At 40.3% G+C, this 72,089-nt stretch overlaps 1 protein-coding gene and 2 long non-coding RNA genes across 18 annotated transcripts; 1 reads left to right on the top strand and 2 right to left on the bottom strand.

Moving 5' to 3' along the window:
* Positions 1–29,278: 29,278 nt before the first annotated feature.
* Positions 29,279–32,194, bottom strand: LOC120321462. Its single transcript, XR_005561082.1, has 2 exons — positions 31,542–32,194; positions 29,279–29,845 (listed from the first exon to the last, which is right to left on the bottom strand). It is a non-coding gene; the product is annotated as an uncharacterized LOC120321462 (long non-coding RNA).
* A 238-nt stretch (positions 32,195–32,432) lies between these two features.
* LOC26535759 (homeobox protein vex1) lies at positions 32,433–36,300 on the top strand. 15 transcript variants are annotated; one of them, XR_005561067.2, is made up of 5 exons: positions 34,490–34,711; positions 34,819–34,911; positions 35,081–35,084; positions 35,155–35,621; positions 35,684–35,881. XR_005561067.2 is itself a non-coding variant. In XM_039373979.2 (3 exons), the coding sequence occupies exons 1-3, from the start codon at positions 32,433–32,435 to the stop codon at positions 36,288–36,290; spliced, it is 711 nt and encodes a 236-aa protein (XP_039229913.1). In that variant the 3' UTR covers positions 36,291–36,300. The 15 variants fall into 15 exon arrangements, 1 of the variants encoding a protein (XP_039229913.1); XR_005561074.2 differs by lacking the exons at positions 34,490–34,711; positions 34,819–34,911; positions 35,081–35,084 and adding exons at positions 32,470–32,607; positions 33,409–33,543 and having other exon boundaries at positions 35,266–35,621; XR_005561077.2 differs by lacking the exons at positions 34,490–34,711; positions 34,819–34,911; positions 35,081–35,084 and adding exons at positions 32,470–32,607; positions 33,409–33,458 and having other exon boundaries at positions 35,266–35,621.
* Positions 32,650–43,129, bottom strand: LOC120321461. 2 transcript variants are annotated; one of them, XR_005561080.2, is made up of 3 exons: positions 43,071–43,129; positions 37,239–37,387; positions 32,650–37,160 (listed from the first exon to the last, which is right to left on the bottom strand). It is a non-coding gene; the product is annotated as an uncharacterized LOC120321461 (long non-coding RNA). The 2 variants fall into 2 exon arrangements; XR_005561079.2 differs by having other exon boundaries at positions 37,239–37,630; positions 43,071–43,113.
* Positions 43,130–72,089: the final 28,960 nt, after the last annotated feature.

Below are 72,089 nucleotides of genomic sequence, written 5' to 3' on the forward strand. Positions count from 1 at the left end.
GTAACATTTTCAAGTGCGCTTAAGTCAGGGCTTGGATCTACAAATCCTACAACTCCATTCCACTCGCTAAACAAAACAAGGTAAATGCTGATCAGCCAACAGGACAGCCACAAGGCAATATTGAAACAATGATCTTTAACTTGCAACAAAGCATGACCGAATTCATGACAGTTATGAGTACAACCATGGAAAATCTTATACGTAATCAGGATCTATTGATACAGATGCTGGTATCGCATCAGTCAAAAATCATGCATTACGTATATCTATGGAAAACAGTTTAAAACAAGTCTTAATGGCTCAATTTTTTAGTGAAATCATATGGATGTAAACAATTCTTATGAAACAATTTAGAAAGAAATTTCAATAAATAGATAATTACTAAAACGAAGGTCAAAGTAATCAGTATATTGGTCCTTATACTGTAGAAACCATAGAAGACAGAGATAACATAGTAATTAGAGATACAAAGCAAAAGAAAAAAAAGTACATAAGGATAGACTAAAAATATATAATCAATGAAACGTTTCATTTCACTTAAGAAAAGGTCTGATCAACCACAAAAAAAAAAAGCAAACAAAAAAAATTCTTTTTCCTTCTAAGAAAGTTAAAAATAAAACAAAAAAAAAACGTATTTCAACATACATTTTTTTATATTCTGTCATTACACAAAAATGCTTTGAGACAAAACATGCTAATAATTAATAAGAAAAATAAATATCATTTAAAAAAAAAAATTTAATTAATTTTAAAAATATTAATATTGAGAACTAAATGACTACATGTATTACGTCATTTCTTTTAAAAGGGAGGTGTAGCATATCTACCCTATAAATATACTAAGTTAATGGGTGCAACTTATCTTCAAAACATTGTGACACTTTGTCATAATAAACATAACGTTCAGGTACCCAAAAAATCACCAACAATTACAGTGTTCCAGCGCTCAAGTAATATGATTTTACGCTTATACATAATGCTGAGCATGCACTTTGCAGCTCAAGTGGTCAGACCATACATGACATATGCATGCCTTCTGCATACATATGTATATGTATATGGAACTATATGTATATAATAATAAGTACTATATATACGGGTCAGCTCAGCCCAAGTTGAGCGCATAAGAAACATTCGAATAAAGTAACTCTAACTGAGCAGACGCTCTGTTTCTAAAATACCGTAAGCCGCCTCCAATGTACATCAGAAAAAAGGTCCAAGGCCCTCGTAAACAAAATAATGAACCTTATTTAGGAAAGACACTTTCCACATAATTCCCCTAAGTCAAAGTCAAAACGGAAGAAAACTTCTGAGCGCTTACCAAATACCTCAACGATGCCAAGAAAAACTTTAATACGTACCAGCTAAAAAACAGCAAGGGTCTACAAATAGTTATTAAAGGTCTTGAGCCTAAAATAAATACTGAGAAATGTCAGCAGCCCTAAGAGAACAAGGTTTTAAGCTGAGATCAGTTATCAACATGTTTAACAAAGATAAAAAGCAACAACCTTTTTTCAAGGTCGAACTTGAACCAGACTCTTGGGCATTAAAAAAAATTAGAGTTACCCCATTTATAAGCTGCAATATCTCTTACACCGTAGAATCTCTGTTGAAGAGCCGCATAAGCGCAAAGGACCCGTGCAGTGTGCAAATTGCCAAGAATATGGACATACAAAAACTTATTGTACCCTTCGCACTTTATGTGTAGCTTGTGGTGAGCTTCACAGCTCTGTTAGCTGCCCATCAAACAAAGCTGATCCCGGCATGAAAAAGTGTAGTAACTGCGGAGGTAACACCAAAAAGTGACTATTATGCGTGGGCAAAGCACGCCGAGCACAATTACACCCTCAAAACATACACCTTGTCCACTTAAATAGTCTGACCAACAGAAACGTAACATTTTCAAGTGCGCTTAAGTCAGGGCTTGGATCTACAAATCCTACAACTCCATTCCCACTCGCTAAACAAAACAAGGTAAATGCTGATCAGCCAACAGGACAGCCACAAGGCAATATTGAAACAATGATCTTTAACTTGCAACAAAGCATGACCGAATTCATGACAGTTATGAGTACAACCATGGAAAATCTTATACGTAATCAGGATCTATTGATACAGATGCTGGTATCGCATCAGTCAAAACAATCAATGGCACCCTTACGTATAACTCTATGGAAAACCAACGGCGAGGAGAGCTTCAAAGCGAACGGTCGTGTTTTTTTTTCTGCGCTCCGAATTTATTTTTGTTTTGCTAAGTCCAGTGGTGGAATTTAACAAATTATTTAATAATTCAATTTCGCGAGTGAATCTTTTGTGATATGTGCATTATTTTAAAAAAATAATTCAATCTGTTTTCTTTCTGTCTTTGCGTTTTGTTTACTCTCTTTTTCGTACGTTGTCCGTAGTGCTGTTTGGTGTTGTTTCTGTACTTAACTGCACGGTGCACCCGCTCTCTCGCTCTCCCACACAAAATCTTAAAGTGCACACTGCGCTCTTGCGGTACATTTTCTGATTTTGTCTTTTGGTACAGTGGTCAAAACCCAATTAAACATGGAAACCAATGTTGTCTGCTTCCATAACAAATGCCGTCAGGTAATAAAGCCTGATCAGTCAAAAATGACCTGTTGGCTATGTGATAGAATGGTGCACACTAAGTGCGCTGGTTTTAACGGCCGAACAAGTGATGACCTAGCAAAGGCCCTAATCTTAAATACTGTTGGGATACTTGCCTAGGAGATGCGAATGAAATGCAACTCTTTATGCGCCAAACTAAAGGTGGCTTGAAAGGACTGATCAGCAGTTTTGGCGTGGCTAGAGATAGTTTTCGTCGTGCGCTTGATTCACAATTTAATAGCCTCAAACTATTAGAAGAATCTTCCAAAGCGCAAGAAAGCCGCTGGTGGTAGGCTATCTAAGGGGAATGCCCCGCAACCTTCGGCAAGTGATCAACAGAACTCCACAGCTGATCAGTTGACGATCGCAGCAAACCCTCAAATGTTGCTTAGATCGGCAGCTAAAAAAGATTCGGTGCAATCCGATCAATCGGTTGTGGAGGAAGTCCTGCCTGGGATTGCTACAGATTCCATTTTGTCCGCACTGGTTTCTCAACCGGTGATTCCACCCGTCCCGAATTGTTTACCACCACAAAGAAATATTGAGTCCGGACTACCGGCTCTAGTTGGCACTTCAGAAATACAACCTGCAGTGCCAAAACTCCTCTCGGTGGTTCCACTAAAGAAACAAATTTTTGTTTCTCGTTTTTCCCCTGATCAAACATCATTTGATGTACTGTCTTATATACAAGACAAAACAAAAGCCGACAACATAAATGTGGAAAAATGTAACTTTTCTAATGCTAGGGACATCTTATCTTTTAAGATAACTGTCCCAAATGAGCTATTCTCAACCATATGATCTGGTGATTTTTGGCCGGAAAGTATGATTGTGAAAGAGTTTGAAGCTAAGATTAAAATTAGAAAAAAAGGGCCCGTGGGAATTAAACTTCCCACAAGTGGCCAGATCACTGCCCCATCCTCCTCTACTACTTCTACTTCTTTATCTTTAAAAAACTAAAATCTAGTCTCACTATCTGTTATCAAAATGTAAGAGGCTTGTGTAGTAAGCTAACTAATTTGTATTCTAATAGCCTTTCCTTTGCATCCCATGTTATTGTGTTTACAGAGACTTGGTTAAAACCGGAGATACTTAACTCCTAAGTTTTCCCAGGTATGTACACAGTATACAGGCATGATCGTCCCTCCAGGCGGGGAGGGGGAGTCCTAATTGCTGTTAGGTCTACCCTCACGTCAGAGGAGGTACTTTTTGATGAGTTCCGTAACTTAGAATTCTTACGCGTAAAGCTGTCATTTTCTGATACCTATGTTTATATTACGTGCTCGTACATTCCGCCGTCTGAATTTCCTTTCCTTTAATATACCAGGCACTAAGTGGTCCACTGAAGACAAGTCGAATATTCTCCTGCCTATAGCACAGCATGACTTTATTGACGGCTTGCTTGACATATCGTTGTCGCAAGTTAATTATATTCAAAATTCTCTTGGTCGTTTATTGGATCTATGTTTTGTTTCAAGTCCTGAAAGTGTGTTTCTGACTAGAGTAGCACCTCTTAGTCAACCAGAAGATCCATACCATCCAACTTTCGAGGTGACAATTGACACAGGTACCGTAATAAAAGAGAGGCCAGAAAAGTCAACCAAACGAATTCATTGTTTTCGTAAGGCAAACTTTCAGAGGTTAAATCTTTTTATACCTGGCTTTAATTGGTTCGCTCTATATTCTTGCAACATAATGGCCGATGCCATAGATATTTTTTATACTGCAATTAAATCATTTTTCAAATCTTGTGTTCCGATGTACTATCCGTCTACTTCTAACAAACCTCCTTGGCTTAATAAAGAGTTGACACACCTAAAAAATGTTAAGTCCAGACTTTATATAAAATTTAAAAATACCGGTTCTCAATCTATATTTTCTAAATATGTAAGTGCTCGGTTAAATTTTACCGTGCTTAATGCTCAGTGTTATAAGAATTATTTAAATCGTTGTAAGTTCCAGTTCGCACAGGATCCCAAAGAGTTTTATAATTTCGTTAACACTAAGCGCAAAACAACTAGTTACCCTTCCTCGCTATTTTTTGAAAATACTTCGGTAACATCGGATCAGGCAATAGCCGATCTATTTGCCAAGTTTTTTCAAACCACATATTCTACGTTACCTCATTCCGAACGACCTTACTCTTACGCGGTATCAAAGTCAAATTTAATATTCTGTCCCACTTTAAACGAAAGCTCACTGCTTTATGATCTTCTGCGAGTTAAGCCTGTCTATTCGCCAGGTCCCGACGGAATTCCTGGCTGTGTGCTTAGATTCTGTGCGGAAGCCTTGTGCAAACCTCTACTAAAACTGTTTAACTTATCTCTAGAATCTACACAGTTCCTCCAAATATGGAAGGAGTCCTTTGTGATCCCTCTCCATAAAAAAGGTAGCAAATCGGATGCAAGCAATTACAGAGGAATCTCCAAATTGTCTGCTATCCCTAAGCTTTTTGAAAACCTTATCACTCCTCATTTGCAGCACCTTTGTAGGTCAATTATTTCACCATGTCAGCATGGTTTCATGAAACGCAGATCAACAACTACTAACCTTCTGGAGCTAACCTCCTTCGTAGTACAGGGTTTCAAAAATAATCTTCAAACAGATGTCATTTATACGGATTTTAGTAAAGCATTCGACTCTGTTAATCATTCACTTTAAAAAAAAAACTTCATTTATTAGGTTTCCCTGTTGATCTCCTAAATTGGATTCTAAGTTATCTGAATGGCGGGACGCAACGGGTCCTCTTTAAAAATTATCTTTCTTGTATTCTTCGAGTCACATCCGGCGTCCCACAAGGGACCCACCTAGGTCCACTCCTTTTTACCTTATTTATTAACGACCTTCCCTTAATAATAAATCATTCGCGTGTACTAATGTACGCTGATGATGTAAAATTATGCTTGCAATATAAGGACATTTCTCGCCATTTGGACTTACAATCCGATCTAGATTTCTTTTTAATCCTGGTGCCGTGATAACGTATTAAACTTAAATGGCTCTAAGTGTAAAGTTATGACCTTTTATCGTACCAACTCAATGCACGCAACTTACACTTTAAGTGGGTGCTCTTTGGACAGAATAACACATGTTGATGATCTTGGTGTTCTTCTGGACCCCAAACTTAAATTTTCAGAACATATTTCGTCTATTGTCAAAAATTGCCAGGGGTGTGCTTGGTTTTATAAAACGGTGGTCAAAGGATGATGATCCTTACATGACCAAAACCTTATTTATTTCTCTAGTCCGACCGATCCTCGAGTATGGATCACCTGTTTGGAGTCCACAATATGAAATTTACTCGGAACGAATCGGTTCAAAAGAACTTCTTACTTTTTGCCTTACGGCGCCTTAATTGGGATGCAAACCTTAGATTACCTCCTTATTCAAGTATATTAATGTTAAATAACTTACCCTCCTTAGCTAACCGTAGAACGATGCTTGGAACAGTCTTTATTTTTAACCTTATTCGTGGTGAAGTGGATAGTCCCGACTTGGTTAGTCGGCTAAACTTCACTGTTCCAAGCAGATTTACTAGAAATTACGTACCTCTAATTTTAAATCATTGTAGATCTAACTATGAGTTTCATGATCCCTACAGAGTATTATGTTCTGACTATAATAGATTTTATCCTATTATCTCTAATTCTGACTCTCTGCCGTTTTTAAAGCGATGAATACTAACGTACTTAACGAATTCTTAGATCTTACTACTATATACATATATTTCCTCGTCCTTTACTGTCTTCTATAAAATGGCTGAGGATGCATCGTGCATCCGCACGAGGACTCTGTAGAAGCAGACGTCAAGGACCTGGCATTGTCAGAATGGTATTGTGGAGTCTTTGGTTAGTGTCCTGTGGTAGGATTACCCTTTAACCTTAAAAAAAAGGGCGCGTGCCTTTAAGCAAAGGAATCTGTTAATCCATTTCGTTGTCTTATTTTTATTTTCCTTTTGCTCGTCCCATCCCTTTTACCATAATAATAAGTTTTTTCATGAACATAAATTTTTAGGGCGAGATCGCGCGCAAGGTATGTATAGTTTTGTATATAATTTGTAAACTAAATTGCGTAAAATGAATTAAATGGTTTCGATTACCTATATACAAATGAATATAAGTTATATTAAATGTCAGTAACAATCGTACGATTCTCGGGACTAGACGTGTTTTCGTTTCGCCAACAAAACCAAAAGCTCAATATGAAAGATACCCAATTCAACAAAAAAATTAATATTTAGAAAACAACCTATGCGCTTTAGAATTAGCACAGTCCCTTAAACGTCTTGCGGAAGGAAGTCAGGGAATTCAAGAAGCTCCAGAACGGTTTACTCCTAATTGAAACAAAGAGCAACTTGCAAGAAAACAAAAACGTACGCAGTTTAAAGATTTTGCTTCCAGCATCAACGTTATTGTTAGTCTTCACAACTCTTTAAACGTACAAAAGGGGTTATTTATTTAAACGATAAGCGAGAAATTGATAAAAATAATATACTGCATTGTGAAATTGACATTTAACACCCATACTATTCGTGAATATGTAATGATTAGCTACAAAGCAACCATACTACTCGTGAATATGTAATGATTAGCTACAAAGCAACCTCAATTCGCGATATTCCCTTGTCAATCAGATGCAATTGCTTCCGATTTGGACAGTTTGTAACGAACTGCTTTTTTTGGTCAGCTCGCTATGAGATACGTGCGGCTAGCTTAGGAGATTTTGTGTGTTTGTCCCACCAAATTTATACTCAACGTCATCACCCCGATTACGAGTAACAACACGTACCAGTTCTTGTTTCCTTGATCTTTATTTGTCTAGATTTACCCTTCGATTTGATGGTCCGATGGAAAAGTGCTTGTTTACCCAGGTACTGGCGCGGCCACGAGTGATGGATGACGAGCTGCGTGCTTAGGGAAGCGTTACCGTTCCCAGACTAGGGTGAACAGGTGCTGGGCTCTCAGGGCGAACACCGTGCTAGCCACAACTTCCTCTACCTTGCTATGTCCCGCTAGATGCCTGTTCACTTTCGCCCGGTTTAGGCTCCACCCTAACCTTCCTTTAAACTGGTACGGACGGACCTGGATGGGTTTGCTCGACGGCCTGGCTTCTATCGTCGTAGATGGTGCGGACTGCGCTGCTGGGTGCTAGACACTTGAATTGTTGTCGTATGCGGACTTACGGTAGCTAACAACTGCGCCCTTCTCTGGCCGGTCGCGCCGGGACCACCCCTTCTCGGCTCTTACGGACGTTCCGGGCCACTGCTCGGTAGACGTTTCGCAGTCGACCTAGTTTTTCCCACAATTCCGCCAACTCGTGACCTTGCTAGGATTGGACCCGCCGGTTCTAACGCTTTCGTACTCGCGAAAGCAACCCAAGGGCTTCCCAACCTAGCCCTTCTTTGACTTGAAACGGACCTCTGCTACCTGTGTCTCAATCCGGTTGCTTGTCTCGTCCTAAACGTCTTGCTGACATTCACGTCTGTATGCCCTTGCTGATTTCGTTGCTTCGCGTTGTTCACTCAAATTCTCACTCTCTGTGACTGTCCAGCTTTCAGCGTTTGGCCTGCTTATATAGGTCTTAATTAACAGTTATTCCTTGATGTTTCCGGGTCCAAAGTCCACGGTTCTATCCGGCTCTAACTCGTGCCGTCTGATTCTCGCTCGTCACATTCTCCCTCTCCACACTCGTTTCCTCCAGAGTCTCGTGCCCCAATTGTTCCCTGGACTCTTTCTACAGATTTCGTTTATCCAAACTCTCATTCTCCCAACTTTCCGTTTCGCACTGCCGGTACTAAGATCTGATTGGCTGCGTAACTGGCAGGCCCTCCTTATATAAAACATTTAAAAACATTTAAAGCATACTAGTGGTCGTTTTGAAAACCATTTGGACCGTCTGCTGATAGTTTATATATACTCCTTTACCCACCTCTTCCAAAACAGGTCTGCTAATTCCTTAATCTGACACAAGCGTTTCTTGAGTTTGACTCCCATGCAGATGCAAAGTAGGTTATTGGGCGTCAGTCCGTCATTGCCCATTTCTCAGTGTTTACCACTTTAATGGATCAAGCGCTCTCACGCTCCGCCCATATGCGGCGCTGTAGGTGCACCAAAGCGCCATTTAATTTGGTCAATACTGGCTGCGTAAAAAGTTAATAGTTCCTTCGTTAAGTATGTGATGGCTTCTTTCGTGAAAATCCTTTACTATAAGATGAGTGATGTAAACGATTTAAACAGCTTTTCTTTTTTTTTGACTTCATTTGTATGCAAAAATTTCAACCCGAACTCAATGGCGTCCAAAAATGTGGGTAGTCCAACATCTTGAAACAATCTTCTTCCATGATGCTAATTTCGTGGAGCATTTCAGCAATGTCTCCACAAACAGCAATTTTGCCGCCCCAAAAAGCCAGTAAAACGCGGCATCAGCAAATCAGGGCCAAGGAACATAAAATCGATGAGTGACTTTTTCTGAGATTTAGCTGAGTTATCCCATACTAGCCTTACTTTTTCCGGCAGATTTGTGTTGTTGATGATAAGCATTGGTAAGTACCAAAAGAGTTCTATTTGATCAATTATGTTGTGTAGTGTATAAGTAAGGTTCTCGGCCGACTTTTGATTTTGGACACTTGGATGGAGGTTATGGGGAATTTGGTGAGTGATTTCGATTTTGGTAGTTAAATTGAATTTGTTAAAGAATTGAACGTCTGATCTTTTTGCCCTCTATTTTCCAAATGAATCTTTATTTTTATTCTTTTGTTCTTCACAACTCTGGGCTTACATTTTGTTACTTAAAGTGCTAATCTGGTCGAAAGGGTGGAATTGGAGCGCATGCAGTTCTGTGGTTCGAGGGGTATCGGGTGAACCCCGATATTGTAGCAACTCAGCATTCCAAGTGCCGTTCGATACTAATACTTTATAAGTGTCGTTTAAGTCTCAGATGTCAAGAGGGGCGTCTCGGCGGCACTTGCAGAGGCGACACTTAAGTCTCTGATTGACGATTGGGTTTCGGCGGGGAACCGCCGAGGGCGTATGCTGAGGCGGTAACTCCTCCCTTCTCAGACTGAACTACCGACCATAGCGGAGACATGGTTGCTGCAAGCGTAGCAACTGGAGCGGTGGTTGGTGTGAAGGTGGTAAGTGTTGCGTCCGCCGGTGAGAAGATGGTTGTCCTCCTGGAGACACATGCCACAGCATATACCATTATCAATAAGACGCCAATCATCGTGCATGTAGTTGTCGCGTGGACCGTGGTTCCCCATCGTATTTTGCTGATTTGTTTTTTGGTTACAAGATCCTCCATCCCTAACTCATGTATCCCCAACTCTTGGACTGTCCTGTTCTTCTTGATCGTCTCTATCTGCGGTATATCCAGCTTCAATCCAGCTGCGCCAAGCTTCTCCACTGCTTCCTATTGGACGTTGTTCACCATTGCCTTGCAATGGCTAAATTTTATTAACGACGATCCATTCAACGTCTTCTCCGGTCCGCAATTTGTTTGTAGTTTCACTTTTTCTCCATTAAATATCGCGATGTACCCAGCCTCTGGTTCGAATATCGCGGTGATAAATCCTGCATCCTTCGTCGCGCATTCTGGCTCCATTCCACCTATTAGCCTTCTTATACATTTTTTATTAGCTTGGTTTACAATCTTATCGTTCTTACATATATATATTTTCCTTATAAACTGACATTTTTCCTTATAATAATACATTTCGTCTTCGTGAATAGCCAAATAATTTGGAGTTATTACAAATTCTGTGTTATTCATTGGAAGTGCGATTATTCTTTGCAACGAAAATATTTCTTTCTTAAAAATAGGTACTCTAATTGAAAATATGACATCCGTTCTGTTTATTATGGCTCTTAGGTCTAAGAATTCATACATGTGTTCTTCTGAAATTAAATGTACACCCTGATTTTCTAGCTCTTCTTTGCTTCTTGCCTGTCGAATATGAATTTTGAAATTACGTCTATCTTAGCTAATAATAAGCTCTCGGCAACATCATTAAGTTTAAGTCCTCTTCTGCGAACTCATGGTTTCCTTTAGTCTCTCTTCCTCTTATTTCATTTTCCTTATTTCCTCCTCTAATCTTATTGCGTCTTCCGCATCCAAATTTCCTGTTACCGATTTAATAACTGATCCTAGTCCATTGATTAATCCCCTTGCTTTCCTACGTTTAGGACATTTGCTTTCTAATCTTGTTTTTATAATCTGCAGTTTGTTCTGCAATGATTTAACTAGGTCTCTGGTTTCGGCTTCCGTGAGTTTTTTGAAAACCTTTTCCAAGCCTGTAACATGTTCTTGTAGGGACGCTGAAAAGATCCTGATATCGTCCATATAAATGAGGCAACATTTGCCCAAATATTCCCCAAAAATGTTATTCATCAACCTCTGGAATGTCGCGGGAGCATTATTTAACTTAAACGGCATACGTACATATTCAAAATGTCCTCCCTCTGCAGAGAAAGCCGTCTTCGGAATGTCTTCTTCTTGAACCTCAATCTGATGATACCCACATGCTTAATCTAGCGTCTAAAAGTACTTAGCCCTTCCTAGGTTATCCAATACGTCACTTATTATTGGTAACGGGTATCTATCTTTTATCACCTTCTCATTTAACTTCCTATAGTCCACTACCATCCGCCATTTCCTTTCCCCAGAAGCATCCTTTTTCTTCGGCACCAACCATACCGGCGCGCTCCAAGGCGAATGGCTATGTCTGATTATTTTCTGCCCAATAACTTCTCTAATTGCTTTTTCACTTCCTGTCTTTCTTTAAACGCATATCTATATGGTCTGGCATAAATAGGAATATCATCTTTGGTTCTTATCTGGTGTTTGACAGCACTTGTAAAGGACAAGTTATCCCCTTCTTTATGAAATACTCCTGGATACTTTCTACAAATTCTGAGTAACTCTTTTAGCTCCGTTTCATTCAAATGCTCTGTCCTAATCTTGTGCAACGGAATGCTCCCACCGTCGTTTTTCTTTTCCTCTATTCAACTCGAAATGTTGCGTGGTCTTAAATTCGACAACATTCATCGGCTCTTTGATCTACGCTCTTCTTCTACTACCTCTACCAAGCTCTGTTCTGACACTGCCTTCAGAAATCTCAACATCCTCTTATATTATAGTATTGTTTAGAAAAAAATCTCCGTCTTGCAATTATACCGGAACAGATATAACTTTTTTTTAATCGGCCTCAATTGTATACAGTTTCGATGGCCCATACGCGACAAAATGAATTTTTTGTTTCATATTCGCCACGATGAACCATCCGTTCTATATATCAATCACCGGTTTCAATTGATCAATTCCGATCAAACCGTCGAAGAATTGATGAAACTTAAAGAGAAACTTTCTTATTTTACCGACTCCTCCCAGTTCCGGGAACATTGGTAAAAATGCCTTCCTCTCAAGTTCGTGGGACTGTGTAATGGTTTTAATAGCTATTGGGTCTTTTAATTTCCTTATATACTGAGGTCGTGCTAGCTCGGGTCGAAAAAATGAAAAGGTGGATCATGTATCTATTTACAATTTTATTGATTTTCCTGGTTCAACTTTTATCAATAAATAAGGCAGCGTCGAATGACTCTTCCTGGTTCCTGATTATCCTGAGGGTTGTTCGAGACTGGTTGGGAAAAATTTGCATCATCCTTTTGGATATTATGTAAGTGACCCCTAATCGATGCTTGATTACCTATCCTATCGGAGGTGTTATTTGAATTGAAAGATCGCCCTGAGTTGTTCGAATTATTCGAGTTGTTCGAGTTGTACGAGTTGTCGAGTGTCTGGATTGCCCTGAATTATTCGAGTGGTTAAAGTTCTTGGACATTTTTGACTGTCCGCTGCCCTCTGTGTTTCTTGGTGCTTCGATTGCTAGCTGACCTTTCTCTCTGTCAATGTTGTTATTATAGCCATAGTTGCTCCATGGTCGGTCACTGTTTGCCTTTCCCTGATTCCATCTCGGATTCCTATTCTGATAGCTACGATATGGTCTTTGATAATTTGAGGTCTTTCCTTGATTAAAGTTACCTGCCCTAAATGGATTTCCCTTCATCGGGTATGAGAATCCAAATCCAGGCCACCCGTTCATGTTTGGCATAGTAAATGGAAACGGAGGTTGGTTGTTTCCTCCCCACTGGTACTGCGACCAGACGCCTGTTTCTCTATGGGTTTCAACTGTCTGGGGTTCTTCTTTCTCCACTTGTTTCTGAACTTCCTCAGTAGCCTTATCTTGTGACTCCTGTGCCTTCTGATCTGAGTTGGTTTCTGCCAAGGTTACCAAGTTCTTTTCCCTGTAAGCTATCTCATAAGCTCTTGCTATGTTCAGCCTCTCCATATTCCTAATGGTCACCCCTATCGGACCTTTTAATGCTGACACAAAGGCATTTAACGCCATTTCCTCATACCATTTAATCTTCTCCCCTTTCAACAGTATATTATGCTGACTAGACTTAACAAGGCTCACCAGCGCCTTTTTAAATGTCATGACCTTGGTATACAAGGACTCCACTTCCAACTTCCTTTCTTTAATATTGGTCAACTCCATTATCAGGTCTTGTTCCGACCTCTTGTCTTTAAAATGGGAAACTAATGTCTTATTTATCTGGTCCCAATTTAATTCCGTTTCATCTAGATCTAAGACCCTATCTGCTGCTCCTATTATCTTGCTCCTAACTGTTCTGAGCGCTATAAGTCCCACATTCGACCTTTCTTCTCCTCTGCTGAAACCTAACACCTGTTCCACCGCAGCTATAAATCCGTCTAGCTTACCTCCTTCGCCATCATACTTGGGAATAATCTCTACCAAATCGATCGCCTTGATTGCTTCTAGTACACGTGTAGTTGCCATTTTCTGCTAACTCAGCTACCTTTCTGCTTGCCTATATGTTTCTTCGAGTGTGTTTGTTTGTGTTTTTTACTTAATCTTATATTGTGTCTTATTAATAATTAGTAATGGTAATAGTAACTAAAAATATGTATTTGCCAAAACCGGATCTCCGTGTATATATATGTATGTATGCCAGATATGATTAGTTTATATTGTGAGTCCTCAAGTGTCCGTGTGTGAAATGGAGTTTCTTTAAATAATTATCATGAATAACTCTTCAATATTCACATTATTTTAACAAAATGGGGTTTCAAATGTCGCTTGTTCTATTGTTTTATTCCTGGGTGTTATTTCACTTTTGTTATTATTTCCCTTCTATAATAATCATACACATATACTTATTTCCCTGAGGTAATACCTTATTCCTTTATTCCTTAAAATACCCTGTATGCTGAAGCTAGCTGTTCAGCTGTGCCATACAGCTTCACAACCAATTGTGGATAGTCATTTCTAAGGCATCCCGCTTGTCTATTCCACCTTGTATGCTGAAGATAGCTCGTCGGCTGTGCGATACAGCCTCGGAGCCAAATGCGGACAGTCATTGCACCTCGGTGTTTTCATTTTCTCTTACATACTGCGTATTTTCTTTACTCCCCAGCCATACCTACGCTAGGCAGTCGCCCTGTGCGTTACAGTATGCCCAATACATGTGCATGGCTGGGTTGCATAATTTTTTCTGTATTCTTCTTTTATTAATTTTGTATGCAGTTATTTTTATTTTTATAATTTTTTCATTTCGATATTTATTTCAAATTATTTCTTTGGTTGTATTTTCCTCTCTTTAAAATCTTTTACCTTTCCTCAATATACGAATATCCATTCCTATGCTGAGCGGCAGCGCTGTGCGTTACAGTGCGCCGCCTAATACATGTAAATGTCTATCCTATTCCTAATTGTCTACCTTTGGTCTCATCCTCACGCTAAGCAGCCACCCTGTTTGCATAGCGTCCTCCCCAATACATGCGAACGAGCCCCAAATTTATAAAATTTCTCTACTTCAGGCCCCGCTGTGTTTCCGATCCGCCCCTGTACTTGTATGCAACGTTCGCTTCCATCGAACCGTTACATACGATCGTTCTCCTACCGTCTCATACCTGTTGCACTTATTCTGTTGCACTAAACCTCGAACTCCGACCGCCCGAGCCGTCCGGCCTTACGTCGACCGACGACCGTCCGCTCGGCGAACTTCCCGTTGCGTCGAACCGCCGACAACCATTATCGCTCGCCGACGGTCGTTCGTCCGCCTGAGCCGTTCGACGCGAACCGCCATAATAATAATAATAATTTTTCATAATAAACCCTGCATTTTTTCTAATTTCTTCGTCATATTTAAATTTCTAGATTACTTCCCTTCTATCCTATTTCACCATTTTAACTTATTATTTATTATTAATTCTTATTCTTTTTATAGCGAGCCTTCCTTGCATTTGTTTGTTTTATTTTTTTTTTTTGCATTATTTTCTTTGTATTGCGATTAACTATTTCTTTAAACCTCCATTTCACTCACAACACTCTACTCACTGTTTTTCTGTCTTTCCTTACAATGCTATTGTTGTTGAATCCGTCCTTAGGCCAAAGGACTACCGACTGCGCCAGTTATGATTAGTAGGTCGTTGTGGATTTGATGGAGGTTATGGGGGAGTTGGTGAGTGATTTCGATTTTGTTAGTTGAATTGAATTGGTTAAAGAATCGAACGTCTGATCTTTTTGCTTTCTATTTTTCGACTGAATCTGGGTTTACATTTTGTTATTAAAAGTGCTGATCTGGTCGAAAGGGTGGAATTGGAGCGGATGCAGTTCTGTGGTTCGAGGGGTATCGGGTGAACACCGATGTTGTAGCGACTCAGCATTCCAAATGCCGTTCGATACCAATACTTTATAAGTGTCGTCTAAGTCTCAGATGTCAAGAGGGGTTTCGGCGGCACTTGCTGAGGCGACAGCAAAAGTCTCTGATTGACGAGGCGGTAACTCGTTGTTATAGCTTTCCGGAAGATATGGCGCCAAAGTAGCCCAACTTCGTAGTTACCCCGACCTTTTTGCAGTTGACATTTAGTATGCTAGGAGGTTTTTCATAATCTATGGAGCGAAACGTTTTTTCCTTCCAGTTGCGTTGACAGTGGAGTATAGAAAATGCGGGTTTGTAATGGATAGTGCCTTGTATGCTTAAACGCTTAAAGCACCCGTCACTCAAGATTGAATCCGAAGATCTTTCTATGCGGCCGTTTCGAACTATAATAGGCACGATTCGAAAATATTGTTCACCGTTAGCTTGTCTACTTTTATGAAGTAAAGGATAATGTCTCGATTCACATTCTCCAATTCCACACCTTAGTTGAAAGACATCTTCTTCCATGTGTTTTAAGGCCATTAAAGCTTAAGCGATTATCGATAACAATAAGTTGCTTTTCTTTCTAGTTAAAATATCGGACCTTTTCGCAATGAGAGTCTTGATGGTGAGCACTTTGACAGACATGGTAAGATGTGTATTTAAAACTGCGCTGAAGATGTCAGTTATTGAAGCTGTTGTGAGTGTGCACGTTATTTACTTCGCAAATGAAGTCGGGCAAAAAATTTGAAATTGTGAAACGGAAGTGAAACGTACGTTGAATGCCAAAAGAAATAAATCAAGAAAAATAGTAACGACAAAATTATGCAACTATAAACTTCAGAAATGGTCCGGACTACCTACCTACCTACCTACCTATCCGGATCTATCCCAAGAGTTGCTTTTGGATAAGGACATGAACTGGTGGTGCATCTTTAACTGGTGGGGCAGTAAAGCTGATTCCTGCAGCATCTTTGTAGTCCAAGGGAGAAGAGTGGCTTGCTATGGCTGAATATTTGCTGTATCTACAGCACATGTGCATTGATATCGGGGCTGGTAAGGAGGAGCTTCAGAAAATACTTACTTATGTAAGAACTCTTCACAAAGAGTGACCAATAACGTCATCAACATGGCCAAAACCGAAGTCAAGCAGTATTCTGCGAAATAGTTAAACATGCAGTGGTCAATGAAAATGATGGTAAAACATCAGTTGGTGAAAGGATACCAAACCGGTATTGCTAATGTTGGGGATATCGATTTTAACTACATTGTTATGCAACGACGGGTTGCAGTTGTAAACAAAGGATTAGAATCAAATATTTCACTATCTTTGGCCAAAGAAATCATTATGGATTCTGATTTTCGTGTTCTTATGTTTAGACCCAGCAACTACGAAACGTTGCAGAAATGTACAACCTGGATGCAGTGTGCGTAAAATAAGTGATTGTGTCCTAGCTGAAGGGCATTGCCTAGCGCTGGTTGCTCGCAAATGTATGGATGTTAATGAATGGAGCCGGCAGAGAATTTTTTGGAGCAGCTGATTTTCGCATTTAAAAAACTTTCTAAAGCAGAAGCACGGTGAAAATATGAGAATTTAACGTGGTGAAAAATTCCCAGTGTATTAAAATACACTAAGATACACTATGCTAAGATGATGTTGGCAAGTTGCATCAATATCGACCTGAACAACTTGATTGTCCAGTTAGTCGAAGGAATGACAGCACAAAACTTCCGGGATCAAGCCAGGTTTAAGTGCTGGCATCCGACTGAGCAAACCGGAGTAACTAACTAGAAAATAAAGCAACAAGGGAATTTTCAGGTGCAGTAACTACAACGTCATACGGCACCTCGCCAAGGATTCGGCTAATTCGGTCAATTTGTAGCCCAATGCGAGGAAAGGAATGAATATGGTATATATAAGTAAATATAAGAGTCGAATCTAGATATTTTACAGGCACTATTAATATTTAATATTTCCCTTTTATTTATTTAGGTTCTCTATCAAAATATACTCTTCTTAAAGCTTAGTGTAACATGAACTAATTACACCGTCGTAAGTTTCAGTTTAAAAATTTGGTTTAAACTACTCGTAAAACCACTTCCTACCCTTTTTTGCTATTTTTGTACCCGTTACTCGTAGATTAAAAGGGTATACTATATTCGTTGTTTTCAGAAGGAAGCGATTCCGACCATATAAAGTCTGTATATATACTTACGGCCGCACCAATCGGAAATGTCCTCAAAAATTGGATCGGCCGTATGGCGTACTGCAAGGCCAGCCGAGGCAGCCATTTGAACGAACTTGTATTCCATAAGTAAACGGAAGGATTGTACTTTAATATGAAAAAACAAATTTTATGATCGGATGAAGCGTTTTTGTTTTATTGAATTAAAACAAAAAAAAGTTACGTGGCGGTATTCTTGATCAGGATCAATAGCCGAGTCGATCTGGCCATGTCCGTCTGTCTGTCCGTCCGTATGAACGTCGAGATCTCAGAAATTACAAAAGCTAGAAAGTTGCGATTCATGTTGCCACGCCCACTCTAACGCCCACAAACCACCAAAAACTGTCAGTGTGAAATTCTCTCCTTCGCACTTCCTGAGTAACGGGTATCACATAGTCGAGGAACTCGACTATAGCGTTCTCTCTTGTTTATTAAAGAACCTTCTACGTTCATAAGATCGGAAGAAAACTCACTTATCAAACAGTTAACCAATAATCATTCTCAAATGCGGGTGCTTTCGTAAAAATTGGAGTAGGTCAAAAATAAAGACATAAAATCTCTTAATGGACATTGACAAAAGAAGATCGTATTGCGCTTTCTAACGTCTCACGACCTAAATACGGCGAGCTTATACTAGCAACCTGGTGCCTCAACATCATCTGTTAAAATCGTATGTAATATGTTTTTTTATTAAAAATATTAATTTTAGAAATTCATAAGTAAAAAATTGTGAGATTTGCTTGTTAAGTAGCCACCTTATATCTCGCATTACACTCTGATCGTTTTTTCACATATTACGAGTAGTAATTAATTCGTTGTTGACCGTGTCTCTTATATCTATATTAATTGCAAATCGTTTGAAAAATTTCTGAAGAAGGAAAACCACAATACCTACAAAGAAACTAAAATTCCAAACAACCACTGGGGGGACACGGGGGAGAGCCGTGAAGAATAAGCAACCCCGTGAATGATGTTTAAAACTCAGACGTACAATAAGATATTCCCGATTGTGTCCTGAAGGAAAAATTGCAACGTAAATCAAGAGATAACCGTATGTTTAACCGAACCGGATCAGGCTACGGAGTGGATTGACAACAGAAATAATTGGGAAATATTGTGAAAGGAGCAGGCAATTTCTTAAAAAACCTTTTTCTCAACGCCCGCACGCTATCTACAATAAATTTAGACAAGAGTAGTTTTGCTATAGTCAGGACATATATCTGGAATTTGTTGCAGGAGGAACATACATCCACACGGACGACGAGAAAATACAGGCGATAAGAGAATTCCAAAGGAAACAAATACGAAGGCTTGCAGGCACGACGAGGTGGTACCGAAGATTCATTCAGAACTACGCCCAGACTGCAGCCTCTTTTAATGACTGTCTTAGGAAAGGTCGTATAAATATATTCAAATTATCTGAACAGGCAGTTCAGGCGTTTAAGACCTTAAAAGACAATATGGCAGCAGGGCTTACGATTGTCACCCCTGACTTTTAAAGGCTTTTTACTATTCAATGCGATGCATTAACCACTGGAGTGGGAGGAGTCTTGTTTCAGAACAAGGGGTCAGGTTGTTAACATCCAATCGCATACGTGACCGCGAAACTAAACAACGCACAGAGGAATTACATCATAACTGATTTGAAATGCTATTCGTCACCTGATTCTATCATTATTTGGAAGCAAATGCCCTCTAAATAAATAACTGACCACGCTAATCTAAAATGGCTTAGGGGCCAAAAGGATCTGTTCGAAAAATTAACACCGTCGATTCTCAAATTGCAGGCGTTCGACTTCACTATAGAACACATGCAGACCAATGCGCGGATATTTAAAAACGCGATGGTATTACGTCGGCATATTAGTGCGCTCGTCCTGGAAAAGAACTTGGACTGAGGGAGAGCCATTAGAAGTTCAGGCATCAGGTTGCCAGCTTAAGCTCGTTGTATTTGGGTCGTGGGAACTTGGTAAGCCTCTCACCTCTCCAACATAACTACCACATTCCCTTTCCTTCACACGTCCAAGTGCCAAATGGACCGCACAATACTATCCCCTTTTCCAAGGTTGTCTGTCTTAATTTTTTTGGCTAAAACTGCTAACCATTTACAATTATTGAGGGCTCTGAGGGCTCTGGTCTTTGTATGTACAAAAACAAGGCTGTTACTCGCCGCTGAAAAAAAAACTGTATTTATTACAAATATTCATAATCCTAAATTTAAAATTTAACCTTCTTAATGCCTAATAAACTTTGGCGAATGCTCTTACAAAGATATATTGTGCGTAAAGGGTAATAAAGTAATTGCGAAAATATATGTATGGAGATAGTTAAGTTGAGTTTAAAACGTAATTCAACAGATTTTACACAAAAACGTCAAGCAATCGTATGTGTATGGTAGAATATGTTCTTCACTGCTGCACTCTCCAAGCGCTATCTGATTCTCCAATTACATGATCACTGCACTTATTTTGGATGCTATTGTTTTTACTTTATTTTGGCTGGAATTTAAAATTCATAGGGGCACTTCTTTTGTCTGTTCATCACCATGATCATCCCACATCCGCAATAAGTCCATATCGGGAAAGCAGAACTAAACAAGATGGAACGCTATGGTCTGATATCTGATATATTTGATACCCATCACGACGCCGCTACACGGATCGCTTGTAGGTCTTTGACAGGAACTTCAACACTATAGCAATGAAATGAATGGTGTGTTACACGCCGAGGATCTCGTCCGTGTGGTCTATTTATACCACGGGGTTGATCAAATTGGCAGTATTGTCAGATGATTTGGACTCCATGCCGCCCATCTTGGAACTTCCTGTTTACTGGCACTAAATTTGTAGTCCACCTCGTGTACGAAAATATTAAGTCATTCTTCTTTAGTAGACTGAGGTCTTTCTTTTATACTGGATTAGAGCTTTCTCTCGTCTACTCCCGTTATCGTTTTTATGGGATAAGTGTTTCTATCTAGAAGTAATATTTTGAAAGTCAACTTCTGACTAATGAACTTTTCCAATTATTGGTAGATCTTCGTTTATCATCAAACTACATTTTTGTTGTTGCACTCAGTCTGACTAAATAACGTAGTTATTCCACCCCCATCAAGCGCCCAAAATAAGTTTATTCAATGTTTAATATGTTCCGCATCTCGGCACCGACTGGTCTTTTATTACGTTTAGCTCTATTCTCACTATGTTTTACGTTCTTAATAGCGACGAACACTCCGCGTCTCTCGGCCCACTTGCTCTTTTGACTTTTCTGTTTCGAACTTTCGAACCTGCCACGCTTGTAAACTTTTACTATCTTGTAAGGACCAATAAATTTGTCTTTTAACTTTTAATACTGAGTACGCCTGATCGTAACTAGATCATTGACTATTTGCTGTTTCTCGTCCTTTCCCTTCTGATAGAAAGTTCGCTTGTTCTCTACCTAAAATGCTTTTATATTATAATTAGCCTCTTGACGCATCTGTTCACGCTCTTCGTCCTATATCACTCCTATATTAAAGGCTGCTTAACCTGTTTTTTAAGCTCTGAACTATAAACAACACGCATGTTAACACATGTTAATAGTTTAGTGCTTTTGGGCTCGATATTGTTTACCAATTGTTGAACTTTACCCACATGATTGAACCAATTTCTAGGGTTCTCTAGGCTCATCTTTGACAATTTTAGCATCACGATTTTGTGCATTCCACCAAACTTTTAGCACGATAGTCTGCTGTTTTTCGCAATAGTCCTTGAACAAATGTGATGTAAGAGCTGCAACACGGTCTGACACAATCCCAAATAGGTTACCAAAAAGTACTGCCTGGGTTTCCCTCCTGTCTACCAGCTCTTGCGTTTACTAAAATGCGCTTAACACAACATCCTACAACTTTCAGCACCTTATCATTCAATATTGGAACGAAATAAGATTTTTCCACCAAATCCTGTGTCTCTTTTTCGCCGAAAAATTACCTCGCCTATGAGCAATAAGAATGCTTTCAGATTTCATTTGAAATGAAACGAATATTAGTTCTCTGTCTGGGTCTTTGAAATGTAATAGCTCTGATGCCCCTATTGCGTCATCGTATTTAATAAGTTCTCTTATAACTACCATATAATTCTTGTAAACACCGCTGGAGAATTTGATATGCCAAAGGGCACGTACAAAAATTCGTGCTGGTAATTTTGTGTAACAAATGAACTTACCTTTGGGAGCTGATTTAGTCGCAGAACACACGTTTATTTTTATTATATTTTGTTACAAGTACAAAAGGTGAAGCGTACTCAGAAGTACTTGGCTTGATTATCTTTTGGTCAAGCCACTCCTGAACCCTCCATTATCTTCTGCTCAGTGTAAGCAATACGTCAAGCATGTTAAGACACTGTTGCTTCTTCTGTAAGCACGATTTTCATCTGGACCTGAAAATAAATGTTTCTTTTCGGCTTGTTATTCGTTCTTTTCAAAGTTCTACAACACTTCGTTACGGATTTGGCAAAATGGCTTGGCCATTTCGCTTCGCTACGTCGAGGCGATCGGGTCAAAGAAAGTCTCCGAATTGAGACACAGGTAGCTAAGGTTCATTACGATGAAGCACGGTTAGGTTTGAGACGCCTTGCTACCCCGCAAATCGAAACTAGACCCTGGCGTTAGACCGGGGAGTTCGAAAGCGTTCAACAGGTGGGGCCAAACCCGACAAGGACCTGAATAGGCGGAATTGTGGTGAAGAGCCGGTCGACTATGTCGGAGACTACTTACGTGAACCAGGCGATTGCCAGGTCCTTTCGAACCGAGCAGGTGTGGTTCTGGCGCCACCAGTCAGAGCAGACGTGGGGTTGGCGTGTTGTTATTTCACCAGGCGTTTGCTTTGGAACCGCAGCCGTTACATCCCGTTGGCCGTTAGCAATCCTTAGACCAAGTGTCGGGTCCGCAGCGGCCAAACATTAGACCGAAGCTTCTGATCAGACCATCCAGGTCCGTCCGCACCAGCTATGGGATGCGGTTACGATGGAACGTTTGTCTTTCACTGGGCGTCTTGCTACAGGGACTGCGCATATGTCGCACAGAGGTTCAGTATATCGCTGTGTGGAAGAGCAGAAGACATCCGAAAGGCTCTGGCTGTTCTAGGAAGAGACGAAAAACGACCCACAGCTCGCAGCAATCTGGACAGAATTGGAGACAGCATATCCGGACAGACCAGGTCCAAGCATAAAGCAGACGAGACCAGAGGGTGAAGACCTCATGGCAAGTCTGGGCATGGAGGAGATGCAGCAGGAAGGACAACAGAGAGAGACAAGGAGAGAGAAGAGGCCAAGTCCAGAAAGACCCAGGCCCAGCCAGGCGGATTACGCAAAAATATTAAAACAAGTCAGGGAATGGTCTTTTCGATTTGACGGAGAAGAAAAACCCCTTGAGTTCGTGGAACAGGTGGAGTGGTCCGCAAACACGTTTGGTTTGGACCTATACAGTCCTCCGAAGAACGTTGAGATGCTACCATGTGAGTGACCTAAGAAGCATGTCGCAGGTGCGGTGGACATGGCATCGGGCAAGAGGCTGCCGAAACCACAGGCTGCTGTTCTGCTGGAGGCCAAGATTGACACCGGGGCGACAGCAAGCTTCGTAAGCGAAGAACTGGCGGACAAGCTGGCTGCCCGTGGAACGATTACAAGGATACGACAGGAGGTTAGGTTGGCAGATGGAAGGACGGCGAAATCAACGCAAAGCTCGAGACTGAAGTCGAACTTGGCAACGGACGACTCTACATGAGCATACTGATACTACCAGGAGTAGTGGATGCGTTGGTGCTGGGATGGAATTTCCTCACGCAAGTCGGGAAGGAATGCTTGAGGAGAAGTGACATAGATACATGTAATTGGGGGGGACTACTGTTGTGGAAAATCGAGGTGATTATCGAGGGAATTTCTCATTAGTCGTCTGCGGGCTTGGCTATGATTGGCCGAACCCTAGAGGAAAACAAAATAAACCTCAGGGAAGTGTTCCGCCGCTTGAAGAACGCGAATCTAAGAATAAACCCAGAAAAATGTCAATTATTTAAGCAAGAACTACTGTACCTAGGGCACCGCGTAACAAGCCAAGCGATAAAGCTGAGGCAATACCTTGGAGTCGCATCATTGTACTGACGTTTCGTGCCTGACTTCGCGCGCATTGTAAGGCCACTCAACGACCTCCTCCGCCAGGGTACCAAGTGGACATGGTCGGACCTTCGAGAAGGTCAAAGCCAGATTAGTTACCGACCCAGCCTTGGCGTACCCCGACTTCGGAAAAATGTTCATCATGCAAACGGACGCCAGTGACTACGGGTTTGGAGCGATCCTTACATAGGATATAGAAGATGGCGTAAAGGTTGTTTCATATTTTAGCCGGCCTCTAAACGGAGCCAAGAAGAACTACTCAACAACAGAGAAGGACGGCTTGGCGATTGTGTGGGCAATTTGGAAGTTAAAGGAGGGCTACCAATTTAAGGTAGTGACGGATCACATGGCATTGAAGTGGTTAAACAACATAGAACGCCCTTCGGAAAGAATTGCCAGTTGGGCGTTAGAGCTACAGCAATATGTCTTTGAGGTCGCGTACAGTAAAGGTCAATCGAACGTGATGGCAGATGCGAATCAGAGACACTGCATAGAACGCAGGACACAGAGGCCAAAGCAAAGTTCGCAGACTAGATATAGGACGGTAGCACCCTTTACAGACAGATTCCGTATAGAGCAGGGAACGAAGATGTGGTGACCTGAAAGCTATGCGTTCCTCGGCAACAAGGGGAAACCGTTCTGCGTGAAAGCCCCGACTCCCCAGCAGCCAGCCATGTGGGCAGTCGAAAGACAATTGCGCGGCTGGCAGTACGGTACTACTGGCCAGGAATGGAGGGAGACGCAAGGGCCTACGTTCGGAAATGCGAGGACTGTGTAAGGTTCAAACCAAATCAGCGGCGGGAAAGATGTTAACGCAAATCCCCGAAGAGCCCTGGGCGACCGGATGTGCCGATTTCTTCGGACCATTGCCAGGGTCGAAGCATGGAAACAATATGTTGTTGGTGCTGTTCGACATGTTTTCTAAAGGCTTTTGCGAACAGCTACTGCGCAAACGTTGCAAAAAGCGTTTAGGGAACGCATAGTCGCAAGGTTTGAAATCACGAAAATGGTGATTACGGACAACGGCGTGCACTTTACGGGCCGGGCTTTCAAGAAGTTCCTTAACGTCATGGGCATAAAGCAGCAGTTTCCGGCACCCTACACCCTGCAGGGGAAACTGACGGAGCGAGCAGTGTAAAGACTATGATAGCACTGTTCGCCGTACAGAACCAGAGAAATTGGGATGAATTCCAGTACATCGGAATCTACGGGCTACTCACGAGGGTTTTTGACACAAGACCGCGAGCCATGGATACCGAACGCACTATACGATAGAGAAACGCTAGGTACAGGAAGGCAACCAGAGTCGCCGTAAGGAAACTTCGAGAAGATGAAAGAAATCTTCGATGTTGTGCGGAAAAACCTGGCACCATTTGTGCCCACCATTGTGGGCTCGTGGAACTCCGAGGTTCGATGGGCCGTACGAGATTGTGGATTTCGTATCGCCAGTGATCACGGTACACATCAGCGACCTTAAGAACCTGGATCCGGTGGAGGAAGATGTCGAGAAAGCGGATGCGGACCCGACGGGAGGAAACAAGGAGCGCAGTAGAGCCAACAGAACCCGAGAAGCCGGTCATCCGTTTCAGCGTTAGGCTGAAGCCGGAGTCAACGGGGAATGCCACCTCTCCACCAACGCCGCACAAATGCAAATGACAATTGCTGGACAACTCGTAGTACCGGCAGTGCGAAGGCGAGGAGTTGCAGAAAAGAGGACCAGACCGAGCTGGACTTTGGACCGGGTCAACGGTAAAACCGTGGACTTTTGATCCGGAGACTGGACACAAAAAGGAAAAACAGGACAAACGGTGGAATCTGGACAGTCAAAGGAAACAAGGATACAAGTAAACTACGCAAAGCAACGAAGTCAGCAAGAGAGCTACAGCCGTGATAGTTAGAAAGGAACAAGATCGCTACGTCAAGATGTTCGGGACAAGGTAAGTCTCCAAATTGAGACACAGGTAGCTGAGGTCTATTACGACGAAGCACGGGTCCAGACCGCGGCGTTAGCCCGACGAGTCCGAAAGCGTTCAACAGGTGGGGCCAAACATGACAAGGATCCGAATAGGCTGCGAGAATTGTGGGGAAGAGCCGGTCGACTGTGTCGGAGACTACGTACGCGAACCAGACGATTGCCTGGTGTGACCTTGCGAACCGTGTCCAGGCGTGGTATCGGTGCCACCAGTCAGAGCAGACGTGGGGTTGATGGTTTTTGTTTCACCATGCGTTTGCCTTGGGAACCCCAGCCGTTAGCTACGACTGCGTCGTAAACCGGGCGATTGCGCGGAGCATCGGTAGGAACTGAACAGGCGTCTGGCGTGATCGGTCGGGACAGAGCAAGAGACGTTCGCCATCAGAGGCCAGCACTTGTTTACCCTAGTCTGGGAACGTTGAGTAGGGAACGTTGTCATAAGCTAGCCGCGCTAGCTCATTAATGAATTTCAACCTGGCGATTCTGCGTGGATTTTGCCTACGCTTAACATTTTGACCTGGCTGCACATTATTAGATGTTACGGATGCAAAAAAATCATATACCTCTTAATCATCTACTTCAATTTCGTCATTATCCGAACTTAAGCCAATTCATGTTTCCTTCCATCTCAGCTTAGTCCAAATTATAGACATTTTTCTCGTCAAAAATCTTTTGCCTGTTCATTTTCAACCTTAAATATAGTTTTTGTCTTAGACATGCCACAAGCCAACAATTTATTAATCAATAAAGTTATTCTATTAATTTTACTACAACAAAATGAGTAGGTAAACATTTCCAAAACATATAACTAGTATTTTTTTTTTAACAGTTGTATTATTTTTCCAACTGTTCTATGATTAAACGGCCCTAAAAATTTCTTCGCTGGGTTGGTAGGTCTGTTCGCCGGAGACGTGAACGGCTGCTGAGCTAAGTTAAACCTCTCGCTAGGTGGTTGGGGTGCGAGTAAAGCTTGCTATGGTATTTTTCCTTAAGTTCCGTAATTGCATTGATAACTGATGGGATATTTAAGTCTCTTTGGATGTTTTCATTCCGAACGTACCACGGTGCACCAGTTATGGTTCTCAGAATCTTTGATTTTGCTCGCTGTATGATGTCAATATTGCTGTTGCTGTGAGCCATAGGTCCAGATAGGTTTCAATACAGAATTGTAGAGTAAGACTTTGTGATCTAGTCTGAGCGGAGAACCAGAGTTGATGAGCCGGTGTAAGTTGTTGGCTTCGAGTTTCAGTTGAGTTTTTTTGGCTTCAATGTGCCTGCGCCATGTGAGTCTTCTGTCAAGGTGTACTCCTAGGTACGCTACCTCATCTGCGTTCGGGAGTGGTATGTTGTTCAATAAGAGCGGAGGGCAGTCTTGTCTGTTTAGCGTAAACGTCACGTGCTTGCATTTTTTCTCGTTTACCTTTATTCGCCAGTCAGAGAGCCACTTCTCAATGTCGGTGAGGTGCAATACCAGCTGTGCTTTAGCTTGGTTAGGGGATCTTGAACGGTTTTGCGATTTAGCGATTTTGCTCGTTGCTGACTTGTCCCGTTGTTTGCCTTTGAACCTTCAGACTCTCCAAACTCTCTTTTCAAAAAGTCCGGAGTCTTCACCCTCTCTCTGTCCATTTCCCGAATCTCCAAATTCTCTTCTTCCAGAGTCTCCAAACTCTCTTTCTCGGGCTTCAAACTGCCTTTACTACGCGTTGCCTTGTTGCGTAACTGGCAACGGCAGGCTCTCCTCATGCGATCACCATCCGCATTTGTGCGGAGTTTCAACTCCTCACAACATTCCAAACGAATTTGACGCGTAGAAGAAAAAACAGCTCATAAAAAAAAGTATAGCACCAATAATGTAAGAGGATTTATTCGTTATATTCATATAGGGAATACAAAAAAAAGAGAAAACTTTAGAGTCGAGTTCTCCGACTATCTGATACCCCTTATTCAGCTAGTGGAAGTGAGAAGGAGGGACTTCAATACGGACCGTGCAACATGGGTCAACAAACTTGTGTGCGTCCATGTCTCTGCATGCTGAGACTCAACTTTCTAGCTATTATAGTTCCTGAGATCTCGACGTTCATATGGACGGACATAGCCAGATGGACTCGGCCATTGATCCTGATCAAGAATATATATACTTTATATGGTCGGGAACGCCGTCCTGCCTACCTATTCTCTTCTGCCTAATTACATACTTTTTAAAAATATAGTATAACCGTTTTCTCTACGAGTAACGGGTATATTAAGTGTTTTACTGAACACGACATAAAAAGATTACCATATCTTGTAATTCAGATTTAGTTCCAATTTTTGTGCAAATAAATACGGACCTCTGGTCGGAATAACATTCTTTTGAAATAAATAAACTATCTTTATTTAACTGGCGCTCAACATTAAAAGGGTCCTATCTCGGAAAAATCCTTAGTTGTAACAAAAACGTGTAGGTGTTCCCCATATGCTGCCCTTTATGTAAAAATTAAACTCTGCAATATCTAGGAATTAGACAATTTCTAATAACGTACCTTACAATCGCCAATCCTTTCGACCTAAAAGATTGACGCATCAGGGCAGGGAAATCACAGAATGGTAATCGATTATAGGAAATTGAATATGACAGACAGATACCTCATACCTGACAGTAACAACGTACTTGCACATCTAGGACAGAATAAGTTTTTCTCAGTCATTGACCTCAAAAGCGGCTTTCACCAAACTCACTTTCTCAGTTAACCAGGAAAAATACGAGTTTACCAGACTACTGTTTGGCCTCAAAAATTTGCCTTCAATTGTTCAACGGACGTTGGACGAACATATAAGAATTAGGGGTTTTGTATACATCGATGACATCATCATTTTTATAAAAAATTATGAAAACCATCTAAAAAACATCAAGTTAATATTTAATATTCTGGAAGGAGAATAATTTGGTCAATACAAACTATTCGAAATTTTTTTGTATGTTCCAACCAAAATAAAGATATTTACAGAATACGAGTCTCTTACGGCACACCGAGCTAATCCAAAAAGCCGTAACGATCAAATTAAAAGATGGAAAGCAGTTTTAGAAAAATACACCAACGAACTTTTGCACAAACCTGGCAAGGCAAACGTGGTTGCCGTTGCATTGAGTAGACCTTCCATGCAAACGCATGGAGAACTAAATGCAATGACAGAAACCGTGCACAGTAATTTCAGCTCTCTTAACAAACTAATACCTTTGGCAGAAGAACCATAAATGTGTGCAAAAATCAAATACAGCTTTTTTTGGGAGGAAAGTCCTAGAAATTTGAAATTGTTTTTCCAACATATCGGAGGCACTATTACAGAACCAATATTCAATTCAGAAAATTTGATTAAAATTCTAAAAGAAAGGCAAAATCTGTCCGTCATAAATGGAATTTTTACCGACAAGAAAACCGTAGGGAAACTTAAAGAAAATTATCCTTTTTTAATAATTAAAAAACCAGATTCTCTAATAAAATAGTTTAAGACCTGACAGACGAAAATGACCAAGAAAACGCAATTATATCGGAACATAGGAGAGCACACCGCAATAACAGCGAAAACAAACAGCAGCTGTTAAAAAAAAGTATATTTTCCACAACATTTTTTTGTCCTAGCATGGTGAGTTTATTTAAAACTGTTCTTCGCGGACAATCACTACATTTTTTGACGGTACTTAACAATGGGTATTACATTTATGACATTCAGATTACATTAATTGTTTAATAAACATTCAATTTACATTTGTTGTTTCAATTTGGATTTGTTATTTCGTGGATTTTCCTGCTAGTTTCGGGGGAGGTCCGTAGGGTGGGACCGGAGCAACCACCTGGTGCGATGACTGGTGCCCAATAGGTTGAGGCCCAGGTTGTTAAAATGGTCTTGTAGCTTGTGCATGTACCGGCTGCTGTTGCCTTTAATTTCATTTGTCACCCAGAAGAAGCTGAGAACCTCGTGTATTGTCTTGTGTCGTGTAGAGGGTGAACGTTAGTGGCGGTTCGGAGAGTTTTGTTCTCGAAAACCTGGATTATTTGGATGTTGGACCTGGATGCGGTACCCTATAGTTGGATGCCAATTGTCCAAATTGGCCTGATAATCGCCTTATAAATCAACAGCTTATTTTCCGCAAATGAAGGTTAAAATCATACAAAAAACGAAGGAATGCCAAACCTGCAAAGAACAAAAATACGAAAGACACCCAAATAAGCCAAATAACCCTTCAGTACTAGGGAATCTCTAGGGAGTACCCAGGAATCCTCGAGGAATCTCGTGGAATTTGATTAAAAATCGGCGAGGAATTTCCATACAAAAGGCGTTCGTGGCGAGCAATTTGAAATTACCGAGGAATTCCTGGGGAATATCGAAAAATAAGCAAGGTCTTTTCCCGAGCAATTCCCCAGGAATTGCTGAAGAATTCCCGAGGATTTTCCCGAGGAATTCCTTGATCATTCCTGGGGAATATCGAAAAATAGGCACTGGTTTTCTCGAGGAATAATAGAGGAATTCCTCGGGAAAACACCTGTAAATCCAGAAAAATCTCCCAAAAAACGTAAAAAATTTATTTAATTGGTAAATTCAACTTTTATTTTTATTTTTTAGCCCATTAATTTTTTCCTAATTTGGTTGCGTTCTTTTTAACACATGCAAGTGCTGCCAGTGGGGCAAGCCCTTCTCCGGTGGGCTGGCCTGCTAATGTGCTTATGCATTCTGTAATGAAAAATATTTAAATAATATATCAATAGCCTAGTCGATTTGGCCATGTTCGTCAGTCCGTCCGTATGAATGTCGAGATCTCAGGAACTATAAAAGCTAGAAAGATTAAGCGAGATTAAGCACACAGACTCCAGAGACTCCAAATGCAGACATAAATGTAACGCCCACAAACCGCACAAAACTGCCACGCCCCCACTTTTGAAAAATAATTTGAAATTTTTTTATTAGTATTGTAAATTTTTTCTCGGTTTGCCAAAAATCTTTTTGCCACGCCCACTCTAACGCCCACAATTCGGCAAAAAAGGTCTGTGTTAAAGTAACGGGTATCAGATAGTCGGGGAACCTGACTTTAGTTTTCTCTCTTGTTTTTTAATACACTCAACCACAAACAGGAAACCGTTCGATTTATTCTTTGGCAGAAAAGTATCACTTGACCTAAACTACTCCAGGCAGAAAGAGAGAAAAATATTATCCTGGTAAAATAATATTCGTACAAAACAATATAAGATTTGGCAACATGTTGTCAGACAGATACACAAAAGAAAGTGTCAAGAAAAACAGAAACACTACAGTATTAGCACAAAGCGGGAGAATCATTTATATTTTGTCATTTGTGACTCTGACTACATAACAGCAAAGGTTCAAATCTTTAGATTGATCCATATTATTGACATATTGACATATGAAAATACCATTGATAAATTTAACCACACAGCCTTAATATAATTAAAAACTTACCACCCAATTCTACCCCTAATAACAAAGGAAATTATAATTTCTAAAAATCTTATCAATAGCTTGAACGTCAGGACTATAAAAATTAGGCATATAGATCTAATAGGTAGTGCTTGGAAATGGCTGGCTTGATCCCCAGATCGCAAAGATTTTGAAATAATTTAAAAAAAAATTAATTTAATTATTAATTACTAACAACCAGGTTATTCTTATTAATTCGCGAAATAAATAAAATCACTCTGGCCAATAGAAATTTAGCTATGCACTACATTACTGTTTCAAATTCAAATGCTTAAAAAGGATATTCTTAATCTGAATCAGGCCATACAGTGGGCAAAAGCAGACATTAGCAACCCTCAAATACTGGGAGACCAGAAGATCAATGAAGTTAAAAGATTATAAGAATAGAATCAATTACCTTACACCATTTGGAGGAAGCCATGCACATAGCAGAAGTAAACAAAGCAAGCAACGGACCAATGTTACACCCATTTTACCACTATTTTTCTTCATATTAATATAAAAAAAATATTATAGTTATTTGAAATCGAAAAGCCAAAATGTTTTATTGTTGTTAGAAAAGTTAAACTATTAAATTTCTGCTGTGTGTTGCACACATTTGCACTTTGAACTTTGCCATACGTTGCTCTTAAGACCTTATGGAGCTCTCTCAGCTTTAAAACAAAACTGCCACGCCTTTTAAAAAAGTTTTGACTTTTTTCATTTTATTATTTCTTATTCCAATCTTTATCGGTACACCAAACACATATTGGTCACACCCACAAAACGGTCAAAGATGTCACGACAAAACTTTTGACTTTTTTAAATTTTATTATTTTTCTTGCCAGATTTGATCGACATTTCTCAATTTCTAAACATTTTGCACTGCCACTAGTTGAGTACCAGGTATATGATAGTTGAGGAACATCACTCTCTTGGTTATTGTACAAAAGGGTCAACTCCTGTGTGCAGGAAGCAATTGTAAGTGAAAAAGTAATGTGTCTGCCCTAATATCTTATTGCTCCCTAATTAAGTGACAAATTACCACATTAATTTATTTGTTTGCGTACAATATTTTTGTACATATGTATATATACTATAATACTTCAAGAAACTAAGCAAGCAGATTGATTGGTTGCTGACTGGCCCATGTTGATGGTAATTCTCATTAGTACATGTTAGGCATCTGAATAACGATGTGTGAATTCTGGGCGGGGCTCGAGCTTAAACCGCTAAATCGTATAGGGGAATTTTTGTATTTTTACAGTCAACATTTTAAACTCCAGTTGTAGTCACACTGAAGACAAAGATGAATCCGCAGCTGAAACCAGACTCATCGCTATTAAGTTCTTGTATTGGCAAAAGTATAAAAATAAAAAAAAAGGAAAAGTTCGGCGCGTTTAGTATTGACAGCATTTTGAGCACTGCAGAGGCTGATTTAACGCTAAATAGCCTATCCATAGACAATGCAAATGCTATATCAAGTAAGAAAAATAAGTTGGTTATAAAAAAAATATAGTGATGCCTTTTATGCCTGTAAGCTTAAGGTCCTTTATTTGCTTTTCTAATCTTTAAATAACAGTTTATGTGAGTATGTATATATATGTATAACTCACAAAAAAGTTGTATACTTAAATAAAATGTTTGCTTTCAAAGTTCTTATTATCAATAATATTATACATAAATAATTTTTTTTTTTAATTTTTATTACATTCCTTGATTTTTAACAATAGGCAGAATATATATATTACAAGGAAAGATTTATTTTATTTTAAAAGTAAAACCCATTCTATAATCATATCGAAATGAAAGGATTTATGTTAGCATAAATAGTATGGTTTATAACCTATATTTAAGACCTTTAAAAAGACCTAGAAATGTAAATTCAAGTTGAATGAAATTAAGTTGACGCGTAAAAGATTTTAACCGCCGGAAAAATCAATGTCAAAGTGTACAGATTATTACAAAACCTTTAAAAACGCTTAAACGGGGTTTTATCGATTTTTCAGATTCTTACATATTTTAAACCTTGTGATCTATATCTTTAGGGTAGTTGATGATTTGGATATTACTCTTTTTAACATTTTTTTTGTTTTTTTTAGCTTCTCAGCAAACCTGTTGCACATTTCAGCTATTCGGAAGAAAAATTGAGAAAAGAGAATAAGCAGCAAGATTTTGTTTCTGTATATATATAACGCGTAATCGGTTATTTAAAGGACATTTTTCGTGTTGAAAAGAAGTCATACCTACTTCTTCTTTGATTTAATTATTCTCTTTGCTTTCAGATACATACAAATGTTTTTACACATTCCGTAGTGTGAAACCGAATAGTGCCGTAAGAAGTTTTTGTTCTTCAGAAGTGGATTTTTTTTATATTCCAATTACTTTTAGTGTACAACGGTTTACCGATTTAGTGAAAAGTATTTAAATGGTAGCAATAAGTGTTTCCGATAAAATATATACATATGTTCTTGATCAGAACCACTAGCCGAGTTGATCTGTCCGTCCGTATACATAAACGTTTTGGGAGCTATAAAAGCTTAAGCATACAGATTCTAGAGTAGTACCCTCGGCAAAAAATTTTGTGGCCACGCCGACAGGACGGCCAAAACTGCTACGCCCACACATTTTGAAAAATTTTTTGGTTTTAATTTTGTATTAGTATTGTAAATGTCTATTAACTCAGTTATGAGACGAAGACATTTAAAATTTTTCTTTTTCAATTTTAAAGATAACTGAAACAAGTCATATCGGAGTCATTTTTGAATATTGTTGAAGTGAGACTCAGTCAGACCTGAGACGTTTTTGTGTAATTGTTGCAAACATTTGCACTTTGTCGGCTCTGTAGCATTCCAACAGTAAGATAAAGATTTGGAAAGTCATAGCTTATACCCTTATACCCTTGCAGTTTCTGTAGACAAAAACGAATACGAACACTAATAATATATCCCGATTTTGATAATATTAAAACCGAAATATTAAAAAACTGGTGTGCACAGAATTAAAACATTTACAAATCAACATCAAAAACTGTTTCCCCATTTATTTTACAAATATTACTATAGCAGCTACATTTATATATGTTTTATATGCTAGATCGATTCAGCCCGTCCCGACTTATATACTACTTTCTATATTCAAGAAGATAGCTTAAAAACATACATACATAGAAGAATACAATAATATAGTTTATATTCTCGTAAATGTCTCATGTTATGTATACTTCTTTGTTATGTATTCGTTTAAATTATTTTCTTGGCACAATGTGTTTGTACACATACAGCTGCGATATACTATAGTATGTATAGTATATTAAGATATCTGGCAGATTGATTGGTTGTTGACTGATCACTTTTGATGGTAATTCTCATTAGTTATATGTGATTTCTGGGCAGGGCTCAAGCTTAACAGCTAAATCGTATAGAGGAATTTGTAATGAACAAACTCCAGTTGTAGTCACACTGAAGACAAGGATGAATTCGCAGCTCGAAGAGAACACATCGCGATTAAGTTTTTGAATTGGGAGCCTTTTTTTTACTTTAAGCTAAAATAATAGTTTGTTTGACTATGTTGACCATGTTGTTGCTGGTATGTTTAAAAGGATTGCACGCCCAACAAAAAGGATCATAAGCCTCGAAAAACTATCACGCCCACAAGTTTTGAAAATGTCATTAATTTTTATTCGTTCGTTTTAGTATTGCAAGTCGAAATTGTAGGCGAGATATTTTACCTCATGCTTTGAAAACGAAAGCAAGATGAGTTTGCCATACAATGAACTATATTAGTAGGTATAGTTTATTTATATAATTAATATTATATCGCCATGCACTAGCAAAAACTTTTATTTTGAATGATCGATATCTTATCTTTTGCAATACATCCGGCTACTTGGAACCCCTGTTTATGTGCTGTTTCTTTGCTTTATGTACTGTCATACCTGTTGTCCTGCTGTTACAGCTAAGTGAGCTTATTGTTCATATTCTATATATTATCTGTGACAAAAAAATATCTTTCAATCTGACTCACGACAGTTAAAAAAACAAGAGAGAACGCCAAGCAGAGTTCCTCGACTATCAGATACCATTTACTTCCGATTGAAATTAACGCATACTCAACTGACTCTGCATTCAACCTCCAAATAGGGAAAGCGAAGAGAGCACAGCGGCAGGACCCGAATATTCTAACAACAATACTTAATCTAAGGCTTAAAGTTTTGTGACAAAAACATTTACCCCAAGACCACGGCTACGCCCACAAAATAACACATAGCAAAAATGTTTTTAACGCCCTTAAAGGTTTTAAAAATGTTGCTTTTTAAAATTCATTTAAATGTCAAAAGTTTTTATTAGCGTAACCGACATTATCTGAGTACTCAACTAAATCGTCCTCTCTCGGTTTATAAAAACTTCATTATCGTCGACGAATCGAACCACTCACTTTCGGTACTAGTAAGTTCGAAAATATTGATGAGCTGCGTATCAAACAGGACTCAAATAAGGTCCAATAAATACAAAACGTCTAAAATTTATTTAAAAATAATGAAGAATTTTCATATTTCAGGCGATGTACCGAAACTGTATGAATTTAGCTTTCCTCAGAGAGTTCAAAATAAAAAAACCCAATTTACAAATTTTGATTTATGCCACGGACACCCCCTCCAGATTCCCTTTACATTTGATGACAGCACTGTCTCGCGCTTTATATGGCCAACAGACAATATTTTTCACTCTTACATAACCAACTCTACAAACTTCCAAGGTATTGTTTTTGATTTAAATAATTATAATCTTCACATTACACTTTAAAAATACCCGTTTTTTGTTCCAAAGAAAAACAAATGAGAAAGAAATTTACTGACAGAAAGCCTCGTCAAGCCTATAGTGCCTCACAGCTGGAACGTCTTGAAAATGAGTTTCATTTAGACAAATATCTTAGCGTCAGCAAACGCGTTGAACTGTCAAAGTCATTATCCTTGACGGAAGTTCAAGTAAAAACATGGTTTCAAAATCGTCGGACAAAATGGAAGAAACAGTTGACTTCGCGGTTGAAAATAGCACACAGACATGGACTATGGATACCTACCATTCCCATTACAACTTTTATTCCAAATACAAACTATGACTATACTAAAACCCATTTACAAATTATTAAATCTGAAATAAAATAATGAAAGCAAATAATTATCTTCTTTTTATTCTCTTCTAGTTTTGTATGGGACAAAACCATGTTGTGATATTCGTCTGGCGCTGAATATCTATTAATATTTTACAGCTTGTTTTGTGCAACTTTTTTTCAACTCAGCTAAACATTCCGTTCTGCAGTTTATCTTTAACTTCCACACTGCCATTTTCAAAAAAATGGAATTCAATTTGAAAAAATCACACGAAAAGTACCTATGGACAGGTGGCAAATACATAGTAAATAATCGAATATACAGATATCAATTAAATCAAATAACAAAATCAGATTTAACAAGAGAAAATGATATAGTCGAGTTCCTCGGCTACCAGATATCCGTTACTCAGCTAGTGGGTGCAAACTAAAAATTTCACAATGTGAAACACGATGAAACAAGGTGAACACTTAAAAGCGAAAACAATGGTATTCCATTTATGTGATGAACACTAACTATGTGCTACCAGCTGTTAGATATTTTCTTCCTCCTTCATGAGCTGACAGATGATTCATTGTAAAGGTGAACAATCGCCAGTACATGCCGCCCCAATACTGGGTCCAGTACTAGCCATCCTTGCTTACGAATGAAGGGTTTGCTATGGCTGTCTGCGATCATAGTGCGTGTTGACCAATTTTTATTTTAAGCAACTGCAGTATAGTTTGGTGTGGGTAAGCGACATTTATGCCATATGCCAAACTATGCCATCTAGACCAGGGTTAAGCTCAGTGATGCGTCCTACTATCCGCTGTCAAACCCTTCCTGTCATCGAGTCTCGGATGAGAAAAGCTGCAGGAGTTAGAGCCTGCATATCATCCTTGTCTGCAGGTGAAGGACATAATGGTCTGAAATAGAGGTATGCTTCTATTTGGACGAGAACAGTTTGTATATGATTGTAAGTCATTGGGTTTCCTTGAAAGGAATAATGAAGGTTAGTTTTACCGCTTTGACATTTGCCTCTCAAAGTCCTTCCAAATTGAGGGTGTGCGGAGGTTTGAAGGGCTACTGAATCTGCTGCTACGTGAGTTCTAAAATCACCACGTCATTGACTTCTTGGCGGAAGACCTTGGTCCACAGCTGAAGGGACTTATCTGCCGCGATGAAAGTAGTATCACAGTCGTTATGCATGTGCTGAACCAGTCCTGTTCGGCTGATAAAAAGTGTGTAAAGACCGGTGTCCAACTATGAATGGATGAATGGACCCGACAATGGTCGGGTTGCACTTCTCCATGGAGAGCATTCAAATGTGCGTTTTTTGGAAGTTTGGTAGCAGTTTTTGGTAGTTTGTGGGCGTGGCAAAAAGTTATTTGGCAAATAGATCAAAATTTACAAGACTAAAAAAATATAAAAAAAAAATGTTTAAAAGTATGGGCGTAACATTTTTGGGCGGTTTGCGGGCGTTAGAGTGGGCGATGCAGTCTCTCTCTGGAATCTGCATGCTGAAGCTTAACTATCTAGCTTCTATAGTTCCTGAGATCTCGACGTTCATACGTACGGGCAGACGGACATGGGCTGATCGAGTCGGCTATTGATCCTGATCAAGTATATATGTATGTACTTTATATGGTCGGACTCTTACTACCTTACATACATTTCAACGAATCTAGTTTACCCTTTTACGCTAAGAGTAACTGTAAAGGTAGTTCCTCCCCTAATGCTCAGTGTTACAAGCGTGTTAAGCAAGTCTATTCGCCAGTTCTCGACTAGTCCCATCCCGGCTGGGATGTGAGGCTTCTGTCAGGAAGCCCTGTACAAGCCTGTACTGAAATTGTTTACCTCATCTCTGGAACCTTTGCAGTTCCCTCCTATATGCAAGGATCAGAATGGCATCCCTCTTCATAAATAAGTTAACAACTCAGATGCAGTTACAGAGGATTCTCTAAATTGTCGGCTATACATGAGAAGTCGATTTTGCGATATGAAAAATATATAAACAATCACTAATCTCTTGGAGTTGACTTCCTTGGTAATACAGGGCTTCAAAAATAATCTTCACACAGATGCCATCTTCACATAACATGAATGGTCTTGCTCAGATATCGGAATGCCTATGCATAATTTTAACTAAAGGTAATTGCGTGCAACAACAAGCTTTAACCGTGATAGAGAAACACACACACAAATAAATAAATGCTGCAGGAAAAAATATTTTAATCTTTGTCTGAACCCCTCTCTCCCCTTCTCTGATGTTCTAGAGGCTCGTCTCTTGTCCATCTACCAATGGTCTATCCTACCCACAGCGCTTAATATCCTGTGCGACCCCTTTTGCAAGTGCTACCCTACATTACAAGGCAAAGCTGGTTGCGGCCTTTTTAAACTCCCTTAAAACATTATACAATTTTATTAAAATCTAAAAGGAAATAAATCTTTTAAACTAAGCAATGGACACATAACGTAAATATAAATGGTCTACAATAAATGATGCGATTAAAATCGGGAATAAAATATAATATTCACGGCCATACGAATATTTAAATTATGGAATTTTTCAAGTGGTCAGACCATACATGACATATGCATGCCTTCTGCATACATATGTATATGTATATGGAACTATATGTATATAATAATAAGTACTATACTCGTATATACGGGTCAGCTCAGCCCAAGTTGAGCGCATAAGAAACATTCGATTAAAGTAACTCTAACTGAGCAGACGCTCTGACTCTAAAATACTGAACCTTCTTTGGGATCCTTGCGAACATCATATGGCGACCGTGACAGGACGTCAGGACTTTAGGATCTCAGGACGTCAGGACATCAGGACATAAGACTAAGTCTCGCCTCCGTCTGACAACAAATGCCTTGCCACCTTGCCAACCAAACCACCGATAAAATTTGTGCAAAACTAATAACAACAACACGCAACAATTGATGGCAGAGGTGGCACAATTTTTAAACGCGCAGCCCACGATACAAAGGGACTTGCCAACATTAGAAGAAGCTCGGCAGCAAAACCCTGCAGATGGACCACTCCCACTCACAATAGCTGAGTACCGGGCAAGGCAGGAAAGGAAGGAACCAAAGAAGCACAAACGCTCCGGAAAAAGGGTAAAGCTACTACAACAACGCCGACTGGTCAAGGAAATGACCCAGTTGGCCAGAGACGAGACATCCCGGCAACGCTACAAAGAGCGTCTGGAAAACATTGAAAACAAGCTTTCGCTGCATAAATAAATGCCAATGACCCAATTTGCCTTAGTTTTAATTTCTAATTCCAAGCCGATGCGGGAAACCGCTGCTTGAAAAACACTAATATCTGTTAGGCATTTTACTAACAATGCGGTTGGACAATTTTTTTTATTATTGTAAACAAATATGTGAGCAATCACATTTATTAACAACTAATATTTCCACGTCGTAAATGACAAAATATAACAATTCTTAATTCTTAAACGTATAAATTTTTATTTTTGATTTCCTAGAAGAAGAAAATATAGAAATAGAAATGATGAGAAAAACTCATAAATAGAAAATCTCACTTTTTCCTTCAAAAAACGTTTCATTGAATATAAACAAAAAAAAGAGATGGCTTAGCGATTCTAGTGAGGCAAAAGACAATATTGCCAACGTAGTTAATAACGTAAAAATTATAGATCACATAGACGATATAAATGCGTTGTGGATCTTATTGCTGATCATTACAATAGTGCTAATTCTACAATTTCTGCTTACAATTTATGTTAAGCATAACAAAATCATCAAAAAACGTTATATGAATAGGGCAAATCGTTTAGACCAGATTGAACAAAAAATAGAGTAGAAGAAAGCTTCATAAAATCTTTTTTTTTACGACAAGCATGGAATGGAGCGAAATAGCGATACAGGTTTCGCTACAGGTTTGATAAGTCTCATAAATGTATCAATAGATTTGCAGTAATAAAATCCGAAACTTTGAAAAATCATATAGAGATAGTTGTAGGAGAATATTATAATATAGTTACATTAGTAAATAAATATGGAAGTAGACTCACATCTGAACATAATAACAAACGTTTGGGGGTTATAAAATCCCTAAACACAAGATTAAATAATATCAGAAAAAGAAGACATATTCTGATAGATGTACCAGAAAGTCTAAGTCAATTGGTTGAACTCAACCCAGACCAGTTCAAAGAACTAGACGAATCTGTACAATCAGGCGGCGCTGAGTCCGATAGTGACGTTGAAACACTAGAAGGAAGCGACCGAATTGAATTTAAATCCGAAACAATAACAATTTCTGAAATGGCACAGACAGTGACAGACTTTATCAGGCTAGCTACATCTCAGATAGCAGAGTTTGATGGTAAACCAGAAAATCTACAAAGTTTTTAGGATGCTCTAGGTCTATTAGACAGCTTAAAGAGCACACATGAAACGACTGCGATAAGCCTAATAAAAACTAAACTAAAAGGCCATGTAAGAAACCTTATAAGTTATGAGCAGACAATTGCTGCAATCATTACACAACTGTCAAGTGCAGTAAAAGGAGAATCGGTAGAAGTGATATCTGTTAAGCTTCTCAATCTACAACAGAGAAATAAAACGGCCAACCAATACACCCAAGAGGTGGAGAAACTGACAAAGGCCCTTGACGGTGCCTATATCAGTGAAGGTCTCAGCCAGTCTTTAGCGAATAAATACAGCACTACCACAGCTGTAAAAGCTGTGGCACAGAATTGCTCCAAACATGAATGACGCCATCTCAAAATTTGTAAACAGTTATAAAATCGGAGTCAGAGTAACACTGTACTCTATTATCGACGAGGTGCAAGTAATAATAATAGAGGAGTCCGAGGTCATAATCGTGCATGAAATAACTACCACAGCAATTACAACCGAGGCAGCAATAACAACAACAATAATAACTTTGTAACAACCCGCATAAATGCAACCAATTTCACTTCAGTAGAACTTTATTTGTAACTGCTTGTTTATTCACTTATTTTCGAACACAATAACACGCGTAGGTATCTGCCGGTGATCAAGTTAATAATACTCATTATCGGCTTTCCTGAGAGAGCAATGGTCTCTCTCACTGTTTGGCTGGCCGCTCTCTCGCACGGGTTCCCACAAACTTTAATAACCGTGGAGGTAGAAGAGGCCAAAACCAAGGGAGAGGCCGCGGAAACTACTACCAGGGTAATAATAATAATAATAGCAATGTGAGAATCACGCAAAATACGTCGGAAAACTCACAGAACCCTTTAGGAAACAACCAATAAATGTTCAAGTTCATTCCATCAATTATAGTCTTAATATATTCGTAACTTTCCATAATCATTCAACTGAAAATAAACTAACATTTTTCATTGATACTGGTGCAGATATCTCACTTTTGAAGGTAAATTCTGATAACTTCCAAATTCAAACAGAAAAAACAAGAGAGAACGCTATAGTCGAGTTCCCCGACTATCTGATACCCGTTACTCAGCTAGTGGAAGGGAGAAGGAGAGTCTTAAACACAGTTTTCGGCGGTTTGTAGGCGTTATAGTGGGCGTGGCAGAAAGTTTTTTGGCAAATCGATAGAAATTTAAAAAACTAATACAAAAATGAAAAAATATCAAAACATTTTTCAAAAGTGTGGGAGTAGCAGCTTTGGGCGGTTTGTGGGCGTTAGAGTGGGCGTGAAAAAGGGTTTTTTGGTAAATCGATAGAAATTTAGAAGACCAATACAAAAATGAAAAAATATCAAAACATTTTTTAAAAGTGTGGGCGTGGCAGTTTTGGGCGGTTTGTGGGCGTTAGAGTGGGCGTGGCAACATGAATCGACAAACTTGCGCTGCGTCTATGTTTTTGGAATCTGCATGCTGAATCTCAACTTTCTAGCTTTTATAGTTTCTGAGATCTCGACGTTCATACGGACGGACAGACGGACAGACGGACGGACATGGCCAGATCGACTCGGCTATTGATCCTATATATACTTTATATGGTCGGAAACACTTCCTTCTGCCTGTTACATACTTTTCAACGAATCTAGTATACCCTTTTACTCTACGAGTAACGGGTGTAATAATAAATATCGAAGGCATAGGCCAAGGTGTGATAAAGTCTCGAGGAACAACCTCAATAGAACTCCAATCAACAAAATATATTATTCCACATGAATTTCACTTGGTAGACCCAAATTTTGCAATACCATGTGATGGAATAATAGGCATTGATTTAATAAGGAAATTCAATTGTCAACTAGATTTCAAACCAAGTGAAGACTGGTTTATAATTAGACCCCAAAATTTAAATTATCCAATATATGTTCCGATAACATATAGCGCTGGCAACAATACAGTTATTCTGCCAGCCAGATCACAAGTTATTCGGAAAAAAGACATTAATGCTGTAAATGATTACATATTTGTTCCTAATCTAGAAATACACAATGGGATGTATGTTGCAAATACAATAGCAGCATCCAAACATTTATACATTCGACTTCTAAATACAACTAATTTCGACCAATTGGTCAAAGTAAACAAAATCCAATATGAAAATTTAAAAGATTATGACATTCATAATACCAACACTAAAAATAGAAGCGAACAAGTATAGTGCACACAGTATAGTGATGTGTTCGGACTGGAAACCGAACCAATATCAACAAACAATTTTTATAAACAAACATTAAGACTTAAAGATGATGAACCCATTTATATAAAAAACTACAGAAGCCCGCATAGCCAGTTGAAGAAATTCAAAAACAAGTAGGGAAATTAATTAGCGACAAAATCGTCGAACCGTCTGTATCTGAGTATAACAGCCCACTCTTGTTAGTTCCGAAAAAATCATTACCAAATTCACAAGAGAAGAAATGGCGATTAGTAATTGACTATCGTCAAATAAATAAAAAACTAATTTCTGACAAATTTCCACTCCCTAGAATTGATGACATTTTAGATCAACTAGGTCGAGCTAAATACTTTTCATGCCTTGACTTGATGTCAGGTTTCCACCAAATAGAACTTGAGGAAATCTCAAGGAATATAACATCGTTTTCAACGAGCAATGGCTCATATCGTTTCTCGCGATTACCATTTGGTCTTAAAATAGCACCAAATTCATTTCAGAGGATGATGACTATATCATTCTCGGGTTAGGAACCCTCTCAGGCATTCTTTTATATGAATGACTTAATGGTGATAGGATGTTTAAAATGATTAAAAACTTAACTTAACTTAAACTTGACGTTTTTACCTAACCTAAAGTTGCATCCAGAACTGTTTGTGTTTCACGAAGTGACATTCCTAGGTAACAAATGCACAGACAAAGAAGTATTGCCAGATGACAAGAAATATGACGTCATCAAAAATTATCCTGTCCCTCATGATGTGGACAGCGCAAGACGATTTGTAGCATTCTGCAACTATTATCGTCGATTTATAAGGAACTTCGCCGACTATTCACGGCACATAACTAGATTATGTAAAATGAATGTGCCTTTTGAATGGTCAAGCGAATGCCAGAACGTATTCGAATACCTTAAAGAAAATCTTATGCATAATAATGCATAATAACAATATCCCGATTTTCGCAAAGAATTTTCCATTATAACGGATGCTAGTAAACAAGCTTGCGGAGCGGTTCTAACTCAGAACCGTAACGGGATTCAGCTCCCAATAGCTTATGCATCACGTTCATTTACAAAAGGAGAAAGCAATAAGAGTACAACGGAACAAGAACTAGCGGAAATTCATTGGGAAATTACCCCTTTTAGACCATATATTTATGGCAAACATTTCACCATTAAAACGGAGACCTTTAACGTACCTATTTTCTATGACTAATCCCAGTTCTAAATTAACTCGCATGCGGTTAGAGCTTGAAGAATACGACTTCACAGTACAATACCTAAAGGGGAAAGATAATTTTGTAGCAGACGCACTCTCGCGTATAAATATAACAGAACTCAAAGACATTCAACATAAAGTCCTGAAAGTCACTACCAGGCAACAAAGTAGACAAGACAAAAACTGTACAGTAACAAATAAGGAACTATTGCCTAGGCAAAGTATCCAAAATGTATCTAAGCCCAACGTACACGAAGGTATAACAAATGATGAAGTACGAAAAGTAGTGACCTTGCGAATAACTGAATATATTTGTTTACTAAAACGAGGAAATAAAGTTATTGCAAGAATTGATGTTGACGATTTATATACCAATGGAATTTTTGATTTAGGTCAGTTCTTCCAAAGGCTTGAAATGCAAGACGGTATACTAAAAATCAGCCAACTCAAATTGGCACCGAGTGAAAAAATCGTTGAAACCATTTCAATAGATAATTTCAAAAATACGGGCAATATAAAATTAAAATCATTAAGAGTAGCGCTACTCCAGCCGGGGACCATTATAAAAACTGAAAAATAGATACAATCAATACTGTCTACATATCATGACGATCCAATTCAAGGAGGTCATGCAGGCATTACAAGAACGCTAGCGAAAATAAAAAGACACTATTATTGGAAAAATATGACTCGTCATATAAAAGAGTACATACGTAGATGTCATAAATGCCAAATGTCGAAAACAACGACAAATACAAAGACCCCAATAACTCACACAGAAATCCCAACAAATGCTTTTGATATAGTGATAGTGGATTCGGTCCACTACCGAAATCAGGATATGGCAACAAAGTATCTAGTAACCATACCGGTTGCAAACAAACGCGCAAAAATTTTATACTAAAGTACGGTCCAATGAAGACGTTCATTTCGGACATGGGTACCGACTATAAAAATAAAGTAATTTTAGATATGTGCAAATACCTGAAGATAGAAAACCTAACATCTACCGCATATCATCACCAAACTTTAGGGACAATAGAACAAAGTCATAGAACATTCAATGAATACATTCGTTCATACATCTCTGCAGATAAAACTGATTGGGACGTTTGGATACAATATTTTACATATTGTTTCAACACAACACCATCAGTCATGCATGATTACTGTCCATATGAACTAGTCTTTGGAAGATTACCAAGGCAGTTCGCAAAATTTAATAAAACAGATAGAATAGAACCACTGTATAATGTAGAAGATTACTCTAAGGAAATAAAATTTAGATTAGAAATAGCATATAAAAGAGCTAGACTTATGTTATAAAAAGCGAAGTCTTATAGAAAACAACTTTATGATAAGAAAACTTCAGATTTTCAATTAAAAATAGGAGATAATGTTATACTAAGGAACGAAACGGGTCATAAGTTAGATCCAGTATATTAAGGTCCTTATACTGTAGAAACCATAGAAGACAGAGATAACATAGTAATTAGAGATACAAAGCAAAAGAAACAAAAAGTACATAAGGATAGACTAAAAATATATAATCAATGAAACGTTTCATTTCACTTAAGAAAAGGTCTGATCAACCACAAAAAAAAAAAGCAAAACAAAAAAAATTCTTTTTCCTTCTAAGAAAGTTAAAAATAAAACAAAAAAAAAACGTATTTCAACATAAATTTTTTTATATTCTGTCATTACACAAAAATGCTTTGAGACAAAACATTGCTAATAATTAATAAGAAAAATCAATATCATTTAAAAAAAAAAAATTTAATTAATTTTTAAAAATATTAATATTGAGAACTAAATGACTACATGTATTACGTCATTTCTTTTAAAAGGGAGGTGTAGCATATCTACCCTATAAATATACTAAGTTAATGGGTGCAACTTATCTTCAAAACATTGTGACACTTTGTCATAATAAACATAACGTTCAGGTACCCAAAAAATCACCAACAATTACAGTGTTCCAGCGCTCAAGTAATATGATTTAACGCTTATACATAAGCCGATCGCGGAGCGTGGGAATGCTGAGCATGCACTTTGCAGCTCAAGTGGTCAGACCATACATGACATATGCATGCCTTCTGCATACATATGTATATGTATATGGAACTATATGTATATAATAATAAGTACTATATATACGGGTCAGCTCAGCCCAAGTTGAGCGCATAAGAAACATTCGAATAAAGTAACTCTAACTGAGCAGACGCTCTGTTTCTAAAATACCGTAAGCCGCCTCCAATGTACATCAGAAAAAAGGTCCAAGGCCCTCGTAAACAAAATAATGAACCTTATTTAGGAAAGACACTTTCCACATAATTCCCCTAAGTCAAAGTCAAAACGGAAGAAAACTTCTGAGCGCTTACCAAATACCTCAACGATGCCAAGAAAAACTTTAATACGTACCAGCTAAAAAACAGCAAGGGACTACAAATAGTTATTAAAGGTCTTGAGCCTAAAATAAATACTGAGGAAATGTCAGCAGCCCTAAGAGAACAAGGTTTTAAGCTGAGATCAGTTATCAACATGTTTAACAAAGATAAAAAGCAACAACCTTTTTTCAAGGTCGAACTTGAACCAGACTCTTGGGCATTAAAAAAAATTAGAGTTACCCCATTTATAAGCTGCAATATCTCTTACACCGTAGAATCTCTGTTGAAGAGCCGCATAAGCGCAAAGGACCCGTGCAGTGTGCAAATTGCCAAGAATATGGACATACAAAAACTTATTGTACCCTTCGCATTTTATGTGTAGCTTGTGGTGAGCTTCACAGCTCTGTTAGCTGCCCATCAAACAAAGCTGATCCCGGCATGAAAAAGTGTAGTAACTGCGGAGGTAACACCAAAAAGTGACTATTATGCGTGGGCAAAGCACGCCGAGCACAATTACACCCTCAAAACATACACCTTGTCCACTTAAATAGTCTGACCAACAGAAACGTAACATTTTCAAGTGCGCTTAAGTCAGGGCTTGGATCTACAAATCCTACAACTCCATTCCCACTCGCTAAACAAAACAAGGTAAATGCTGATCAGCCAACAGGACAGCCACAAGGCAATATTGAAACAATGATCTTTAACTTGCAACAAAGCATGACCGAATTCATGACAGTTATGAGTACAACCATGGAAAATCTTATACGTAATCAGGATCTATTGATACAGATGCTGGTATCGCATCAGTCAAAACAATCAATGGCACCCTTACGTATAACTCTATGGAAAACCAACGGCGTTTCGCGACACAAGCTTGAAATGGCTCAATTTCTCTAGGACAAACATATCGATGTCATGCTTCTTTCTGAAACACATCTTACAAACAAGTACGAATTTCAAATAAATGGTTATATATCAAATACGAGGAGAGCTTCAAAGCGAACGGTCGTGTTTTTTTTTCTGCGCTCCGAATTTATTTTTGTTTTGCTAAATCCAGCGGTGGAATTTAACAAATTATTTAATAATTCAATTTCGCGAGTGAATGTTTTGTGATATGTGCATTATTTTAAAAAAATAATTCAATCTGTTTTCTTTCTGTCTTTGCGTTTTGTTTACTCTCTTTTTCGTACGTTGTCCGTAGTGCTGTTTGGTGTTGTTTCTGTACTTAACTGCACGGTGCACCCGCTCTCTCGCTCTCCCACACAAAATCTTAAAGTGCACACTGCGCTCTTGCGGTACATTTTCTGATTTTGTCTTTTGGTACAGTGGTCAAAACCCAATTAAACATGGAAACCAATGTTGTCTGCTTCCATAACAAATGCCGTCAGGTAATAAAGCCTGATCAGTCAAAAATGACATGTTGGCTATGTGATAGAATGGTGCACACTAAGTGCGCTGGTTTTAACGGCCGAACAAGTGATGACCTAGCTAAAGGCCCTAATCTTAAATACTGTTGTGATACTTGCCTAGGAGTTGCGAATGAAATGCAACTCTTTATGCGCCAAACTAAAGGTGGCTTGAAAGGACTGATCAGCAGTTTTGGCGTGGCTAGAGATAGTTTTCGTCGAGCTGATGATCTTCTTTCTGCGCTTGATTCACAATTTAATAGCCTCAAACTATTAGAAGAATCTCCAAAGCGCAAGAAAGCCGCTGGTGGTAGGCTGCCTAAGGGGAATGCGCCGCGGCTTGTTTCGCGGCTTTCCCCTGATCAAACATCATCTGATGTACTGTCTTATATACAAGACAAAACAAAAGCCGACAACATAAAAGTGGAAAAATTTAACTTTTCTTATGCTAGGGACATCTCATCTTTCAAGAGTTTGAAGCTAAGATTAAAAATAACATGGGATGCAAAGGAAAGACTATTAGTTAGCTTACTACACAAGTCCTGAAAGTGTGTTTCTGACTAGAGTAGCACCTCTTAGTCAACCAGAAGATCCATACCATCCAACTTTTGGAGGTGACAATTGACACAGGTACCGTAATAAAAGAGAGGCCAGAAAAGTCAACCAAACGAATTCATTGTTTTCGTAAGGCAAACTTTCAGAGGTTAAATCTTTTTATATCTGGCTTTAATTGGTCCGCTCTATATTCTTGCAACATAATGGCCGATGCCATAGATATTTTTTATACTGCAATTAAATCATTTTTCAACTCTTGTGTTCCGATGTACTATCCGTATACTTCTAACAAACCTCCTTGGCTTAATAAAGAGTTGACACACCTAAAAAATGTTAAGTCCAGACTTTATATAAAATTTAAAAATACCGGTTCTCAATCTATATTTTCTAAATATGTAAGTGCTCGGTTAAATTTTACCGTGCTTAATGCTCAGTGTTATAAGAATTATTTAAACCGTTGTAAGTTCCAGTTCGCACAGGATCCCAAAGAGTTTTATAATTTCGTTAAAACTAAGCGCAAAACAACTAGTTACCCTTCCTCGCTATTTTTTGAAAATACTTCGGTAACATCGGATCAGGCAATAGCCGATCTATTTGCCAAGTTTTTTCAAACCACATATTCTACGTTACCTCATTCCGAACGACCTTACTCTTACGCGGTATCAAAGTCAAATTTAATATTCTGTCCCACTTTAAACGAAAGCTCACTGCTTTATGATCTTCTGCGAGTTAAGCCTGTCTATTCGCCAGGTCCCGACGGAATTCCTGGCTGTGTGCTTAGATTCTGTGCGGAAGCCTTGTGCAAACCTCTACTAAAACTGTTTAACTTATCTCAAGAATCTACACAGTTCCTCCAAATATGGAAGGAGTCCTTTGTGATCCCTCTCCATAAAAAAGGTAGCAAATCGGATGCAAGCAATTACAGAGGAATCTCCAAATTGTCTGCTATCCCTAAGCTTTTTGAAAACGTTATCACTCCTCATTTGCAGCACCTTTGTAGGTCAATTATTTCACCATGTCAGGTTTCATGAAACGCAGATCAACAACTACTAACCTTCTGGAGCTAACTTCTTTCGTAGTACAGGGTTTCAAAAATAATCTTCAAACAGATGTCATTTATACGGATTTTAGTAAAGCATTCGACTCTGTTAATCATTCACTTTTAATAAAAAAAACTTGATTTATTAGGTTTCCCTGTTGATCTCCTAAATTGGATTCTAAGTTATCTGAATGGCAGGACGCGACGGGTCCTCTTTAAAAATTCTCTTTCTTGTATTCTCCGAGTCACATCCGGCGTCCCACAAGGGAGCCACCTAGGTCCGCTCCTTTTTACCTTATTTATCAACGACCTTCCCTTAATAATAAATCATTCGCGTGTACTAATGTACGCTGATGATGTAAAACTATGCTTGCAATATAAGGACATTTCTCGCCATTTGGACTTACAATCCGATCTAGATTGCTTTCAAACATGGTGCCGTGATAACGTATTAAACTTAAATGGCTCTAAGTGTAAAGTTATGACCTTTTGTCGTGCCAACTCAATGCACGCAACTTACACTTTAAGTGGGTGCTCTTTGGACAGAATAACACATGTTGATGATCTTGGTGTTCTTCTGGACCCTAAACTTAAATTTTCAGACCATATTTCGTCTATTGTCAATAAGGCCAGGGGTGTGCTTGGTTTTATAAAACGGTGGTCAAAGGAATTTGATGATCCTTACATGACCAAAACCTTATTTATTTCTCTAGTCCGTTCGATCCTCGAGTATGGATCACCTGTTTGGAGTCCACAATATGAAGTTTACTCGGACCGCATTGAATCGGTTCAAAAGAATTTCTTACTTTTTGCCTTACGGCGCCTTAATTGTGATGCAAACCGTAGATTACCTCCTTATCCGAGTAGATTAATGTTAATTAACTTACCCTCCTTAGCTAACCGTAGAACGATGCTTGGAACAGTCTTTACTTTTAACCTTATTCGTGGTGAAGTGGATAGTCCCGACTTGGTTAGTCGGCTAAACTTCACTGTTCCAAGCAGATTTACTAGAAATTACGTACCTTTAATTTTAAATCATTGTAGATCTAACTATGAGTTGCATGATCCCTACAGAGTATTATGTTCTGACTATAATAGAATCTATCCTATTATCTCTAATTCTGACTCTCTGCCGTTTCTAAAGCGATCAATACTAACATACTTAACGAATTCTTAGATATTACTACTAGCATACATATATTTCCTCGTCTTCCGCGTCTATCTTCCCGCGATTCGAGCCGTACGATACACGGCAGCGCCCCTCGGTCGGTTGGGCGGGAGGTGTGGCCGTGGGACGCGCGCGTTAAAAAAAAAAAAAAAAAAAAAAAAAATATTCTACGGCACCAACCACCCTGATGAATAATCACATGGAGGCACTGGAGTCCTGATTAGAAACCGCATAAAACATACTTTCCGCAGCGACTTTGCGACAAAATACTTACAGGCAACAACTTTAAATATACATTTAAAATTTACGATTGGCCAACGGACCCCAGAAAGATACCAGACTTGATTGACTTTGCTGTTACAAGAAACATTTCATATAATCATATAAACTCCAAATCCCTCCCAGACCTATCTTCTGATCACTCGCCGGTGCTCCTTAATTATCTTCAATGTCCGGATTTGAAAAATTCACCCTGTCGATTAACATCCAATATAACTAAAAATAAAAAAATACAAGAAATTCGTAAGTTCGCACATTGAACTGAACCCAAGAATGATCAATAAGGCTGACATCGAAAGCGCCACTAAACTTTTGGAGTCTGTCCTTGTTGCAGCAGCCCTTGCCTCAACCTTAGATAAACAAACTGTACAGTTGTGATATCTTTTTAGTTGTAATAGAATTGGTTGACAGAGCTCAGAGCATCTGCTCTGTTTGAATCGGTTTATTCGAATGAATTCATATTGCTGTTCTTGGGTACAGCTACCCGTACATGGTGTGCTTAAGACTATGTGTTTGTTTATATATTATATACATATACATGTGTATGCAGAGGGCATACATAGCTTGACCACTTGAGCTGCAAAGTGCATGCTCAGCATTCTCACGCTCCGCGATCGGCTTATGTATAAGCGTTAGATCGTATTTCAAGAGCTGGAGTGTTTATGTAAGTGTTGGTGGTCTTTTGATATTATTTGTGTTTATTATAATTTATGTGACAAAGTGTCACAATGTATATACTTTACTTACATATTAACTCTACTCTACATATTGAGGGTAGATACACTACACCTCCCTTTTTAAAGAAATGACGTAATATATGTAGTCATTTTTAAAAAATTATTTTTTTTTTTTTCATTATTTTATATTTTTGCTATTTGTGTTTTTGTGTTGTTGTTTTTTTTTTTTTTATTATAATATACATATAAACATTTTTTTTTTTATTTTTTGTATTTGTTATTTGTTATTTATTTATTTATTTGTTATTTATTTATATGTATTGTGTAGATTTAAAAATATTGTGTCTCTTTGTAAATTGGTAAATTCATAAAATTTTTGTATTTTTTAATTTTTGTATATCATTGTCATCATTACCATATTCTGCTGATGTGGTTGATCAGACCAATCGGTTGCATGATGATGATAAGAATAATTTGTGTGTTTTCTTTTGAATAAAATTGAGAGTTTAAATGTTTCGTATTTATTTGTTATTAAATGAAAAATTATGTTATTCATTAAAAGTTTTTAATCTTTCCTTATGAACCTTTTGAGTTTTGTTGTTATCGTCTTTTATTATTATATTGTTCGGTTCTTCTATTCCTACTACTATATATGGTCCTAAATATCTATTGTCTAATTTATGTCCTGTTTCATTTCTTAAAAGAACTTTATCGTTAATTATTATTTCCTTATCTAGTACTTTCCTATCGTAGTATTCCTTATTTTTACGTTTTTGGTTTTCTAACATTATAATGGCTCTTTTGTATGCCATTTCTAATCTGTATCTAGATTCTATTGCGTAATTATCTATGTTGTATATAGGGTCTATGTTATTATACCCGTTACTCGTAGAGTAAAAGGGTATACTAGATTCGTTAAAAAGTATGTAACAGGCAGAAGGAAGCGTTTCCGACCATATAAAGTATATATATTCTTGATCAGGATCAATAGCCGAGTCGATTTGGCCATGTCCGTCTGTCCGTCCGTCTGTCCGTCTGTCCGTCTGTCCGTCCGTCCGTCCGTCTGTCCGTCTGTCCGTCTGTCTGTCCGTCTGTCCGTATGAACGTCGAGATCTCAGGAACTACAAAAGCTAGAAAGTTGAGATTAAGTATACAGACTCCAGGGACATAGACGCAGCGCAAGTTTGTCGAATAATGCTGCCACGCCCACTCTAACGCCCACAAACCGCCCAAAACTGCGACGCCCACACTTTTGAAAAATGTTTTAATATTTTTTCATTTTTGTATTGGTCTTGTAAATTTCTATCGATTTGCAAAAAAACTTTTTGCCACGCCCACTCTAACGCCCACAAACCGCCCAAAACTGTCACGCCCACACTTTTGAAAAATGTTTTAATATTTCTTCATTTTTGTATTGGTCTTGAAAATTTCTATCGATTTGCAAAAAAACTTTTTGCCACGCCCACTCTAACGCCCACAAACCGCCCAAAGCTGCCACGCCCACACTTTTGAAAAATGTTTTGATATTTTTTCATTTTTGTATTAGTCTTGTAAATTTCTATCTATTTGCCAAAAAACTTTTGGCCACGCCCACTCAAACGCCCACAAACCGCCAAAAACTGTCCTTCGCACTTACACTAGCTGAGTAACGGGTATCAGATAGTCGGGGAACTCGACTATAGCGTTCTCTCTTGTTTCATTTCTGTATTGGTGTTGTAAATTTGTATCGATTTGTCAAAAAACTTTTTGCCACGCCCACTCTAACGCCCACAAACCGCCCAAAGCTGCCACGCCCACACTTTTGAAAAATGTTTTAATATTTTTTCATTTCTGTATTGGTGTTGTAAATTTGTATCGATTTGTCAAAAAACTTTTTGCCACGCCCACTCTAACGCCCACAAACCGCCCAAAGCTGCCACGCCCACACTTTTGAAAAATGTTTTAATATTTTTTCATTTCTGTATTGGTGTTGCAAATTTGTATCGACTTGTCAAAAAACTTTTTGCCACGCCCACTCTAACGCCCACAAACCGCCCAAAGCTGCCACGCCCACACTTTTGAAAAATGTTTTAATATTTTTTCATTTCTGTATTGGTGTTGTAAATTTGTATCGATTTGTCAAAAAACTTTTTGCCACGCCCACTCTAACGCCCACAAACCGCCCAAAGCTGCCACGCCCACACTTTTGAAAAATGTTTTAATATTTTTTCATTTCTGTATTGGTGTTGTAAATTTGTATCGACTTGTCAAAAAACTTTTTGCCACGCCCACTCTAACGCCCACAAACCGCCCAAAGCTGCCACGCCCACACTTTTGAAAAATGTTTTAATATTTTTTTATTTCTGTATTGGTGTTGTAAATTTCTATCGATTTGCCAAAACACTTTTTGCCACGCCCACTCAACGCCCACAAGCCGCCAAAAACTGTCAGTGTTGAAGACCTCCTTCGCACTTCCACAAGCTGAGTAACGGGTATCATATAGTCGGGAAACTCGACTATAGCGTTCTCTCTTGTTTTTAATGCTTAATTCTTTAGGTAAATTAGGTGTTTTACTGTATACTAATTCATATGGACAATAGTTATGTGCCATTGATGGTGTAGTATTGAAACAATATACGAAATAGTTAAGCCATACGTCCCAATCAGTTTTATCGACTGATATGTATGAACGTAGATATTCATTTAGTGTTCTGTGGCTTCTCTCTACCGTACCAAGTGTTTGATGGTGGTGAGCTGTTGATGTAAGATTGTTTATTTTCAAATACTTACAAAGTTCGTTCATGATTGTGTTTCTATATTCTGTTCCCATATCGGTGATGAACGTCTTCATCGGACCGTATTTGAGAATGAATGATTCGAATATAGCCTTGGCTACTGTATTAGCACTTTTGTTTGCTATGGGGATAGATACAAGGTATTTGGTCAGATCGCATATTAAAGTAATTATGTATTCATGACCATTGTCTGATTTGGGTAATGGTCCAACTGTGTCAATAATGACTTTGTCAAATGCTTTAGTTGGTGTGTCTGTAGTTGTTAAAGGGGTCTTTATGTGCTTTGTTGTTTTTGCTTTCTGACATTCTGGACATTTACGTATGTACTGAGATATGAAATTTATCATCCCTTTCCAATAGTAATTCTTTTGATTTTCGCTAGCGTTCTTGAAATGCTAGTATGACCTCCTTGAATAGGATCATTGTGAAATGTAGACAGTATTGCTTCTTTTTCAATATCATCAGATATTGTGGTCACCGGCTTGAGTAGCGCTACTCTTATTTGTTTTAAAAATTCTTTGCCCATATTTTTGAAAGTTTCAGTTGAAATTAATTCAAAGATCTTTCCGCTCGGTGCCATTTTGAGTTGGCTGATACCAAGTATACCGGCTTCTTTTTCAAGCCTATGGAAAAACTGACCTAAGTCGAGAGTTTCATTAGTATATAGGTCGCTAATCTTAATTCTTGCAATAATTTTCTTACCATGTTTAAAGAAACATAATGTGTCAGTTATATGCAAGGTCACTATTTTTCGTACATCGTCATTATTGATGACCTCATATACGTTGGGCTTAGAAGCATTTTCAAGTATTTGCCTTGGCAAAATTTCTTGTTCTTTTTCATTTACTGCGCAGTTGTTTTGTCTACTCTGTTGTCTTGTAGTGACTTTCAAGACTTGTTTTTGCATATTTTTTAATTCATCGATGGTTATTCTTGATAACGCATCGGCTACACGATTATCCTTTCCTTTAAGATATTCTACTGTGAACTCATACTCTTCTAAATCAAGTCTCATTCTAGTGAGTTTGGAAGTAGGATTTCTCATTGAGAAGAGGTATGTTAAAGGTCTGTTTTTACAACGAAATGTTTGCCATATATGTATGGTCTGAAGTAGTTGATTGCCCAATGTATTGCTGCTCTGTAGTGTTTTTGTTACTTTCTCCCTTAGTGAAGCTGCGAGAGGCATATGCTACTGGTAGTTGTATCTCATCGTATGTTTGTGTTAATACTGCCCCGCAAGCTTGTTTACTTGCATCTGTTATTATGCAAAATTCTTTGCTGAAATCTGGGTATTGTAATAACGTGGGTTGTATTAATGATTGTTTGAGATATGTGAATGCATTTTGGCATTCTGCAGTCCACTCGAATTTTGCATTCTTTTTACATAACCTTGTTATGTGACGAGAGTAGTCAGAAAAATTTTTGACGAAACGTCTATAATAATTGCAAAATGCAATGAATCTTCTTGCGCTGTCTGCGTCCGTAGGGACGGGGTATTTCTTATCATCTGGCAAAATACCACGATCAGTACACTTATGACCTAGAAAAGTCACTTCATGCATGAAGAATGAACATTTGTCTGAGTGTAGTTTTAGGTTATTTTTCCTACATAGGTCAAAGACGTTAGTTAAATTTTTGATCATATGATTTTCGGAACAACCGACGACTATTAAGTCATCCATATACAGGAATGCCTGTGAAGGTTCTAATCCAGAAAATGCCATTGTCATCATTCTTTGGAATGAATTGGGCGCAATTTTTAAACCATAGGGTAATCGCGTGAAGCGATAGGAGCCGTTGCTCGTTGAAAATGACGTTGCGTTTCTTGAGTTTTCATCTAGTTCTATTTGATGAATAGACATTAAGTCTAGGCACGAGAAGTATCTTGCTCGTCCTAATTGATCAAGAATATCGTCTATTCTTGGAAGTGGAAATTTGTCTGATAAGAGCTTTTTATTAATTTCTCTATAATCGATTACCAATCGCCATCGTTTGATAATGATAATGATTTGATAATGATTTCTTCGGTACTAGTAGCAATGGGCTGTTGTATTCAGATACGGTTGGTTCTACTATTTTATCATCAATTAATTTGTTAACTTGTCTGTGTATTTCTTCTTTCTGTGATTCTGGTATTCTATAATTTTTGATGTATATCGGTTCATCATCTTTCAATCTTAATTTTTGTTTGTAAAAATTATTGGTACTTATAGATTCGGTTTCAAGTCCGAATATGTCTGTGTAATTTGTGCATAATTTATTTAGTTGTTTTTTAAACAATGGTGGGAAATTTTTGTTTAATTTTTGTAAAATATGTTCATTTCTTTCGTTATCTATTGTTTTTACTATTTCATATTTGTTAAGACTTTCAAATTGTATCTTATCAATATTTATTATTTGGTTTCTTTTGGTTGTGTTTATTATACGAATTACTGTGTTTTTACTAGTCGTTATTGTATTTGCAATAAAGATGCCTGTGTCTATTTCTTGATTAGGAATGAGGATCTGTTAATCGGATGTATTTAATTTAATTAGTCGGACTACTTCGGATCGGGCTGGTAATAACGTTGAGTTATTGCCTATTGTATGTGTTATTGGTACGTTTATTGGACAGGTGATATTGTCTGGTCGCAAAATTAACCAGTCTTCTTCTGTATTAAAATCTAATTTGCAATTGTATTTCTTTATAAAGTCTATTCCGATGATTCCATCGGTGGGTATTGGGAAATTAGAATTAACTATGTGGAAATTATGTGGAATTATGTAATTATTTGTTGCTAGTTCTATATTTACTAGACCTAGAGAGGTTGTTGAACCTTCTCTAACTCCAAAAATGTTTGTTATTGTATTTTGGTCTATGTCTTGGAAATTATCTGAGCTGTATTTGATAAGTGAAATATCTGCTCCTGTATCTATTAAAAATGTTAATTTTGTATTCGTATTATTATTATGCACATGTTTAAAAATGTTGAAATTAAGATGGATTGTGTGAACCGTCTTATTTAGTTTTCAGAAGCTGTACCATTTTGTGATGTACTAGCAGTTTCGATTGCTCGGACATTGTTATTGTTGTTGTTATTTTGATTTTGTCTATTACCTCGGTTGGAATTATTCCTTCCTCGGTTGTTTCCTCTGTAATTTCCTCTGAAATTACCTCTGTTGTTGTAATTGGTATTGTAACCACCGCGGTTACCTCGGCCTCGGTAATGGCCGCAATAGTTGTTATTTCCCCTGTAGTTTTGTTGTCCATTGTTGAAATATAGGACGCTACTGGGACTGCCTGTCATTTCAGTGGAGCAGTGTATGTATTTTCCTGCTGCATCACTGAATGTATTGTAATTACCAGCTTCGAGTATTATTCGTAGCTTTTCGTATTCACAATTTTTGGTCATTGCTTGTATTGACTCTTTAGTTGCGAAGTTATCAATATATATTGTTTCTAATTGCTTACGCAAATTGTCAATTTCAGTGGTGTATTGGGAAGCTGTCTTCCCTTTCTGTTTAATATTTAGTAACTTTGCTTTTACAACTTCAGCTGATTCACCTTTTACATTACTATTTAGTATGTCAATGATGCCTCTGATGGTTGTTTCATTTGTTACTTTGTATAAAATTGGTCCTATTAATTTTGATTTTATTATCTCTACTGCTAGATCTTCCTGAGTTCCCTTTGTTCTATCTGTTATTCTTAACGCTGTTATAAAGCGTGTCAATGATGACTTTTTGCCATCGAATTCTGGTATTGTTGTCGACAATTGTCGAACATATTCTCTATCTTTCTCAATTTGGTCTGGCATTTGTTTTTTATTTCAATGTCTTCTGGTAACGACTCAATATCGCTTTCGATTTCAATGTCGATATTACCTTTAGACTCCTCAAGATTTTGTAATTGGTTTTCATTTATATTAACCAATGAATGCAAATCTTCAGGTATTTGAATATCTAGATTATGTCTGATGCTAATATTGATCAATCTTTTATTGAGAGTATTTTATGACAATGTTTCTTATGTGTTTCTGTTAATCCATCTTCTATAGATGTGACTATTCTACATATGTTATTGTATTCTTTTATTATTATCTTTATGTGTATTTCTGAGTCTCTACTTAATAGGTACTTCTTTGTTTACACATTTATATGATTTGTCAAATACTGCTTTATTATGGTTTATTGACGCTGCTATTTTGGGCCATTTCAGGTGTACCCACTGTGAATCACTCATTTGGTGTTTCTTTTATATTCGCAACAATTTTGTCTACTAAAGTGGAATTCGGAATCATATAAATGTATTTGACAAGAAGGATGTCTCCCTTTTGTGTTTTTCCTTGATAAAAATGGTATTCTATACTGTTGTTTATATTCTGTATAGTCTTCTAAGTCATATCTATATTGTTTTATTTCGTAAGTACAGTTTATATCTTGTCTAGGCCATCTGCACGGCTCTGATATCTTTTCTTATGTCGTTTATTATGTTCCTGATAAATCTTAAGGGTCAAACTCAAAATTGATATGACAGTCATAATCAATAACTAGATGGATATATTTTGTAGTTCATCTTTGTGATCAATTATTCTTACTTCATTAATTACATTGGCTGTTGGGTGATCTACTTTTGATTCAGTAGAACCCATTTTGGAAATATTAATTTGCAATAAAGAAAAAATGAAATCTGTTTAATCTCTCAATTTATTGGAAATAAAGTTTGAAAAGTTTTTATAGTGAATATTGAAATTTAATGAATTTACTTTAAATATTTGCAGCTTGTATTAGATATATACAAGTGCCAGAGACATGGAAATTTGATAGTTTTAATGTGGTTGGCTCACAAGTCAAAGTTTACATTTCATTAGAATCTCCAACCACATTTGTTAGTATATAGCCTGACAGTTTTGTTGTTAGTTTTTTCCAAGCAGCGGTTTCCCGCCTCGGCTTGGGTTTAGTTTAAATCTATGGCAAATTGGGGCATTTGCATTTAAGCAGCCCGTTTGCGTGTCTTCGCACTTTGGCGAAGTTCTTTTTCTATAATTTTCAAACGCTCTTTGTAGCGTTGCCGGGCTGATTCCTCCTTGGCCAACTGGGTCATTTCCTTGACCAGTCGGCTTTGTTGTAGTAATTTCACTCTACGTCCAGAGCGTTTATGTTTCCTGGGTTGGCGCTTCTCCTGACGTGCCCGGTACTCGGCTATTGTGAGTGGGCGTGGTCCATCGGAGGGGTTTAATTCCAGCGCTTCCTCCAGCGTTGGCCGGTCCCTTTTTACCTCTGGTTGCGCCTCGGTCAATTGTGGCTCGTCTGCCATCAATTGCGTCTTTTTTTTTTTTTGTTTTTGTGTGTTTTTGTGCGTTTGGCTGTGCGTTGTTTGTTCTAATAGAACATTTGTTGTTGTGCATTAATTTTGCATTTAAATCGTCCAACAAGTAACAACTTGCACATTTTAATTCACATTGTATATATAATTTTTATCCACACACACACAACACAGAGACAGACTCGAGACCGAGTCACGGTCGCCATGTGATATCTTTTTAGTTGTAATAGAATTGGTTGAAAGAGCTCAGAGCATCTGCTCTGTTTAAATCGGTTTATTCGAATGAATTCATATTGCTGTTCTTGGGTACAGCTACCCGTACATGGTGTTTTTTTTTTTTATCATGTTTATTGTTGTGGGTGGATATTAATATGTACAAGTAGTAATGGTGTTGGGGGGATCAGCGAAGTTGCTGATCTGATCCCAGAACGTGTGATCCCAGATCATGCGCTCCCCTAGGGTAAAAGGGTCCGTTACGTCCTCCATGAAGCCTTCCCTGTCGCGGTCGAATCGCTGGCAATTAAAAATGATGTGCTCAGCCGTCTCGTCGACGCCGCATTCTGAGCAGTGACTGTCGTTGTCGTGGCCAAACCTAGCCAGGTAGCTCCTGAAGCATCCATGCCCGCTAAGCATTTGGGCCAAAAGTTCACCTCGCCATGCCGTCTTCGCGTCCATGCGACCACATCCGGGATGATCCTAAAGGTCCATCTTCCCTTCGTCGACTGCTGCCACCGTCTTTGCCACCTTTCCAAGCTGTTGGTTCCGGCGTTGGCTTTTATGGCTCGCTTCTGGGCCGAGCTGCACTGTCCCACAATCTTCTTCACCTCGTGGTGTATCTCCTTCGCCTCGAAGGCCAGCAAGTCTATGGGCAGAGTTCCCGCTATGACTTGGGCTGCGTCGTCTGAGATTGTCCGAAAGCCGGAGCACACCCTTAGGGCGCACAGCCTGTGCGTCGATTCTAGGCCCCTTATGTAGGACCTCTTCTCCGCAGCTTCCGCCCATATTGGGGCTGCGTACAGGGCTGTTGCCCTGCAGACGGACTGTAGGAGTATTCTGCGTCCCTGTCTTGGGCCCCTGCAGTTGAGCATTATTCGCGCTAGAGCCCTAGCGACGCTCGACGCCTTCCTGTTCGCTTCCGCCAGATGCTCCTTGAACGTTAGCCTAGTGTCTAACAAGACCCCTAGGTATCGAATCGCTCGCCGACTCGGATGGTGGCTGTCTCTACCTGCTTGCGGCTAGATATAAGCACTGCCTCCGTTTTGTGGTGAGCAATGTCCAGGCCGACCGCTTGGAGCCACTCCACTATGATGCCGATTGCTGCATTCGCGAGGCTCTCGGCTTCATTAACGGTTTTTGCCACGATTACCACGGCAATATCGTCAGCGAAGCCAATCACTTTGGTTCTCCCTGGTCGTGGCAGCCGTAGCAAACCATCGTACATTGCGTTCCACAGCAGCGGCCCGAGAACCGAACCTTGGGGGACCCCGCAGGTCACCCTGTGCTCAAGTGTGCCTCCGTCTGTGTCGTACAGTAGCACTCTGTCGCTGAAGTAGGCCTTGACTATGCCCACCAGAGCCTCCGGTACCCCTAGGTGCTGTAATGCTCTTACGGTGACGCCCCATCTCGCTGTGTTGAACGCATTTTTTATATCCAATGTTACCACCAAGCAGTACTTCTTGCTGCCTCCGTGCCATCTTGTGCCTTCAATTGCCTTCGAGGCGATCTCCTTGACCGTTGCTATGGCTTCCACTGTCGATCTCGCCTTCCTAAAGCCGAACTGCATTTCTGAGAGGTCCCCTGCAGCGGAGATGGCCTCGTGCAGTCTGAGGCTGATACAGCGTTCGAAAGCCTTGCCGATGTGGTCGATCAGGCATATCGGTCTGTATGAGGATTGGTCCTCGGGCGGCTTGTTGGGCTTGGGGAGCAGTACCAGCTTCTGTCTCTTCCAGCGCTCTGGAAAGGAGCCTTCCGTGAGACACTGGTTGAAGACGGCTGCGAATGCTTCCGGGTGCTCGTACATTCCAAGCTTGACGGCGATATCTGGGATACCGTCCGGCCCTGGCGCCTTCCCCGAAGGCATATCCTTTGCGACCTCGCGTATTTCCTCCGGTCGGAGCGCTATCTGCGACAAGTCGCCTGGGGCCGCGTGAGGAGGTTGCGGATCCGAGGGCACCATTGGAAACAGGTTTCCACGATCGCTGTCATCGTGGCCGCGTCGCCTGCTTTTAGAGGTTTCGCCTGGCTTAGCAAGGGTCCTGCTCGGCTGAGTCGCATAGCTCCAAGAAGCATCTCCCCTTCGACTGCTTGATGAGTCTCTTTAAGGCCCTTCGATTGTCGGCTTATTCTTGCCTCAGAGTCTCGTTGTTGGGGTGGCCGTGCTCCCTTTGCTGCCACCGTCTTGCCCGAAGGCAGGTTCTGCGAGCCTCCGCGATCTCGTCGGTCCACCAATAGACTGGTTCCCGGTGGCGGTGGTGGCTCCTTGACACCCTCATGCTTGCTGTGCATGCCCTCTCGACTGCTCTAGTCAGGCTGATTGCGCTTGCCGCTGCGTTCTCACCGATGTCGGGGCTCCCAAATTCCCTCAGGAACGCGTCCCGCTGGAGTGTCTTTGGGTTGAAGTGCCTCTTCGCTGATGGGGCTGTGAAAGATCCTCTGCTGGTGATGTCGCAAATAATCGCCTTGCCGTCACTTGCCGTATAGGCATCGCTGATGGACCATTGTGCGCGCTGGAAAAGCGAGCGACTGCAGTAGGTCAGGTCTACTACCGATCCTGCTCCAGCTCGGCTGAAGGTGTGCTCCGTCCCCGTGTTCAGAAGAGCTACGTCCATAGACGCGAAGGCTTCCTGAAGGGTACGCCCTCTTGCGTTCGTGTGGACTGAGCCCCACTCCTCTGCCCAGGCGTTGAAGTCCCCAGCGATGACCACGTTTCGCTCTCCTCTTGCGTCGTTAGCCAGCTCATCAATAACTGCCGAAAATTCCGGAAGGGAAAGGCGTGGCGGTAGATAACAGCTGTACAGGCACAGGTCGCCAACCAGCCCCCTTACAAAGAATGAGCCAATGCGCAGGTTTCTTGGCCGGCTTGTCCCGTTGATTAGGATCGCAGCGCTTCCTTACCGTCCAATATGTAGTCAGACCCGGGGGTTTTTCTATACGGCTCGCTTATTAGCGCTACGTCGGCTTGGACTTCGCGCATGGTTTGGCTCAACAAATGGTGCGCCGCTTCGCAGTGATTTAGGTTAATCTGGACGATCTTCATTTCCTCGGTGGCTTGGTGCTAATAGGACATCTCCTGCTACCCGCAATATGCCTAGCGTCGGCTCTCCTGGCACTGGTGCATAGGAAGCACTTGGCCTCTTGAGTGCAGCTAGCATCTTGTGCCCGGTTTGTCCGCACTTGAGACAGTAGTCGCTGCGATTTGCAGTGCTCTTGCAACGCGCTGCAATATGGCCGAGGTCAAGGCACTTGAAGCACCTGGGTCTGGAGTCGCTCTTCTTGACTCTACAGACTGTCCATCCCACCTTCACCTTACCCTTGGCGAGGACCGCCTGTGCCTCGCTGCAAGGCAAGCCCACTACTGCCGTTTGGGTGTCCCTGAAGGAAGGTCGGAGGCTTTTCAGCTTAATCGAGCTTGCCTCAACTTGGAACTGGTCCACCAACGCCTTTGACAGGTCTTCTTAAGCGACTAATGGGTCCAAGTCGCAGATCGAGAGGAATTGCAACCTCGAGTCTTGCGTCAGAGCTCGCACAGATGCGACTCCATCCAGCACCGCCTCCAGATCGCTCTTCATTAGCGATGCGCTCTTCTCTCCATCCCTGCTTAGCTCGAGCAGGAGGTTACCACTAGCTGTGCAGCGAACCTTGTGCACGTTCCTTCCCAACTTCTGCAGTTGTCCGTCGCTTCGCCTGGTGACCAAAGCCAAGACCTCGCTGTAGGTTTTTCCCTTCGCTTCGACTATGACAGCGTCGGGTCTCCGCGCTAGGCGTGCCTTCTTCCTAGTCTCCGCCTTCGTCCACGTGTCCGGCTTCCCACGGCTTGGGGACTCCCGCTGGCTGAGCCGGGATTTGCTCCGCTGTTTTCGCCTGCTGTCTTGGGGGGATCGCTCTCTTATCCACCGGCTTCTTTCCCTTTGCCGTTTGGTCCGTTTGCACGAAACTGTCCCTTTTTCACCTGGGGGTGGTCTGCTGCGACTTTTGCTCGGTCTTCATTCGTTTGTCCCCACACTTGGGGCACCCTGAGAGGGCGTGGCGCTGTTCGTCCTCCATGTCCAGCCCCCGGCTGGCGTCTTCTTGGAGGGCCTTCATCCTGGCGAACATCGCCTTCATCTGCACGTTTATGTGCCTCACCTGCTTCACGTTGGTCAGGTTTATCAGCTGATCCAGGACCCGTCCGATTTCCGATAGCTTGTCGGCGCAGCGGATTTGCCCATCCGCCTTCGTCCTCTTTGGAGGTGTACTGCGGCTCGAGCCGGAGGGGCTGCTCGGGGTCCTTGCCCGCTTCGGCGTGTCCTGACCATCTCCCATCTCGGCCAGGACTGACCCACCAGTCTGTGGTGGCCCAGGTGATCTTGGTAGGATCGGCGAACGCAAGATCTTTTTACTGCTTTGAAAAGCTCCCGCGTTGTCCATTTCGCTTTAGTGTTTGCTTGTTGCGATCACTGTCGAGGCGGCCAAGCTTGCCACCACCTCGCCAGGTTGGTTTAGAACGTGGTTTGGGTCCTCCAGAATCCGTGCCCCTGCCGTGGAATTAACCACGGGTGGATTTCCAACTAAGTGGTTGCCACCTGGAGTAGTAATGTTATTTACCGACATTCCTCACTTGGATGCATTTTATCCCTACTGCCAGGTTTATGTTGCAAATTTATCCCTTCTGCCAGGGTTGGATTTACTGCCGGCCACTATGGCGCAGACGCAGACCACGTAGCCGCCCACTCTGGGTCAGACGCTCCGTGGATTTTTGGTGAGAGGGGTGTGAAGGGGAAAGGGTTTTATTCGGTGGGAGTTATACCGCTCCTGCTCGGTCGCCAGAGCCCCGTTTTTCGGTGTACCGCGTTAGCGGCGGGGTTGGCTGTTGGTCCGCTCCTTGACCTTTGACACCTCTTATTCCTAGCCCCATCTTGTTGGTGCTATTTTCGCAAGGATTCCATGCGTTGCTGGCAAGGATTGTCGTCAGCAGCCCAGGAAAGTATGCTACGTTTAGAGACGAGATCGTTTGGCTAGTTATGTAGCAATTTGCTTCTGATCAGTAGCATTTCCCTAGAAGCGCCACCTGTGGTTGGGGTCGCCTTCGGCTGTGCAGCGCTGCCAGACCGGTAACCTGAGCCGTTTTCCAACACTGGTTTAGCAGCTGAGAGTGAGATCAGCTGGTGTGACAGTGCATCTCTAATTGCACACATGGAAAAGCGGACGAAAGAGAAAAGCCGGAAGAGAAAGCTTCGAATTTTCTCACCCTGACCTGTCCCATGGGCCTGGAGATTGGGTCCGGCTGGCAGTCCATGTACCTCTGGAGAGCAGTTTTCCGCGGCCGTGACGCCAATGCACGCTGTCACCCATTGGCTCGTCCACGCTGGCTCAACGCGAAAATTTTGGGGTTTTTCCGGGAGCGCTAACGCGACGCGTCCGTCATCAAACACTTCACATACCAACCGTACAGGTTGGTTTAGAACGTGGTTTGGGTCCTCCAGAATCCGTGCCCCTGCCGTGGAATTAACCACGGGTGGATTTCCAACTAAGTGGTTGCCACCTGGAGTAGTAATGTTATTTACCGACATTCCTCACTTGGATGCATTTTATCCCTACTGCCAGGTTTATGTTGCAAATTTATCCCTTCTGCCAGGGTTGGATTTACTGCCGGCCACTATGGCGCAGACGCAGACCACGTAGCCGCCCACTCTGGGTCAGACGCTCCGTGGATTTTTGGTGAGAGGGGTGTGAAGGGGAAAGGGTTTTATTCGGTGGGAGTTATACCGCTCCTGCTCGGTCGCCAGAGCCCCGTTTTTCGGTGTACCGCGTTAGCGGCGGGGTTGGCTGTTGGTCCGCTCCTTGACCTTTGACACCTCTTATTCCTAGCCCCATCTTGTTGGTGCTATTTTCGCAAGGATTCCATGCGTTGCTGGCAAGGATTGTCGTCAGCAGCCCAGGAAAGTATGCTACGTTTAGAGACGAGATCGTTTGGCTAGTTATGTAGCAATTTGCTTCTGATCAGTAGCATTTCCCTAGAAGCGCCACCTGTGGTTGGGGTCGCCTTCGGCTGTGCAGCGCTGCCAGACCGGTAGCCTGAGCCGTTTTCCAACACTGGTTTAGCAGCTGAGAGTGAGATCAGCTGGTGTGACAGTGCATCTCTAATTGCACACATGGAAAAGCGGACGAAAGAGAAAAGCCGGAAGAGAAAGCTTCGAATTTTCTCACCCTGACCTCTCCCATGGGCCTGGAGATTGGGTCCGGCTGGCAGTCCATGTACCTCTGGAGAGCAGTTTTCCGCGGCCGTGACGCCAATGCACGCTGTCACCCATTGGCTCGTCCACGCTGGCTCAACGCGAAAATTTTGGGGTTTTTCCGGGAGCGCTAACGCGACGCGTCCGTCATCAAACACTTCACATACCACCCGTACATGGTGTGCTTAAGACTATGTGTTTGTTATATTATATACATATACATGTGTATGCAGAGGGCATACATAGCTTGACCACTTGAGCTGCAAAGTGCATGCTCAGCATTCTCACGCTCCGCGATCGGCTTATGTATAAGCGTTAGATCGTATTTCAAGAGCTGGAGTGTTTATGTAAGTGTTGGTGGTCTTTTGATATTATTTGTGTTTATTATAATTTATGTGACAAGGTGTCACAATGTATATACTTTACTTACATATTAACTCTACTCTACATATTAAGGGTATTTACACTACACTATACGACGTGAATGGCAATCTTATAGATCGTCATTTGCAAAACAAAGGCTCAAAAACGCAACTCGTAGATTAAGAAAGAAGCTAATCAACGAGCTGGAATGCTCACAACGCCTCTACATAGAGCACCTTTTAGCACACCTTTTAGCACAAAATACCCATTATGGCACACCCATCTTTTAGCCCCCCGGTAGAATCTGTTGTGCCAATAAGAAATTCTGCAGGTGAATGGCTCCGCAGCGATAAACATAGAGCTTCTACTTTCGCGGAACACTTTCAAAACGTGTTTCAACCAAACCCAGCAACGAATAATTTCGTATTACAAGAGCAAACAGTTGTAAGCCAAACGACACAGGATCCAATAGAATTTCGACCAACTGAAATTGCTAAAATCATTAAGGAATTAAAACCTAATAGGAGCCCCGGCAGCGATCTAATAACACCTAAGATGATCATCGAATTCCCATTTTGTGTTCCCAATATGGAACAATCGAACAAGTTAATCGAATCCCATCTGAAATTCGAACTGCATTCGAAAAGAGAGAGTACTGCGCTGCCATTTTCCTCGACGTGGCCCAAGCATTTGACAGAGTCTGGTTAGATGGCCTAATGCATAAAATTAAGTCAACACTCCCTGAATGCACCCATATGCTTTTAAAGTCGAACCTGCACAATAGAGTGTTCTCAGTTAGATGCAGCACTGTTACGTCTGAAGACCACATCATAGAAGCTCGAGTTCCTCAAGGCAGCGTACTTGGCCCAACACTATATCTACTATATACAGCCGATATACCAACATCGAGGCAGCTAACAATATCTACATTTGCCGATGACACTGCAATGCTGAGCCGCTCTAAATGTCCACGGCAAGCTACTGCACAACTTGCTCTGGCTTTCTGACTGGAGAATAAAAGTCAATGAACAGAAATGTAAACACGTTTCTTTTACCCTCAACAGACATGATTGCCCTTCGCTCATACTAAATAACACTATTATTCCAAAATCAAATGAAGTTACGTATCTAGGTATTAATCTTGACAGACGACTCACTTGGCGTAGATACATTGAGGCAAATAAAACACACCTCAAACTAAAAGCCAATAGTCTACATTGGCTTCTTAGTATACGCTCTCCCCTAAGACTAGAATATAAGGTCATACTCTACAACTCCGTCCTAAAACCGACCTGGACCTATGGCTCCCAGCTATGGGGGAACGCCAGTAACAGCAGCGTAGAAATCATCCAACGAGCCCAATCGAAGCGGATTTATTCATACTTCCGGTCAGAGATGAAATAGCCATACAAATGGAAAAATATCGCAACAAACTAAATATCGCTCATCCGAACAAGCTTGCGAGAGTCTTAACACGGCTATCTAGCCGAACCCGACTTCGTCGTAATGATATGCCAACCCAACGTTAATTATTAGGGCCATACAAACTCTTATTATTTGCAATAGTGACTGTTAAGTACTTTTTAAGATTTGTGAACTTATTGTTAGTCTCATAATAAGAAGCTTCAATAAACAAAACAACGCATAATAAACAAAAAAAAAATTCCAAACTATTTGTGCTCACTAAATGAATGTAATGAATTTGCCGCCCAACATTTTTTCCGTATTTTTCACCTTAATCTAACCTTCATTTTACGGATTTCTTTTTTATTGGTTCTATATTTTTTCTGCGGAATGTTGGGATACACATATGGACGATTTTCCTAGGCCTATCTCTGGGGTCTTTTAAAGGTTCGTTGCCGGTGGGGAGATAGCGCGGGCGGTTCGCGGCGGCGACAACTAGTGGGCGGGCGGAGCAACTCGAAACTAAAACGCTCAGCCGCAAACTATGTGCTCTTGGTCCTTAGCATAATAGCTCTATTTCTAGCCGGGCTGCTGCATAGAATCTTCCCTCTCCCTGGCGAAATGGGATTTATTTATGGGCTTTTAATTGTACTTTCTTGGCGCGCTGCTGCGCGGATGGAGGCGACGGTCGCGCCGGAAGCTAGCTCGCGCCCGAGCTATTGGCTGCTCCTCGAAGATCGGCTGCGTCGTACACCTCAGTCTTGCCCCTCTCCTATAGGGCCTCCGAACGATAAAAGCTGCTGCCTTTAAGATCCAATAAATATATCCATCTACCTGAGCTTTCGCTCCTTCTTCGCTCACCTTCAGATCACACCTCGGCACTGCTTTAAAAGCAAGATCGTAATACACTTGACCAATCTTATTTTTCACTCTTGCCTTCATTAAGGATGGACCCAATTTCGCATTGTAACCAGCTGCGAAATGGCTCACTCCTTTGAGCGCAGCTTGTACCTTTTCTCGTTTTTCTCGAACTGATTCTTCCTAACCTTTAACGCCCTGCTACGGACAATTTCTAACGAATCTTTCTTTAAGAACGACAACATTCTGTCTTCGAGCAGATTAAGAGCTCTCAGCCATTTATATGTGGGACCAGATGAAAGGAAGTGCTCTCCAAATGTCATGTAATAGGGTGTTTCTAAGCTAGAGTGAACCGATCTGAGGAAACAGCAAATGCTGATTAGCTGCTCATCCCAATCCTTTTGATCGCATGCGATCGTATGGCAGCAATGACGGAACGATTTACCCGGTCGGATGCATTCGCATGTGGCGAGTAAACGGCAATAAGAGTATGTGCAATCTAATGCTCTCGTAAAAGCTTCTGATTTAAATTGAGACCCATCATCTGAGATAATTAAGGAGCAGTCTCGCACGACTGAATGTACTTCTTCACGTCCTTTACTAGTCTGGGCCAATAATAATACCTCCTTAGCATCTCTAACGTTTTATGCACACCTTCATGTGAAGCTAAGGGATTATCATGAGCACTTCTCTCCTGTTAAATGCTCTGTCTTCCTGTAGAGAAATCCATCAACTACTTTTAAGGCCGGAAGGCTTTAACTTTCTCAGCAAGTTCATTATAGTCAGGATCGCTAAAGTGTTCTTGCATCTAAAGCCGCAACCTCTTCCTTATTGACCCGTGATAAAGGATTTCCGATTTTAGCCTGACACTGAAACCGTCGACTCTGCTGCTTGTACTTGGTATACATTCAGTGTGCCTGCGCCTTATGTTCCTCTCTTTTAGTCGCTGAAACGATACTGACTCCGGCTATTCTCGGGTACTGGTTGGCTCTTTGGCCCAAACCAATCCTTGGTTCCATTGCTTTCTTCGCAGATTGTAGTGTATTGTCTTGTCTAGAAAAACTTTTTATAGTTTTCACCGCACCATTTCAAAGACCCTCCTTCATCTCCTTCTCGTTTCCTTCCAGAACCTCTAGTTGCCTTCCTGTACATAGCGTTTCTCTATAGAATAGCGCGTTCGATTGGCTTACGTCGCGGTCACCGGTGAGTTGCCCGTAGACTCTAAAACAGTAGAATTTGCAGCCAGCATGATTTCAGGCCATTTTTCATTCCAAGTCCTCTTGTCTTGTCCGGCGAACTGTGCTATCACAATCCGTCGGATTCTCTTTGGGGTGTATGGTGCCGTAAACTGCTCCCTTATTTCCATATTGTTAAGGATCTTCTTAAACGCCCTGCTGTGATCACCACTTTCCAAACCTCGCGACTATGCGTTCCCTAAATGCTTTCTGCAACGTTTCCGCCGTGACTGTAAAACTACAGCTCAGTCCATTTAGAAAATCTGCCTATCACCACCAACTACATATTAAGCTCCGATGAAGTCAGCGCACACTGCTGACCAGGGCTTTTCCGGGATTTGCGTCAACATTTTTCTCGCTGCCTACCGCTGATTTGATTTATGCCTTGCGCAGTGTGCAGTATTCCTTGCCAGTAGTACCGGTCTGCCAGTATAGCTATTGCCCTTCGACTGCCCACATGGCCTACTGCTGGGGAGTCGTGGCTTTCTCCCAGAACAGTTTCCCTTAGTTGCCGCGGAACACACAGCTTTCAGGTCACCACATCTTCGTTCCATGCTCTATGCAGATTCTGCCTGTGTAGAGATTGCTGCCTTCCCATACATAGTCTGGGAACTTCTGAAAATAAACCTTTATTTTCTCTCGCGTTTTCGAAATCCAGTTGCACTCTGCTTTGGCCTCTGTCTTCTCCGTTCTCAGCAGTGTATCTGGTGTTGTGGCCACCGACTCTGGTAGTGGCTGCCTTGAGAGCGCATCTGCACCCACGTTTAACTTGCCCCTTAACGTACGCAATCTCAAAGCTATATTGCTGTAGCTCTAATGCTTATCTGGCCGGGGCTTTGTTTCTGCTTAATTTGTGTTCTTCCGCAAAAGTTTCTCGTTTCTTGTGCAGCTAGTCAGAGCCTTTCCCTGCATGAATTCCGACATAGCTCGGGGAATCATGTTTAGGTAATTTTCAGGTACCGTACTTTTCCATTTCAGCGTAATATTCAGCCAGTGAATTTCGCACGACTTCTGTTTTTTCAGACAGCGATATGCGCACCTTATTTGCGACATATGCGAAGTCCTTATTTTTGAAGTCAACAGTACTGCATGTTTTTTTGTATACTGCCGGGGTACTTACGTTTTTGGCGTCATATGTAACGAACTGATTTTGTTGGTCTGCTTGCTACAAGATATGTGTGGCTAGCTCAGAAGATTTCGCGGTTTGTCCCACAAAATTTATATTAAACGTGATTATGCGGTTACCAGTAACAACACTTTGCAGTTCTCGTTTTGTTGTCACATATTCTGCTGTGGGAATCTCCTCCCCAGACTCTACCGCCGCACGCGTAAATGGTGACAAGGAGTTGGGCGGTTGGGCTTACGAAAGCATCACATTTCCCAGACAAGGGCAAACAGGCGCCAGGCAGTGTTGGATTTTTGCCTGGAGGAAGAAATCGAGTGGCGATTTATTCTTCCTCGATCAGCTCACTTCGGTGGTCTTTGGGAGGCTACATTTATGAAACAAATGTCTACTTCCAAACCAAATGCCGTAAGGTTATAAAGCCTGAGCAGCTTAAAATTACATCTTGGCTTTGTGATAAATGGTGCTCAGGTTCTAGCGTCGTGATAACCTAGCTAAGGGCCCAAATCTAAAATACTGTTGTGATGGTTGCTTAGTGGTTCCAATCGAGATGAAATCGTTTGCTATAGGGCTTAAAAGAACTGATCAGCAGTTTTGGCGTAGCTAGAAATAGTTTTCGTCGAGCTGATGATCTCCTTTTAGCGATAGATACGCAGTTTAATAGACTTAAGCTATTAGAGGCATCTCCAAAGCGCAAGAAAGCAGCTGATGGTAGGCTGCCTAAGTGATCAACCAGACTCTACAGCAGATCAGCTGCCAATCGCAGCCAATCCTAAAATTTTGCTAAGATCGGCAGCTAATAAAGATTCGAAGCAATCCGTTGTGGAGGGAGTCCAGCTTAGGATTGCTAGAGATTCTGATTTGTCTGCTTTGCTTTCTCATCCAGTGATTCCATCTGTCCCTACTAGTTTGCCACCACAAAGGAATATTGAGTCCGGACTACCGGCACAAGTCGGTGGTGGTTCCACTAAAGGAACAAATTCTCGTTTGTCGGCTCTCCCCTGATCAAAGAATTAG

Source organism: Drosophila yakuba, chromosome 3L (assembly GCF_016746365.2).
Source record: "Drosophila yakuba strain Tai18E2 chromosome 3L, Prin_Dyak_Tai18E2_2.1, whole genome shotgun sequence".
Classification (NCBI taxonomy): Eukaryota; Metazoa; Arthropoda; class Insecta; order Diptera; family Drosophilidae; genus Drosophila; species Drosophila yakuba.

Excerpts from the sequence above, each read along its gene's own strand:
- LOC26535759 (XM_039373979.2), top strand. The coding sequence starts at position 32,433 with ATGAATCCGCAGCTGAAACCAGACTCATCGCTATTAAGTTCTTGTATT. Across the intron at positions 32,608-35,683 it reads CAATGCAAATGCTATATCAA|GCGATGTACCGAAACTGTAT; the intron begins GTAAGAAAAATA and ends TTCATATTTCAG. Across the intron at positions 35,882-35,952 it reads CAACTCTACAAACTTCCAAG|AAAAACAAATGAGAAAGAAA; the intron begins GTATTGTTTTTG and ends TTTGTTCCAAAG.